Genomic DNA, 70,288 nt, shown 5'->3' with positions numbered 1-70,288 from the left:
AGGCTTGGTAGCACCATTCATATGTTACAAACTTACAACTAACTACCTTCAGAAACGAAAACCCAAAATCATAAACAAAAATTGCAGGTGTGCCAAACCCGTAATTCCAGTCAAGACCCACATGAAACCAAGTTTAATTGATTAAAGTTAAAGAGTGGTTCAAAAAGAGAGCAAAGCTTGAAACCAGTTTCATAGATCAAAGTTAGAAGAGTTGGTAACACAGAGAGAGCAAAACTATTACCTGTGGAAAGACTTCAAATGGGTGCAAATGCTTGTGAATCGTTCCCTTTAAAAACCCAGCATTCAGGAGGCTCTACCTGTTGCTCAACCAAAATTGAAGAAAACCTTGAAAAAAAAAGAAAAAAAAAAAAATCGTTGGCAATGGCAATGGCAAAATGATAAAATCTGCATCGCAGGGCTTCAATAAATAGAAAACAAAATTATAATTTGTCTGAGCCCGGGTTCGAACCGGGGACCTCTAGTGTGTGAGACTAGCGTGATAACCGACTACACCACCCAGACGACTTTGAATAAGCAATCATCATTGTGTAATATGAAGTTCATTTGTTTGCACATACCCACTCAACATTTGAGTCGTTAAAAAGACCAAAAACATTTTGTTGTGAGATGCTCCAAATCCCAAATTCCTAGTTAATCTATATTCTATATGTTTCTAAGGGAATTCTTTTCATACGAACTGGTGAAGATTTCGTAAATAGTCATCTTTAAAAAATTATTATATGTGATCTTCACACTACATAGCACAGTACATACCATGTAGACATAATGTTATAAATCTATTTAAATTGTAATACGTATATAATTATTCATATGCTTAATATAATAACAATTTGCAAATTTTATTCGAGTCTCACTTGAGTCCCCGAACTCTACTTTTAAATTCCATGGTCCACTAATTTTTTTACGTTATTCACTTCAATCCTGTCATCAATTTTATTTGAATTCTCGTACATGACAAGCATGTGACCTGTTTTTTTTTGGGGGCCGGGGGGGGGGGGGCGTGGGGCAAAATCATCACTAATTAGTTAAGCACGTACTTGTCACGTGCATATATTTGACAAAAAATTGTATAAAATTGACTGACATAGTTGAAGTGAGTAATGTCAAAAAGTTGATGGACCATAGAATCTAAAATAGTAAAGTTCTCGGACTCAAGTGAGACTCGAGGTAAAGTTCGCGAATTGTTATTAAATACTAAAGATTGTACATATGCATAAATTATCTCTACAAGACATCCATTCGCATAAATTATCTCTACAAGACATCCATTCTTTTACTAAAGAAACAGACATGGGCTTGTTTATGATATTTTTACATTTTTTAGGTCATTTTTGACAGGGTTCAACATTTTAGGTTATAAGGTTCTATATTTTAGGATATAGAATTAACGTTTGAAGTTATATTTTAGGGTAGATTAAATTATAATTAAAGAATGGGAGCTCATAACCATGAGAGTTAATACCGATGAACATGTCTCGATTGATGATTTATACCCTAAAGTATTAAACTATGCATAGAGAAAGACTGTGTACATATGTTTTAGTTTGAATAATTAAATTCATAACATATCATAGAGATTCTTCAGTAGAGTAGTCATGCAATGTGTAAGGGGCGATCTTTATTGATATATACTGGCATATATCTTTAAAATTTACGGTTTTTTTTAAAGCAAATAAAACACATGGCGTTATAGCATTGAGTAGTGATCGTACCATACCCCATTTTAGACTTTTCCATCATATCAACATGCATGTCATGTAGCATTACAATCACACAACTTTTCTCCCTATATTCATGTCAAATAGACTAGCAATCATGCCAAATGGAAAAATAGCATTTTCCATGTGCAAATTCATTGTGTTCTCATCAACATTCCATGAACTTTTATACACCCCTAGCTTAATTTCATGAGATTTTCTCCCCATTCCTTGACTTTTCCCAAGTTCACTGCCCCAATCAAGTCTCGAAATTTCTTGAATAATTCATAATTTTATGCTAGAATTGGCATATTCGCCTTAAATTAGTTGCATTTCTTCACACATTTAAACAATATCCCATGCATATATATTTCCTTTGCATGGTAATTCCTAATTAGCGCCAAAATTAATCTTCTTAATTTTGCCTTGATATGGTGAACTTTCTTAGTGAAAAAATTATTCGGGACACTTTGTTACAGGATTTATGTACTCTTGCTTGAGCTAATGAGCTCTAATAAAATGTCGTTTCATTTAAAAAAAAAAAAAACCCACAAACTTTGTAAATTAATAAAAAAATCAAATTGACGCCATTATTTAATGTCTGACGACTCTGACCATCCAATTTTTTGTAAGGCTCAAATTGCTTACATAATTCACGACGCCACACTAATTAATTGCACTGAGTTTTATCATATTAGAACACTAATTGATTTTTACTCACACTAATTGAGCCTATTTTTATTCACACAAATTGAGGTGAATAATTTAATAATTAACAAGTTTAGAACAAAACAAAAACAACCCAGTAATTGCATTGAGTAAGTCATAAATTTGAAATATGGTAATGATATTCAACAAGATTCCATATCAAAACCCACATGGAAGGTCCTCAATTTTTTGCTCCAAGTGTAAGATGCATTTCGGAACGCCCAAAAAAAATGTACGTAATTTTGAACCAAGAAATCTGGAATGGATATACTGTAATAATCAATCACTGCTCTATTATAGAAGGTTATTTCAAAAACCAAAATCATAGCCATCCTCATTGGCCTCAAGAACCCAAAATTTCCCTATAAATTTGAGGCATTAAGGCTTTGTTTTACCACAGCCTTGCAATACTGCAATTGCATTAGTCTTAATTTCTTGGTCATACTGAATTTCCAAGAGTCATGTGTTCTGGCAATGTCTTTGGTTTGCTTTGCTTCTCCATCTTTTTGTTGAGTCATGGAGTGCTTGCTTCAATAGATTATGGTGAAGCTCTTACCAAGACTCTATTGTATTATGAGTCTCAGCGATCTGGCACTTTGCCTCCTAACCAAAGAGTGCAATGGCGTGGAGATTCTGGGCTCGAAGATGGAAGTGATGGTCGTGTAAGTTGTAATATATACTATGATTAATTTTACCCTTAAAAGAAAAGTAGTAGTGAACATTTAGTCATCTCATTCGTATTATCGATCATTTTGTACATACTCCTAAAATATATGAATAAGAAAATCCTTTTATAATTGTACCAAATATTTTCATTGGAAAAATTTACATGTCATTAAACCGCAATCAACTGCTTTTATTCATAACTAAGCCTTGTACCAAATATTTTCATTAATTGGTGTGAGACCACATCATTCAAAGGTGACCATCCTATCAAATATTTAGTGATTGTCAGTTATCCATGTGCGTGATCTGTTTGATTATAATTGTTATTCTTTCATAAGTAACTACGTACATAATCTTAATTTGTCCATGATGAATTTACATAATTGCAGGTTGATCTTGTGGGAGGATACCATGATGCTGGGGACAATGTGAAGTTTGGATTCCCCATGGCGTTCACAATAACAATGCTCTCATGGAGCACAATAGAGTTCATGAACAAACTTGAGGCCAAGAATGAGCTCTCAAATGCATTGGATGCCATCAAATGGGGCACAGACTATCTGCTCAAAGCACACCTTCAGCCAAATGTGCTCTATGGCGAAGTTGGTGATGGCGACTCTGATCACGAATGTTGGCAGAGACCGGAAGACATGACCACCCCGCGCACCACCTTCAAGATCGATGAGGAGCATCCGGGGTCTGACCTTGCTGGTGAATCTGCTGCTGCTTTGGCTGCAGCTTCCATTGCTTTCAAGGACAAAAACCCTGAATATGCATCTGAGCTTTTGAAGCACGCAAAAGAGTTGTTTGAGTTTGCTCGTAGTCACTTAGGGGTTTATCAAAACAGCATCAATGTAGCAGGCAAATTCTATTCCAGCAGTGGATATGAGGTAATTATTAATATATAAAACATATATATATATATATACAAAAATTCTTGAATATGCGCGGTTAATCGCATTAAAGAGTTCTATAAATATAAGAAAATCGGGCTTCCATCATGACGCTTATTTTGTATATAAACATTTATTAGAACCCTTTGGTGCAGGACCGGGACGGTCACCCCGGTGCCCTGCATAGGATAAACATTGAAATTTGAAAATTATGATGTATTTTTGTTTGTCAGGATGAATTATTGTGGGCTGCTGCATGGCTTCATCGTGCTACCGATGATGAAACGTACCTTGATTACCTTGATCAAGCAGGCAATACTGGTGGTGCAAGAACAGTGTTCTCTTGGGATGACAAGTTCATTGGGGCACAAGTCCTAGTTGCAAAGGTAATGTGTATAGATAAATATTGAACTATCTTATGTTATTAGATTATGAATTAAATTTGTTAATTAGGTAGAATCATTCTGAATATCAGATTATGAATCAAAATTATTAATTATGTAGAATATTACGTCTGAATATGTGTTGATTTAATTATAGTTAATTTGCAATATAACATCCCGGCCGATATTTGTATGTAATTATGTGACATGTTGTTCTTTGCTTGCAGCTTGTTTTGGAGGGCAAGGTAGATTCTTCAGGGAAATGGAGCCAATACATGAGCCAAGCAGAGCAATTCATTTGCTCTTGCATTCAGAAAGGCAACAGCAATGTGAAGAAGACACCCGGTGGGTTGTTGTGGTTTCTGCCATGGAACAATCTTCAGTACACCTCAACTGCTGTTTTCATTGCTACTGCTTATTCTGATTACTTGGACGCCAAGCATGCCTCCATTCAATGTCCTGCCGGCCTTGTCAAGCCCTCTGATCTTATTTCCTTGGTCCAATCACAGGTATAATATATGTTTTTTTTTTGTTACATTGGAGGGAATCAAACCTTGGACCTAGCTTAATTACTTACTACTTAGACTAACCCTAAGGGCTTAGGTATGATTTATCTTTAACTCATCCTTTCTAGTTAGCAGGTACTATATATATAAATGTATGATCATATATGCTTAACAATCTATAACAAAAAGAAAAAGAAAAGGTTGCTAATTAATAAACTGAATAAGAAAAAAAAATTTATAATTATAAATTTAAATGAGACATTGATTAATTGGTGATTACTTGATGCCTTTGGTGATATAGGTGCTCCTAAAAGGAAGAGGAATATTCTTTTGTTTTTTTCCCTTATTTTCTCTTATTTCCACAAAATTCAAAATTCAGTTTTCCAACTTTATTTAAATAGATTCTAATGATTCATTTTTTTATGGACACTACTTGGGTCACCCCTTGGGGGTACCCCAATGTCACCCCTCCCCCAAAAATAACAATTTCGGTAATGGCGGCGCATGATCGGAACTGTTCACTTTTTAGATCACCTATTATAGATTATCTCTGCAAAAAAATCAACTTAATCGGAAATCGTTTGATTATATAACTGTTGTTGATTAAATAGAAAAAATCACTCTTTAATTTAAAACCATCAATTTTTTCTACTTAATTGATAATAGTTATATAACCAAACGATTTCCGATTGATTTGATTTTTTGCAGAGATGATCTACAATAGGTAATCTAAAAAATGAACGGTTTCGATCATGCGCCGACATTACCGAAATTGTTATTTTGGGGGAATGGATGATCTTGGGGTACCCCCATGGGGTGACCCAAATATTTTCCTTTTTTTATTATGGAACTATCCCTTAAAGGGAGGGTGGGTACGTAGGTAATAAATTAAGGTTACGATAAATCTAAGGTTACATTCCCTCTAATGTATCAAAAAAGAAAATTATTGGGAAGACCTCTTACTTTCTCAACTAATTCTAAATTTAGAAAAAAAAAAAAAGAATTCAATTCACAAAATCTACCAGAACTAACAACTCGTTAAATGAGCTTGAATGAATGAGATTCGAGGAAAATAAAGAGAAAAAAGATAGAGAGTAAAGGGAAGGAATCCCACTCATTCTTAAAGTATATAATTAATTCATTCTTTTTGTTCACCCATGACTGTTTTTTACTCACTTTTATTATTATTTTTAGGGCAAAAAGAGTTCATATATACTTCTTACTAATTAACTCAAATTTATTGTTTCCCATCCACTAGGTGGACTATATCTTGGGTTCAAATCCAAGTGGTATGAGCTTCATGGTCGGATTCGGGTCAAAATATCCAAGTCAAGTTCACCATAGAGCAGCATCCATTATTTCAATCAAGAACGATCCTGCCCCTGTTTCATGCAAAGGTGGCTATGATTTATGGTTCAACAAGAACTCACCCGACCCGAATGTATTGGATGGAGCAGTTGTTGGAGGCCCGGATGAGAATGATGATTATTCGGATTCAAGATCCAACTTCCAAATGGCTGAACCAGCAACTGTTACTCCCGCACCACTAGTGGGTGTTCTGGCTAGGCTTGCCCAGTGATCACTGATCAACCTTAATTTTAGGGTTTAGGGCACTAATTTAATACGTGGAATGTACTTAATTGAGTGCCTATGCCCAAGAAAATAGTGAAACAGAGACATCTACATGCCAAATTCTAGGATAAGAGTTATATAAGGGAGCTCTAACTTAATTAGCTTTTAAAAAAACTAGGCTCTCTGCACGTGATTTTTGTTTGTGTTGATAAATTTAATTTCCTTGTTTAAATAAACGTATGAAGTTTTCACATATCACTTAGTCACTTGTGCTGCATTCAAATGTTGACTAAGTTTACTCCAGAATAACCTACTAATGATGCTATACGTACATTGTTCCAATGTTCCTCACTTATTTCGAACTCAAATCTTGACTAATTTGCTTACTCGAGATTAAACCTACTAATTTATGATGCTAATCTCGCCTTCACTCGAGAGTGGAACATCCCTAGACCCTAGTTCTGGCTCTAGCAATCTGCAATTTGCTTAAGCTTGTTGGTTGTAGTTAGTTTTGCTTGTGACGTCTGTTGTTTTTTAGCTTTTGTTGTTGTTGTTGTCTGATGGTCATTTTTATTTCCTTTGTTTTGGTTTTTGGGCCTTTGCTTGTTACGGTCTTATAGCTTGGTTGCATTTAGCTTTATTGGTTGGCCCGTTCCTGGGCTCTATTTTCGGATTGTGGTGCTTCTTAATTTCTAATTAATTAATAAAGTTTTTGAGTTGCATATAAAAAAGTACCACGTATTGGAGTTCCTATAAATATCATCACTTCCCATCTCTTTTGATAGAATTGCAGTTTAAATGGTAAACAACTTAAGAAGTCATTTTCATCGACCCGAAGGAAACGGGAAAAGCTATAAAAGAGCGAGAATCAAATTTGGATCATCTCCAATTATAAAGAAAAACATAATTTTCCATTTAATATTCTTACTTAGGTCCACTTTGAATTTCATTTTCTTTAACAACAGGATATTTCCATGTCTAGGCTAGAACCACGTAGCAATTAACCTTAGTGCTCTTTCAAACAATCATTTTTAAAGACCATGAGATCACTTATGGATATATTTCAATTTCTTCATCATGAACTTCTGTCGACCCAACAACCATCCTAGCTGTATGAGGTTTTTTTATTTTATTTTCCATGATATATATAATACATATAATATCGCAATGTGGATGCACACGCAATGCCTTCACCAATGTTGGAGTAGATCAAGATTTTGATGGTTCAAGGCAATCCATAAAAGTGAAGCCCTAAATTCGTAACGTGCATTCACTTGATTTATTTTATTTAGTTAAGTTAAATAGATATTTGTGTAGTTGAGTCTTCTTTAATTGGGCTAATCAGACCTAATACAATATATAAAAGGTATATAAATTTTGGGAGTCTTAGACACTTAGGGGCCCGAGGTGGTCACCTCACCTAGTTATTGTCAGTTCTGACTCTGGACTTCACTATGTGGTAAACTTGATCAATGACTATAAGTTTTGAAGTTAACAAGTCAAATTAGATTTATAGTAAAGTGCTTATCTTGTTACCTTCGTAACGAAAATTTTGATTCTTATTCTTCCTCTTCACTGAATAAAAAAGAAAATTAAAAAACTTCAATTTACATGCTATAAGTTGTTAATTAAATGTACGTGTTTGAATTTTAGTTCCATATCACAGATTAATCAATATTTCTTAATTTAAAACCCATCTTTCCCTAGTCCTCTCTTACTCACCAAGCACATCTCAACATCAGACCAAACAAACAAAAACAGCAACACAAAGTGCATGTATCATACGTGGAATGATAATATTCCACAGGCATATATGTTACCATATTTGTCAGTCTGTCAGAGACTTCCAAAGGGCACAAAAAAAAATAAGTTATCAACGAATTAATTATGATCTGCATTATTAATTTATATATCATATCATAGCCACCTTCATGTTTCTATATGTATGCATTGTACCCATCATGAGCGACTCTAGTTTTGTATTTTGGCTCTATTTACATGCTTCAATGGCTGCCCGCAAAAGGCCGAACCCTCGGATCAATAGAGCCCCTCACGCACTTTAATACCAAATTTGTCTGCAGGTTACTGCTTAGGTAATTTATTTTTAGCAAAATATTATTTGGTGGAGAAATTATTTTGTATAACTGTAATATATTACATATATTATGTGTAACTAATGTAATCAAATTATGTGTTTGAATATTTGTTAATATTATTATATTATAATATAATAGTATAAACTCATAATTTACCTAGATTATAATGTGTGTATGTAATACACTCATGATTTCATATAATAATTTTTTTCTATTTATTTGATAAGGAGGTAGGTGTATATGTGTACTTAGTGAAATAATTTAAAGCACTAATTAGCTAAAAATCCAAGCTTTGGCTAGTAGGTATCTTGGCACAAAGTTTTTTTGTTGCTTGTGTAAAAGTTTAAGGCAAATTTGGTCAAAAATATACAATTGACACAAAACTTGCCTGGCATTGCTATATATATAACTATATATGACCCATGAGGCACTTCAAAGGCTGTGTGCGGCGTACCTAGACTAGCTAACTTTATTTCTTATGATTAATAAATTTCAAAAATTAAAACATATATGACCAATGTTCTGTGGATCATTACTCATTAGCACTAGGGAGCTGATAAATGAAGTGTATGTAGTGGTACACATATGTTATGTTCTCGAGCACCGAGCTGCCAACAAATTAAGTACAAATGCGTATCCATGAAATTATAATAAAATTTTTATATAATAGTTGTATGTATTTATCATTTTTATATTTTTCATCAAATGATTTAACACGTATAATCAAATAGATTGACACATAAAATATACATATTTGTGATAAGATAAGTTTTTTTTTTTTCTTAAAAAAGATCTAGCAAATATAAACTAGCTAGCTATAAATTCTAGTGGAGTCGAACTAAAACCTATATACAGATAAGAACTTCCCTGTTATAATAAGAACACAGACGTAGCATCACTAAATAGAGAGATACTAGTTGTCCTCATGAAATGCTAATAGAGAGAAATACTAGCTGTCCTCATGAAATGCTATATACAAAAAAACAAAGATGCTTTTTTTTGTTTTTGTCTTTTCCTTTCTCATGTTGATTTCGCAGTGTAATACATTTTATTATTGAAATTATTCATTTTTTAAATTATCATTTAAAGATTATCTTTAAAAATTAATTAATTAAATTTAAAATTATTTAATGATTTATCTAAATTATCGCACACGTATAACAATAGAGTTGGTACAGCCGTGTGCACGGAACATTGATAAGGAACCTCAAATCAAATTAATCAATTTTTAAAGAGCATGAGATCACTTATGGACAAATTTCAATTTCTTCATCATGAACTTCTGTCCCGACAACCATCCTAGCTATATGAGGTTTTTTTATTTTATTTTCCATGATATATATAATACATATAATATCGCAATGTGGATGCACGCGCAATGCCTTCACCAATGTTGGAGTTGAGATTTTGATGGTTCGAGACAATCCATAAAAGTGAAGCCCTTAATTCTTAACGGGCATTCACTTGATTTATTTTATTTAGTTAAGTTAAATAGATATTTGTATAGATTGGTCTTTTTAAATTGGGCTAATCAAACCTAATAGTCTAATACAATATCTAAAAGGTATATAAATTTTGGGGGTCCTAGACATTTAGGTGCCCGAGGCGGTCACCTCACCCGGCTATCGTCAGCTCTGGCTTTGAATTTCATCATGCGGTGAACTTTTTTTTTTTTTTTTTTTTTTTTTTTTTTTTTTTTTTTTTTTTTTTTTTTGAGAATAAAGCATATCATTGCATTAAAACAATCAAAAAAACAGAGAGAATACAAAATATGAGCCCAAAGACTTACAAGAAAACAAAAATGGAGCAGAAAAGCCCACCGAAATTCCAAGATCTTATAACATCGGCATCGAGCAGATATTATAGCCACCAAACGGAGCCAGAGAGGCACTGTAGGAATTAGCGAACTAGTCGCGTTTGGATTCACGATCTTACCAACATCTCTAAGTTGAGGCTGACAATAGCGCAAAGTGGCGGATCGGGCAGTAGTAACCGGTAAAAACATGACCGGTACTGGCGAAAATAGTGACTTCCTAACACCTTGTGATGAGTGCCAGAGAAAACCTGCAAATATCAAAACACAAAACAAACCAAAACAAATTAAATCGGAAAAACTCTCATTAAGGGAGGTGGAGAAACTCTCACAAGGAGAGATAAAAACTCTCTCACTTATTGGGAGGAGAGTATCCCAAAGGACAAAAATAAAAACACAGAAAAACAAAAACAAAAACAAAGGAAAGAGGGACAAGGGGAGGAGCAGTATGTGAGAACACAAGGGCCTCCCCTCCCCTATGGATAGGTTGAGGAGAAGAAAAAGTTTTTTCTTTTGAGATAGCGGCTAGAGTTTTTTTTTTTTTTTTTTTTTTTTTTTTTTCAAGCACCAGAGATTGATGGGGGAGGGGAGATGGGGGGGTATTTTGTTTTCTTTTTTACCATGCGGTGAACTTGATCAATGAGTATAAGTTTTGAAGTTAATAAGTCAAATTAGATTTAGTAGTAGAGTACTTAATTATTTTGTTACCTTCATAGTGAAAATTTGATTCTTATTCTTCCTCCTCACTGAATAAAAAAAAAATTAAAAACTTCAATTTACATGCTATAAGTTGTTAAAATGTACCTGTTTGAATTTTAATTTCATATCACAGATTAATAAATATTTTTTAATAAAATGTATTTCTTTTAAAACCCATGCTTCCCTATTCCTCTCTTACTCACCAAGCACATCTCAACATCAGACCAAACAAACAAAAACAGCAACACAAAGTGCATGTATCATACGTGGAATGATAATATTTTACATGCATATATGTTACCATATTTGTCAGAGACTTCCAAAAAGGCACAAAAGAAATAAGTTATCAACGAATTAATTAATTATTATCTGCATTATTAATTTATATATCATATCATAGCCACCTTCATGTTTCTATAGGTATGCATTGTAGCCATCATGAGCGACTCTAGTTTGTTTTGTTTTTTCTTTTCTCATGTCCATGCCACACTATAATATATTTTATGATTAAAATTATTTATTTTTTAAATTATGATTTAAAAATCATCTTTACAAATTAATTAATTAAATTTAAAATTATTTAATGATTTATCTAAATTATCGCACACGTATAACTGTATAGGTGGCATAGCCATGTGCACGGAATATTGATAAACAACCTCAAATCAAATTAATCAATTTTTGATAATTATAGTAGTCGGTGGGTAGCTTAGTTAGAAAAACCATAGAGTTTGTCGTACATAAATTCGATTCCCGCTTTCTCTAAATCTCAAACAAACAAAAAAAATCTTTGATAATTATGTCTTATATTAAAGAGTTACTATATGCAGAACGCCAAAAATTGATGTAGGCCTTGGTTCAACAAAATTTACACAGCTAGTGACTAGTGTATGTATGCGTCTTATAATTGGTGCACCCTCACTTGGAACAGTTGAACGGTCCAAATCAGCGATTTTATAGGCCATGATATTATATCTTTGTTTTGTGGCCAGTGAAATGTCCATGTCCACCATGATCGATGACTGATAAAGAAAGGACCCTTTGCTATGTCACATCGATTTTATCACATATGAATCCGACCTAAACCAACCCATCAAATGTAGACCAACCAGTCAATATAAAAACCATCTACGTCGATCAATAATGTATGTAACATGAAACATTTCCTCAATTGATTCAGTCCTCATCAAATATAAAAAGGTTGGAGCATCGGAAAGTGAAGTTTTCAATAATGGCATTATACAAGGTTGATCGATCTACCCAATTACAAGCTAGTAACTAATTGCACTTGGATTTGCTCAACAAAAGGAAGCGGAAAAAGTGAAACTCACTAACACCAATACACCATGAAACCAATTTGTCCCACAAAAGAAAAGGAAAAAGTTAGAAACTCACTGACCCCATGAAAACCAAATTAATCGATTAATATTATTGGCAGGTAAGGTAAAGCCATCACATACTTTTGGCCTCTCAAGGAAAAACAAAACCTTTGGATCCCGAACCCCCTCAAAAATTTGAAAAGACAAAAACCCAAGATTTCCAATGTGTTAAATAGCTAATCTTATACACAAAAATACATATCCAACTTTGCATATAAATCTCAACCACCTATATGAATTATGAAGGGATTTTATTTATATACGTAAATCCCAATATATTCCTGACAATCCCAGGATACTAGGACAGTACTTCAGGATTGTTTTTTTTTTTTTGGCCACTTAGTACTTCAGGATTGTTTGAATGCATAGTAATGCTCGAATCCCAAATCCTCATGAAACTAATAAAAAAGTTCTTGTTGCTCTAAAAGTATAATAAATGAATAAATTGATCAACAAATAAATATATCATCCTTATTGTATATGCTTAATTTTCTCTTACTCAGATCGAGATTGAACTGCCATATATAACAATATGAGCAACTGCGCGCCAGCTCATGCATATGATTGCTTCTTATCAAAACACAATATATGTGACAAAAGAGATCAGAAATGGCATCAAACTCTTTTAGGATATTCCACCATCAAAAAGCTGAGACCACATAAAAATCCCAAACACAACTCCTTTATGCAACATGGCTTTTTTTTTTTTTTCCTGCATCACAAACTAGTGGGGTGATTAGCTTTAGTGTGAAATAATGAGTAATGTTAGAAAAATTATATTCCATTCATTACATGATATGACAATGACTACGTTAATTAGCAATTAATCATAATTATAATCGATATAAGAGTAATATTAGCCAGTGGGACTGACTACCCATGAAGGAGCTAGGAATTTAGTTTAAAGGGGCCGAGTGGGCCAGTGGCCCAGTGTACATGAGATACATGTGCAATCCATTTGTCTTTTATCAGACCTTCCTTATCTCTAAAGTTAATTATTTCAGTTTTGGAGACATTAATTCTCTTATAAGCAAACTGTCAAGAGAGTATTTAATGAAGCATTCTTATTGGGTATTTTCTCATGATGAGGTGTGACTCATAACACATAAGACCCACTTCATTATTAAAAAATGTCATATTAAAGACTTTCTCGTAAATGATCATCTAGCAAAATATAAGAATGGAGGCAAATTAAGGAAAGAGGCACTGAGGCACATGAGGTCCAAGGGCACGTGCCTCTACTCAATTTTTTTGGAAAAAAATTTCAATTAATTAATGCATTTTAGGTATTTTACTTAATATTTTTAAGAAAATCCTTATTTTTCGTATCCTTCCCAAAAATTTTAGTGCCCCATGTTTCATCTCTTAGGGGCTCTTAGTTTTAGAATTCAAACTCACATCTCTCTTATCTCTTGCTCATTCTTACTCTCTCCTAATGCAACACAACCGGCGGCTAGTGGGTAAGTTTCTAGCTCTTCGTCTTCCTCTTCTTCTCTCTATTGTGTGAATCTTTGTCTCCTGGCTTTTCACTTGTTGAGGTACTCCCATGGATATATTTTTCTAGCGATTGAGACAAAGTGCAATATTTTACCATATTGCCCTCACCAAGGACAATGTAGATCTCATATGATGACTACTTTTTTTTTTTTTTTAACCACAAGTTGATATGTTAATTACTTGTAAGCTAAATGTAGTCTAAAATTTTAGTTTCTTTAGCATTTTCCTAAATGTAATGAAATAAGCACTTCAAATGTCACATGGTGTACTTAATATGATTTGAAAATGTGGTATATAGCACAATTCTAAAATAATTGTAAGCCCTTGCTCTCTCTCTCTCTCTCGTTAATTTCTCTCCACTAACTCTAGACACTACATCTTTTGCCTCTCCAAACTTTGTCAGACTGAGTACTATTGGCCATATAATTGGTGTTGTACTTGGTACTTTCTTACACCCATTAGGCCATGACAAAGCTTTGTTTGCTTTTCTCACATGCTTCTTTTATAAGTTGCTATAAAACATCAGCATCGGTTCAGATAACCAGCCAAATGACCGTCCCCATTTGAACCCCCTCACGTGATACGCCCTACCCCCTCCCTATAACACACACACACACACACAATCTTGAGTACCAATATATACATACATCTATACAAACTCCCTACGCATTTATTCTTATGCTCTCTCTCTCTCTCTCTCTCTCTCTCTCTCTCTCTCAAACGTCACTGTATTTTGTGGTCCCTGACAATCCCAAAATTGAAAAGGCCTCTGATACTTGCCATAGCCTTGCTCATGAAACTTTCTTTATAATTAAGGTCCCAGCTGATCAGTACTCATTGTATTATTAGTCTGAGAATCCAAAGGTGGTGAGTCCACAGACAAAACCATCCGTCAGCAAGACTTGAAGCTTTAGCTGGAGAAGAAGCATGGATTGGGAAGCCATGTTTGATTTAGGCAGTGCAATAAGTAAGTTTCCAATACCATTTTCGACTAGTTGCTCATGTACACACACAGATGCATGATGAAAGAGACTGCATTTGCTTTGTATCAGGAACTGAATTTTCATGTTCTCTAGTTGTTGTTTTTCTTGTCTTTTGTGCTGTCTTTCTTGTTACTAAGTTGTTTTGGTGTAATCGTCACCAGCACCAAAAGCAAAGTAGTTCTTAACAAATTGGCTTTTTTCTGTTTGGTCAAGGCTCTTTCATAGCTAGCTAGGCTCCCTACCTATTTTCATAGATTTCATTGTACCTGACCATAATTAGTTAAAGGTATCTTTGCTGGCCAAATAGTATTTATGACAAGCTTTGCATTTGCATTATAGACTTGTCAGAAGACATGTTAAATCAGTACCCTGTTTCATGCTTCTTTAGAACATAAATTTGCATCATCCGTCCCTAAAGTTTCATCAAACCCATCACCCAAACTTAGAACAACTCTTGCTTTCTTCACACTAATAATTATAACAGGGAGTTTTATGATAGATTTCCTTCCATCAGCTCATTTGGTGAAGGCCAATATAGTTCTGTCAATTTGTTCATAAAAAATACTGCATAATACATGGTTTAACTTCAAAACAATTTTTTTTTGTCTTGACTTCAAAACAGTTTCCATGGGGTGGTTGTTCTGATTTCCATTTGAAAAGCAATTTCAGTGGAATGGTTATCTTATAATATGAATTATTCAATGCTTACTCTGCTTTGCCATTTTCCTCTTTGGGTTGGGGCTGGGAATACCTAGTAATAACTAAAAATTAGACAGAAACACAGAGAGTGATTAAAACTGAGGTTCGAATGAATCTTCTCAAATTATTCTCAACAACCCAAAATACAATGTGTATGATTTGGAGGCCATCAATGTCCTGTACTAGTCACTGCAGGATGTGTATGACCCTTAATGGCCCTGTTACCTTTTTTGTATTATGAATAAGAACATTAGCCTAGTTTCAATGTAATAGCTAGAGGTTGTGTTTCCATTGTATAATACAATGAAATTTACTTCATAGTAATCATTGATTTAGCACTCGTACACACACAAACGTTTGAATCAATATTATGTGGGGGTCTAGATATACAGAATATGAGATGAAACTTTTTGAGTGTAAAGAATGATGTCAGAAGGCCATTTTGTCATGCCAAGTTTGAGATGCACTTGCTACAACATATTAGGCTTTTGCAGTCAGCATTCTAATAAAGTTTCTGCATCACACGGTCACACCAGAAAACAAAATTTTTTCTACACGACAGTAAATTGTTCACAAACTTTGCATGGCCTCAATCGAATTTTAGTGTATCATGAAATGAGGAAAATGCTGAAGGAAAATGAGAAAGCTTTCAATTCATCAAACATAGGAAACATATACTGTACAGATTTCAAAACTACTTAATTTTTAAGTTGTAGCAAGAAACAAATTAAGCAAATATTAGTCAAGTGTTGTGTAGCAAATACCAATAAACCAATTTTCTACGTTTATGAGCTTTAGCAGTTACAGTATCTTCATATTATAAAATGATTGCAGATACATTCTGGTTGGTGAAAGTGTACATTACCTTTAGAGTTCATGTCGTTTTCAAAGACTGCTTTAAGAAAACAAAAACTTATCATGATTATTTGCATAACATTGGAAAGAAACATACCTCATCCTGGTTTGTAATGTGTGACAGATATTAGGTTTCTTCAATTTCGGACAGATTGGCTCCAGCAAAACTTGCCCTGCTTGTGTGAGCATATTAGCATAGTTCTGCAACTTAGTTTTCTTGGCATCTTAGTACTATATTTTGTACAAAAATGTATGGGCCTAATCTGCAAACGAAGAACAAAGGTCCCAGACAAAAGCACAGAGAAGTATGGCATTGGCGTACAATTGAGCACCATTTACAAAACCAGCATAGCTTGTTCCCTTTTTCTGATGGGGAGTCATTTCATAGTGCTTCTGTTGCTGCTAAATGGAAGTGGGACTTACTGCAACCTTAAAGTTCATGTTGTTTCATCGGAGAGTATGCAAGTGGTATCATGGACAGTGTCATCCATTGCAGTATACCAGATTGTGAATATTAAGTCCATCAAGTTCCCTTGGTTACTAAGAGCATGGTGGCTATGCAGCTTCTTCTTGTCCATCTTCTCTGTGGCTCTTGATACTCATTTCAGAATCACATACCATGGCCAGCTTAGATTACAAGATTATGCTGCCTTCCTCAGTGTCCTTGCATCCACCTGCCTATTTGGTATTTCAATACAAGGGAAGACGGGGCTAACCTTCATCGTCCCAAATGGCATCACTGAACCACTTCTCAATGGAAAAAGTGATAAACATACAGAAGGAAAAAGAGAATCTCCATATGGAAAAGCTACTCTTCTCCAACTCATTACATTCTCTTGGCTCAACCCCTTGTTTGCCGTTGGAATCAAGAAACCCCTTGAACAGGATGAAATCCCAGATGTTGATATCAAAGACTCTGCTGAATTTCTGTCTCACTCCTTTGATGAGAGACTAAAACATGTTAAGGAGAGAGATGGAACCACAAACCCAACAATCTACAAGACAATCTATTTATTTATCAGGAAGAAAGCAGCAATTAATGCAATGTTTGCTGTAATAAGTGCAGCAGCATCATATGTTGGTCCATATCTTATAAATGACTTCGTAAACTTTCTGAATGAGAAGAATGCTCGGAGCTTAGAGAGTGGTTACATTCTTGCCCTTGCCTTTTTAGGAGCTAAGATGGTTGAGACAATAGCACAGAGACAATGGGTTTTTGGGGCTCGACAACTAGGCCTTCGCCTTAGAGCTGCTCTGATATCTCAAATTTACAAAAAGGGCTTACTTCTGTCAAGCCAATCCCGTCAAAGCCGCACTAGTGGAGAGGTCATCAACTATATGAGTGTAGATATCCAAAGAATCACAGACTTCATCTGGTACTTAAACATAATATGGATGCTGCCTGTTCAAATTTCCTTAGCAATCTACATTCTTCATACAAATTTAGGCATGGGTTCATTGGCAGCATTAGCAGCAACTTTAGCAGTTCTGCTTTGCAACATACCCATGACTAGAATTCAGAAAAGATACCAGTCTAGGATCATGGAAGCCAAGGACAACAGGATGAAAGCCACTTCAGAAGTTCTTCGAAGCATGAAGACAATCAAACTTCAGGCGTGGGACAGTCAGTTCCTTCACAAGTTAGAAAGCTTGAGAAATATAGAGTATGGTTGGTTATGGAAGTCACTAAGACTATCAGCATTTTCAGCTTTCGTCTTCTGGGGATCACCCACATTTATCTCTGTGGTGACTTTCGGGGCATGCATGCTGATGGGGATAGACCTCACAGCAGGGAGAGTTTTATCAGCATTGGCCACCTTCAGAATGTTGCAAGACCCGATATTTAATCTACCTGACTTGCTCTCTGTGATTGCACAGGGAAAAGTTTCTGCAGATAGAGTAGCTTCCTATCTCCAGGAAGATGAAATTCAGAAGGATGCCATTGAGCATGTTCCAAAAGATCAGATGGAGTTTGCAATTGAAATAGAAAATGGAATATTCGGTTGGGGTACTGAGTCAAGCAGCGCAACTCTTGATGGAATACACTTAAAAGTGAAGAGAGGTATGAAAGTGGCGATTTGTGGGACTGTAGGATCGGGGAAATCTAGCCTGCTGTCATGCATTCTTGGAGAAATACAAAAGTTGTCAGGAACCGTGAAGATCAGCGGTACAAAGGCTTATGTTCCTCAATCTCCATGGATACTGACAGGAAATATCAGGGACAACATTCTGTTTGGAAATGCATACAACAGGGCCAAGTATGACAGAACCATCAGAGCTTGTGCTTTGGAAAAGGATTTTGAGCTATTCTCCTGTGGGGATCTAACAGAAATCGGAGAGCGGGGAATAAATATGAGTGGAGGACAGAAGCAAAGGATACAAATTGCTCGTGCAGTTTACCAAGATGCTGATATATATTTACTCGACGACCCTTTTAGTGCTGTTGATGCTCACACAGGCACCCAACTCTTTGAGGTTAGTCTTCCAGGACTTTCTGTGTCAGGAAGAACAATATCAGGATTGTCTTAAAATTGATTATAGTTTCTATACTCTTGCAGGATTGCATGATGGGAATTCTCAGAGAAAAGACTACACTTTATGTCACCCACCAAGTGGAGTTTCTCCCAGCAGCAGACCTCATTCTGGTAAGCAAGTCAAAACATAAATTCTCTGCATTTCAACAGTCCTTTTCCTCTGTTTTTTTTTCCACTTTGGTAGGATATTTATAGTGGATGACTATGGAAAGCATACAAGAACAAATGCCAGTGGCTGGAAACATAGACTTGTTACTGAAAAGAAGTTTATGTTCTGATTCCAAGGATACTTGAAATAATTGGGAAACTCTTCCTACTAGTTAGTCAGGGACCTACTGAATAATCAATTTTATAAGTATTTCAATCATATTCTGTAATATTATGTTATATATGCTTCATGATCAAGTCAACTTACGTTTTCCAAAGAATTTGCCACAATTCTCAGGGTTGTGAGGAACTTCTACCAGACTGAAACTAACATGAGTTCCAACTTCCAACAGGTTATGCAAGATGGAAAAATTTCACAAGCTGGAAGATTTGAAGAGCTTCTAAAACAAAAAATAGGCTTTGAAGTTTTGGTTGGTGCTCATAGTCAAGCTCTAGAGTCAATCCTCACAGTTGAAAATACTTGTAGAACTTCTCAAGATCCAACACCTGACAGTGAATCCAACACAGAGTCCACTTCAAATGCTGAACTTCAACAGACACGGCATGACTCAGAGCATAGTCTCTCCCTAGAGATTACAGAAAAAGGAGGAAAGTTGGTGCAAGATGAAGAAAGAGAGAAAGGAAGCATTGGAAAAGAAGTTTACTGGTCTTATTTGACCACTGTGAAAGGTGGAGTGCTAGTTCCAATCATAATCTTGGCACAGTCATCATTCCAAGTACTACAGGTAGCTAGTAACTATTGGATGGCATGGGCTTCACCTCCTAGTAGTGAGACTGAGGCTAAAGTGGGGATGAATGTCATGTTACTTGTTTATATACTACTTGCCGTTGGAAGTTCACTTTGTGTGCTGTTGCGAGCCTCGCTAGTAGCAGTAGCAGGACTTTCAACAGCACAGAAGCTGTTCACAAATATGCTACATAGCATACTCCGAGCGCCAATGGCATTTTTTGATTCAACCCCAACTGGAAGAATCTTAAACCGAGTAAGTTAAATTTGAAATACATGTATGATTTTCTGTTCACATTACTCTCTGGAGGGACTATTACCACAATGGAACGAAAATTAATTATTCATGGTACAGATACTCTTATAAGTACCTGAAGTTCTGTAATGTGAACAAACTTCTAACAGCAGTTCAATTCATGTCAAAATTCTAACTCATGAAAATCAAATCAGATGTCAGAGAAATAGTAACTAACTAGAGGAAGTTGACTCAAGAAGCGAATAGAAGACTACTAGATTAGTCAACAAATGAAAATATAAAAGTCTGATAGCACCAAAAAAACATATACAAAGGTCTGTTCCTTTGCTTCCAAGATATGTAAGATGAAACACTTAAGTTTTCGTAATGTTGAGTGGAGACAGCTATAAATTGTTTGTGCATGTGTGTCTATGTCCAAAGGTGAAGTTCCGGACTGAAAATCCCTTTATTTATTTTGCAGGCATCTACTGATCAAAGTGTGCTAGATTTGGAAATGGCAAACAAGTTAGGTTGGTGTGCTTTCTCAATAATACAGATCTTAGGGACCATTGCAGTGATGTCACAGGTAGCTTGGGAAGTCTTTGTCATCTTCATTCCAGTAACTGCAGTCTGCATATGGTATCAAGTAAGGACTTCTATCTCATTCCAGCATATAATCAATCTAGAGATGATTAGTTAATTCTGAGCAAAGCAGAAAAAGAAGAAAAAGGGAATGGCAAATTTGGAGTTCTATAGCATCCCAGTGTTCAAGTTCCTCGTGAAAATCAGAACAATGTTAATTATGAAAATATTATATGTAAATAATTACAACAAAATATAAAAATGAAATAATGGAAATTTTCAATTGACATTAATGAGGAACACATAAAACCGCTAAGAAAATGATATGAGAAAACAAACTGGACTTGTTTGAAATGCTACCCAAAAAGAAAATATGATATTTCTATTATGTGGCTTCCAAATTAGTCTTCTCTATCTGCGTGTGTGTGTGTGTGTGTGTGTAAATCCAGATTAATGCTCTCAATTATGGGTATTGACTGAAACATTAATAATGATTACTTCAGCAATATTACGTACCAACAGCAAGAGAACTGGCACGGTTATCGGGCATACAAAGAGCTCCAATCCTTCACCACTTTGCAGAATCACTTGCAGGAGCAGCAACAATCCGTGCATTTGATCAACAAGTTCGCTTCAGTGACACAAATCTCAGTCTTATTGACAACCACTCAAGGCCATGGTTTCATAATGTGTCAGCAATGGAATGGCTTTCTTTCAGACTAAATATACTATCCAACTTTGTTTTTGCCTTCTCATTGGTCTTGTTGGTGACCCTTCCTGAAGGAGTTATCAATCCAAGTGAGTATCATGATCATTCAAACAAACTAAACACCATCAAGACCGTCAAGGTGGAATCTGTATATAATAATTTGTTTAGGAATATGGGAATTAAATAACCTAGGAGGTAAAAATCCTGGAGCAGAAACAATCATACAACTCATTCATGTGCCCGTGCTGCAGGCCAGATGGTTACTTATTTAGTGGCCTCACTTTAATTAGCAAAATTAAGTTTCTTTAAGGAAAAGTAAACTATTTAGTCATAAACAGAGCACTTATGCAGCTTTTTTTTCTTTATTCAAACAGGCATTGCAGGGTTGGCAGTAACATATGGAATAAATTTGAATGTTTTGCAAGCTTCAGTTATATGGAACATATGCAATGCAGAAAATAAGATGATCTCAGTTGAAAGAATTCTACAGTACTCAAACCTGACAAGTGAAGCACCTCATGTAATTGAAGAGTGCAGGCCACCAATCAACTGGCCACAAATTGGAACAATTTGTTTCAGAAATCTGCAGGTAAGACTCTATAGCGAGTTTTAAATCAAGGAGAGGCAAACATTTAAAAACCTTCGCATTCAGTTGAGCACTAAATAATTGCACAGACATGTCAAAGCTTTTCAACTCATACTGCACACTAAAAATAAAGAGCAACACACCTTATGTTGCTTCATTCTTCCCTTCTGTCCTTATAAACAGTGTCTTACACCCATTATACATTCATGTGGCTGCCTTGCAGATTCGTTATGCTGAACATCTCCCATCTGTGCTGAAAAACATTAGCTGTACATTCCCAGGAAAGCACAAAGTTGGTGTTGTAGGAAGGACAGGAAGTGGGAAATCAACCCTCATACAAGCCATTTTCAGGATAGTTGAACCTAGAGAAGGAAGCATTATAATTGACGATGTAGACATCTGCAAAATTGGCCTTCATGATTTAAGATCAAGGCTTAGCATCATTCCACAGGACCCAACAATGTTTGAAGGAACGGTTAGAGGAAACCTTGACCCACTAGAGGAACATTCTGACAGTGATGTTTGGGAGGTAATTATTCTTATCAAATAACCTATACTTGAAGTGACTCAGCAAAAAGACAAAGAAAACACCCTTGAATTGAATCTTTAAGTGGGGACAATACTTTTATATTCTATCCTTGGTTAATCTAGCCTCAATCAAGAGGTAGATTATGTGTGACAAACATGCATATATTCCTTTACAAGCTCCAGATGATGAGTCATAAATTCCAGAAAAGGAAATTACTTAGAATAGAGAGTCACCTTTGTTAATGTTAAATCTGACATCATTTTCTATTGAAATTAAATTCCCAAATTTTCAGGCTCTAGATAAATGTCAGCTAGGTCATCTAGTGCGTGGAAAGGAAGAAAAGTTGGATACCCCAGGTCAGATGAATTAATTTTGGCTGTTAAATTGATCTGGTGGTCTCTGGTAATAACTGCTAATATGCATGACTCTGACAGTGGTCGAAGATGGAGAAAATTGGAGTGCGGGCCAAAGACAATTATTTTGCCTTGGAAGAGCATTGCTAAAGAAAAGCAGAATTCTGGTATTAGATGAAGCAACAGCATCAATTGATTCTGCAACTGATGGGGTGATACAGAAGATCATCAGTCAACAATTCAAAGATCGAACAGTGGTCACCATAGCTCACAGAATCCACACAGTAATAGACAGTGATCTCGTTTTGGTCCTTAGCGATGGTAAGTATAAACATACACACACACACACACACACACAAATGCAGGCGCGCACACACGCACAAATATGCCTGCATGCAGACACAACTTACACACCCATATATTCACAGACATACATTAGATTATTGAAAGAGAGTTTAATCAAGTTCTGTGCAAACAGGAAGGATTTCGGAGTACGACACACCAGCCAAGCTACTAGAGAGAGAAGAATCCTTATTTTCTAAACTCATAAAAGAGTACTCGATGAGATCCCAGAGCTTCAACAACTTAGCAAATCTAAGAATTCTAGATTCCAGTGTTTGATAGATCAATAGAGATCCTGAGCAAAATTCAAAGAACCATGAATTGGGTAAGACCATTTTCACAAATGCTTGAATTTATACATCACCTCCACACAGGTGACACCATTGATTGGACCCAGATGAAGTAGTAGCTCTTATAGTAACTTCTACAGTGAAAACTAGAAGCCCAAAGTCATTTTTCTTCTTATAGATGCAGCATTCATGATATTGTAATTTCTATATTAACATCAAAATAAACAAAGATATTCTGGCCTCTGTACGACCGTCCAACATGTGTGAGTTTGTAAGTAGCAGAATTTATCAATTTAAGTACCATTTTGGGTATAGTAAAAGAATTCCAACAATCTTCTTGCAACTCATATGCATCAAGATGTGTGAAGAATGTGTTTGATTCTAAACTGCAAAAGTAATTCCAATGTAAACCCTCCAAAAAGAAGTTGGGTATTGCAGCTATTACTTATTGGTACATAATTAAACAGTGACGCAGTCCTTACTTACATGGAGTTACTTGATTTCTGGAGAAGGAAAATGTACCCAGTCGAAACCATGAGCCACAGAATTACGTGAGAGTCTGAGAGTCTGGGACAAGTCTTGTACAAACAGAATATCCACATCTTCAAAATTCATAGCTTTGCCTTTGCGAAGTCGACTCTGACGTTTTGGAGAAATAATTTTTGACGTGTTTTGTAGTTAGAAGTTAGAACTTCATCGTCTAAAGTACTGAAGACCAAGTTTTTGCTGTTTACCGAAGTTCTGTTTTGGACTTGACTTTGTGTATAAAATTGGAAGTTATGTTTTCACCAAAAAAAAATAAAATTGGAAGTTATGTTCAATATCCAATGGATTCCAGTCCAAACTAATTCAATTTGATTTATTTCAATGTCTTTAGTAAATTAAATTGGATCGAAATTTTAAATCCTGACATGTAAAATTTACTTTGAAAATTCAATTAAATCCAAATTAATTAGCTTCATACTAATTTTATCTTAAAGTGATTTGAAATTATGGAAATTATAATTTAAAGTTTGAGCAAATTACAACTTACACCCTTGAGGTTTGAGGTGTTTCACAACTTGTATCCTATCGTTTTAATTTTTTAAATTTATTGTCCAATATTTTAATTTACTTACAATTAATTACCGTTATCTATCTGACTATCAGGCCAAACGTTAACTAATGACATGACAGTTAATTTACTTATAATTGACTACCCACGAAACCACCAAGAGTTTCCATAGTACATTTCTCCTTCTTTGTGCCCTTTCTAACATTTTGTACCAGCACACATGAAAGGATCAACCCAAACAAAATACCCATATTTGTGCACCTACACTCATGGTGGCTTTGTGGGTAGTCAATCAATTGTAAGTAAATTTTAACTGTCACTTCATTAATTAACATCTGACATGAAGGTCAGACAAACAACGATAATCTATTGTAAGTACATTAAAAAATTGGGTAAATTGAAAATTTTTAATTGTCACGTCATTAATTAACATCTGACATGAAGGTCCGACAGATAACAGTAGTCTAGTGTAAGTAAATTAAAAAAATTGGGTAAATTGAAAAATTGAAATGATAAAATACAAGTTATGAAACACCCTAAACTTCTGAGGTGTAAGTTGTAACTTTCTCTTAATGTTTTATGTGGAATGTTGTTTGGGACATTACATAACCAAACACTTGGCTAAATTATAATTTTGGCCCAAGTACCAAATTAGCCACCAATTATTGGATGCATTTCAAGTGAGTCTACAAATAACAAAATCTTTCAATGGCATCCATAAACTAATATTTAAATTGAAATATTGACTTATGTAAGATGCAATTATAAGTTTAGGGGTTAAATGCTAACATGGCCAATCATAAAGCAACATGTTTAATGATGTTGCGCCAATTTCACGCCTCGTTCCACCCATTTCCCGACACGTGTTCGCCTACCTCCTTACACGGGCCCACCACTCATTCTAATTTATCATCTAAAATATATTTATCACATAATGATTTAGAAAGATAGTTGAAATTTTGTGAATTTGAACCCTTCCATTAACTATGCGAGAAAGGGGAGCGAGTGGCGGGCTCGTGTTAGGAGGTAGGCAGACATGTGTTGAGGATTGGGCGGGACAAGGTGCAGAACTAATGTCACGTCATTAAACATACCGCATCATGATTGGTCACGCTAGCATTTAACCTCCAACTCTAATGGTGCATATAACATAAGCCAATTTTTCAATTTGGATATTGGTTTATGGATGCACTAGAAAGACTTTATTGTTTGTGGAATCTGTTGAAATATCTCTAATATTTTATGGCTAATTTGGTACTTGAAGTTAATTTGGGATTTGTAAGCTTTCCTTTTGTTTTTTTTCTTTTTTCTTTTTAATTTTAATTTTTTTTTATTTATTTTATTTTTTTTTATTTTTTTTTAAGGCTACTATGCAACTAGAAGACGATCATGCATATCACACACACCAGCGAATAACCCTTTATCATTTGGTACCATTTACGTGCCTACGGATACAAGTTTCCCTTTTGCACTGGGGGCGGTGTCATTTCCCTCATTGACAAAGAGTCGCCGTCATAACCATGATCCATGTCCCTTGAGCCCAAATAGGCAATGATGGGTTGAGTTACGCTCTAATACCATTTTCGATTTATGCATGTCATCCTTGCACAAGGGCGATGCTAATTTTTATATATCCTCATTAAGTCATCGACAAGTTTCTTTAGTTTAAAAAGTTGTACTCACACTCTTATAGTTTGGTTGACATGACATTGGTCCACTTTAAAAAGGAATTCAAGTGAAAACTGAGCCAAACTACAAGAGTCAAATGACCCTTATGCTTGGCCATCACGAATTGTCACATTACCGCTCCATAAAAATTTGATGAAATTATTGCAAAGTAAATAAAATACAGGATACATTACAAATTTTTAAGTAGAAAGAGGGTTGAACTACATGGACGAAAAAAATGTAATATGGCCCAAATACTTATCGGCTTTCCAATTTTCTTGTCATACACAATTCTATCATTCTTTCCTCCCATGAAAATTTGGAATTAAAGTACATGCTATCTACAAAAGATAGAAGATCCCCATGATAAAAAATTGATGTACACTCTTTGTTCTTTTAGGCCTTCATGTTTGTAATTGTTTGGCTTTCTAGGTTTCTTTAATGATCGAAGCTCTATTTCTAACAAAAAAAAAAATGTATTAAGTACTATTCCAAGATGAAGAGACACACCACCAATTAATTAGGGCAAATGTTATTTATAAGGGTATGAGATACACTACGTTTTTTTTTTTAACAACACATATAGACTTGAGATCTCTCCAACATTGTAGTTGGTGTCATTTTGTTCAGTTGGATTCCACATATTTGATATTTGAGATTATATGCAAGCAACATGTGTATATTCCTTCAATTGAACTTCAACGAAAATTCTATTTTAATCTTAATTGCAATTTGTTATATATATATATATATATATATATATATAAACAAGGAGGAGTACTCTAAAACTAATTGGTTAATACGAAGTTAACCATGTTTTAGGAACCATTACATAACTAATCTCATAATCCGAACCGTCAATTATTTAGGTCATACTTCAAAGATCATCATTGCAAAAAATCAACTAAATCAGAAATTATTTAGTCATTTAATTGAGATCAAATAAATAAACGGATCAGTATTTTTGATAAAAGCATATAAATGGTTGTTGTTATAATCAAATGACTAAATAACTTCTGATTTTAAAGTTTTTTACAAGGATGATCTTTGAAGTATGACCTAAAAAATAGACGGTTCGGATTTTGAGATTATATTGTGCGGTGCGAGCATGTTTTTAACATGTTGGTTTCATTAGTTTCATTAGTGATTATGTTGGTTTCATTAGTTTTTAACATGTTTATGTAGGGGTGGGAGCGGTGCGGTTCGGTCCCGTTCTTCCTCGGAACCGGGCGCCGCGCCAGATATTCATACACGGTGCGGTTCGGTGCTTAAAACCGTGAAGGGAGTAAAAAAACCAAACTAAACCAAACCATTTCATGTGCGGTGCGGTGCGGTGCGGTGCGGTTCTCCACTGCGGTTCTTGTCTTTTTATTACATTAACATATGTTTTAATGTTTTATAATTTATACAAAACATATGTTTTGAGGTTTGAGCAATTGGGTTTGGTTGGGCAAACTAGTTTATGTAACTAGACTATATAGAGTATATATAATATATAAAATTTTAAACTTTGGGTTTAGCGTTTAGAGAATGAGAGATGAGTTGCAACCAAATTCTATACCATAAGTTTTAAATCCTTATACCATAAACCCTAATATCCTATAGAACCTATACCATATCCTAAACCTTATACCATAAATTTTAAATCATATACCACCATACACACTTATATGGCATATACCATACACACTTATATAGTATATAACTATATATTATACCCTAGAACTATAAACAATTAAAAAATTTAGTATATAGAGTATAAACTATAAATAATATACTAATTTTTTTTATATAGAATATAAAAAATATACTAATTTTATTATATAGGGTAATGGGTATAACTAAAATTATTAATTTATTATTATATTATATATCTAAAAAATAGGTCGTAGGGTTATATAAAATATATTTTAGGGTCTAAACTCTAAAATATAGCTAGGTTAATGTTAATTTTAATATTTTATTAGGGTTTAGGGTTTAGGGTCTAAAGTGTATAAAAATGTGTACAAAAAGTGTATAAAAAGTATATAAAAATGGTATAAATATGTATAAAAAGTATATAAAATGGTATATATATGTATAAAAATATAAAAATATATATTTTTTGCAATTATGCGGTGTGGTTCGATGCGGTGCGGTTAAATGAGGTGTGGAACCGGAACCGGAACCAGAAAGAAGCGGTGCGGTTCGGTTTTTTTGGCGGTGTTGACTTTTTTTAGTCAATGCGGTTTTTTATGGTTTTTTGGCAGTGTGGTTCGGCCGGTTTTGGCGGTGCACAGTTAAAATGTCCACCCCTATGTTTATGTAATAAAAGACATAAGGTATATCTATAAGTATTATTTTTATGCAATTCAAATAGTTACTGTTGTACAATAGCAATAATTGCCACTATTTGACAGTAGCAATTACCAAGCACTCGGTAAACAGCGTCAAGTGCTCGGTGAGTTCTGTATCGCGCGCATTTCATTAAAGTGGACAAGACTGGGAGTTACGGTAGCGTGTGGACTAGATTATCAGCTTATTTCTTCAACATGACTCTTTTTTAAAGAAAAACCCTATAATATATACAGACCCCTTGCATTAAGAGATTTCTCAAAGAATTTTATATTAAAAAACACCCCATTCTTCCCCACAAACCCAACCAATCATGCCTCTCAAAACCCCAAATCTCCTCCATCCCATCAAAACCAAATATTGCCAAAGACTCGACTCATCGACTGCCCCACAAAGAATCTTCACATACACCATCCACATCCTAAAGTCAATTTATGCATATCAATGTCAATATTTGGACTTGATGTTTATATTTTTTCATTTTGTGGGTGGAGTATAGGATGCAATTTTTGCTTGTGGGGAGTTGAATTGGGAGGACATTTGCTCTGATACATCCAATTGTGAATGGGTGGGTATTTGGGTTGAAAATGGTGTAAGTCAGGACATGAGTGGTGTGAGGGGGAAAAAAATGAAAGAGAAAGAGAAAGGACATGAGTGCTGACCGACCGGAGTTGGAGGGAGGGGCAGCCAGAAAGATGGTCACATGATAAGGAGGGCTACTGTAGATCCGATAGGATTTGGATAGATTTTCTTATTTTTTTAATTTTTTATTCTTTCACATAATAATAATATTTAGTCATAAATTCAATTTAGACATATATGCTATTTGAACGGGGTCCACGAACTTTTAAATATTTCAAATATACACCTGATTTATTATGTAAATTGAAAAATGAAATTTCGTCCATCAATTTATTGAGAAATCAGTTAAATGTCAACTTGGCTTTTTCTAACGGGGGGATTAATTGGCGACATGGCACCAACTCAGCATACATTTCCCGCCAAATGAGCAACACATGTCCACTTGACATGGGCTCACACACTCATCACTTATTTCCCGCTCATCGAACGCTCTCCTGACCATTTAGTCTCCAAAAAACATCATGTTTTCCCCCAAATTCGAATATAAATCTCTCACTTGTGTTCAACGAGCGAGAAAGAGATAACGAGTTTGTGGACCCGTGTCAAGGGTTAGGTGGACCTGTGTCGCTCATTTGGCGGGAAATGAGCGACACGGGTCCACCTAACTCCTGACACGGGCCCACAAACTCTCTCTCTCTATTATTATTAAATTGTGGGCTCGTGTCGCTCATTTGGCGGAAAATATTTGCTGAGATAGCGCCACGTCGCCAAGTAATCCCGGTCAGTAAAAGCCAAGCTGTCATTTAACTGATCTCTCAACGAATCAATGGACAGAAACTCATTTTTCAATTTAGATAATAGATCGGGTGTATATTTGAAATATTTTAAAGTTCATGGACCCCGTTGAAATAGCTTATATAGTTATGTGTCTAAATTGAATTTATACCTAATATTTAATATATTGTTTCTAAAAAGTTAATCACAGACTTCACAGTCAATTATTTTTATATACAATTACAGGTGTCACTCTCGTAATAATAAGGTGGTGATGGTGGTGAGCAAATTTGCCCTCGTCTGCAATTGGTAAATTTTGAAAGTTTAATAGGTCCTTTTTAGTCATTTTATAAAGGGTTATAATTGTCCATTAAAAAATTTGATAGAGGAGTGGAGTGGACGACCCGAATGGCAAAGCCCACCTTCAGTTGGCCGCCGTGGCAGCACTGGACGTTTGGTATTGGTAGATAGATGGCCACACTCAGAATCCTGAGCTCATTAACAGCCGTCCGATTCGAATCCACAAATTCCAACGGTGCTCCTCCTCCTCCTCCACGCAGCCCAGACCTGTTGCCCCGACTCTCCCTCTCCAAGCCCTCATGGGTCGTCCGTACAGAGGCAAGTTAGTTCAAGAGTTTAACACTTCATGCCACTCTTTTATTTGTTCTTGTTTGGTTCCTAAGAAAATGTTTGAAAGTATGAGAAAGCAATTAAAAGAAAAGGAGAAAGAGCTGATATTTAGTTGTTCAGATGGTTTTTCTGTATTGGGTTTGTTCAAATGGAAATTTTGGTTGGGTGAATTACTGAATTATATGTTCTGCTTTCAAAAAATTCCAGTTTTCTACTTCACTTTCATTCATTCTCCCAGCTACCAAACAGGCCATTGCTGCATTCTATGTTTTCAATTTTTGTTGAAAGTTGGTTACTGTGTGGCCAAGCAAAAAAAAAAAAAAAAAAAGAAAAAAAAAAAAGCAAGTTATTTACTGTGTGGGAAAGGCATGAATTAGAAGTTTTGTATTAGAGTGCGTTAGCTTGAGGCTGCATGCTATCCTAGAAAGCTCTAATGCTACTTGGGGTGTCATCATCTCATTAACAATGAGATGCAAGATACATAATTTGGCCTAACTGTAAATTTTTAATGGTTGTTATCTTATTAAATACATCTAAATAACTTTGGTCTAAGTATCACATACCTTGTCAAATAAATGCTGCTGGGCTCTAGAAACCTCAGTCCCCTACTATTTCTATGGCATTACTGTTAGGTTCCATTTGGATATGTGGATTTGAAAAATGAGGGATTTGGATTGGACTACTTTGTTTAAATTGCTGGCATCAAATGTTAAAACAACATAAAAAGAGAGTTTTGATACTTTTGATTATGGATTGAAAAAAAAAAAAAAAAACAGAAACAGAAAATTCCATATTTAAGTGATCTAGGCATGATTTCGAATGAACAGTTTGAGTATTTGAAATCCACCCTTCTCAAATAGCCAAATGTAGATTAAGATTTTATTAACATAAAAAAGTAAAACTTCTAAAGTCTCGTTAACTAAAGGTCTTCGGTTAGCCCAAGTGGTGAGGGAGGGGGTGATAATGGTTAGGACTATGATAGGTGAAACCAAAAAGTCACATTAAGTAATTTACACTAAAATTCAAATGCAAATTCAAATTCCTTATTTTAAAACCACTTATCCAGTACAACCTAAATTCAAGTATTAAGGCATCATAGGAGTCATGATTATCAAAGTTCTGCCAATTCTCAAATGGTAGTTTACCTGGTGGTGGCCCTGCCAATGCCAGGTCCTAGGAGGGAAAGTAGATGAATAATCCTAATCTTCAACCATTTTACAGGATGGGTTACTCCAAAGGATCATGCTTGTATACTGTTGCTTCTGTAAATGACTTGTTCAACATTAGCAAACTTTCCAGAATTTAGAACAATCTGGAAAATAAAATAGATATTACGGATTGAAATAATTGTATTTTGGAAATTTAGCATGTCCAGTGACATTAATACTGAAACAATGTTCGTGAATATTATAGGCTAGTAACTCTAAAAAAAAAACATTTTTCTTTGCCAGGATAGTGATTCAAGTGCCTATATTGTCATTAGTTGGTTTCTAGGTGTTTATCAAAATTATGTCCACCAACCTTGAGTTTAGCACTTAGCCACTCGTTAATATCGGAGGGACTGAAATACTTATAATAATGTAATTCATTAACTTTTGGACCACCTTTGTTTATTGCAGTCAAATGTTCAGAAAGAAGTAATAAGGAAGCTGGATCCACCTTGTGAGGTCTGCACAGGGAGTGGAAGGATCGATTGCCACGATTGTCGTGGAAGCGGTCTCTCTCTTTCTTCTTTCCCTCTTACGTAGACAATGTTTTCTACATTTTTTTCTTTTGCTCATTTTTTTGTGGTTAGATAATTGACTTTAATCCGACATTAGAAAATGTTGAATTGTCTTGTTTAGTGTTTCTTGGATGCTTCTCTAGAATGCCTGTTTAACCTTTTGACATCTCAACTAAAGAGATATTTTAAGATTTTTACCTTTCCCACAGAAGTCTGAAGGTGAGAGAATGGTTGAGATTCAAAAGTTTCACCATCAGTGTATGCAACTTACTATAGAAACTGAAGTCATTGTCAACTGTTCAATACTGAAAATGGAGAAATAGATTATTGTTCGTTTCTATGAATGTTAACTGGCCTTTGTTTCAACCAAAAAAGACTGGCCTTTGTTTAAAGCTTATTCATACAATAGGATTGTTTTAGTTCCATAAAGATTTCAATCATCTATAGTCTATAAAATTTAAACAAATATACTTATCTTGCCTTCACTTATTAGGACCCAATTTATAAGGGGATGACAACCTAACTTCAGGCAAACAAATAAAGGAGCTCCTGCTTCGTCTTGATAGAACTGCTAATTTACAACCAGTATTTTTCTTTTCTTTTCTTTCTTTCTTTCTTTCTTTCTTTCTTCTTTTCTTTTTCTTCTTTTGGTGAAATTTGAACTCCAGCCTTACCCCACTGCAACTCAACCTGTACCCCTTTGAGTTGAGCGCAAGGGTACTTATTACTCAACCCTGGTCCAGTTTCTAGAAAAATGGATGTGTCTAAAATCTTGATGTCTATTGAGTCCAGTCCTTCAGCACCAGTTCTCACACCATTTCGAACTCATGTTTGGATATTTCTTTGGTCTGTTTTGAGTGGTTGGCAAGATGTGTGGATTCTTATGTTTGTTTACAGATATTATCTATTTTATTATTTTTTTCCCTCTCAAATATTTTGACATCTTCTATATAATAGGAAGGACAAACTATGTTGACCTACATATGCTCCCCAAAGGAGAATGGCCAAAATGGTGAGGTATCAATACTTTTCAAACATATTACATATACATGTGCACTGAGAATTCTACCCAGTTATGAATGTGTTTACATCAACTGCCCTTGATCACTCTTTGCAGGTGCAGGACTTGCGGTGGAAGTGGCCTCAGTTATTGCTCTCGCTGCCTTGGGACCGGAGAGTATCGCTATATAATGGGGTTTCATTTCATGAAGATGGATTCGACTCATACCCGAGACAACAAGAATGAGGTTCAAAGTAATCAAGAACGCCGTACTGCTGCAGATTTATATGATGAACAATTGGACTTCAAGCCATAAAATGTGAAAACTCCATGAATGGATACCACAATCTATAATTGGTATTTTGTAAACAGAGTAGCTAGCCTGTGTGTAGCACAAATTTGCTAAGAACGGTAATGAAATGGAAGGGAAAAGCAGAGAGAGGGAGAGATATCAATCCTTGTTGTAGATATGCATTTCAAGGGATTGAGTCAATGTTGTGCCAAATTTCTTTATGCTAAGTAGGAATGCTATTAATTTGTCCAAACATAAAAAGGTGTTTGGAGAACCCCTTTTAGTTTTTTGAGTAGATTTACTCATCATGAGTCAGTTAAATCCTATTCCAACGAATGTGGTTAGAATACCTAGCTAAGTGAAACAAGAGCTGTGATGTCATCATTCTAACGATCTGGATAAACACATGGAAGTAGAAGAGGACTCTAGAGGTTTCAACTAGTATATAATTCGTTATTGTTTTATGATGTCAGACTCAAACAGGTGAAACATTAATCCAAACAGTTATGTTAGTTTTCTCATACTTGCATATATGAAATGAATAAGAGCGCTTTATTAAAACAAATCATAAAATTAAGGAGCAAAGTAGCATAAATCGACAAACAAAACAAGTAAACAACAAAATACAAGTTACAAAAACAAAGTCAATGACTATTTGGTCTAGTAGTGGCCCCAGTCTCCTTTTTGTGGAGGAGTTCCAAAGTTCAAATATCATAGATGCCAGTTATTGATAATAAAAAAAGCAATTAAATCAAATTTAGCATAACAAGGAAATTATTGAAGTCTCTCATTTAGTCATGAGCCAGTGGTGAAGCCAGCCTTGATCTTCTTAATGGTATCAACATCTGTCTTGAATGATTTGGCAAGGATGGCATCATCAATTCCAGTGGCAAAGAGAGAGGGTGGCACAGCAACTGCTCTGGCACTTGCACTTCCAAATGCTGCAATGGCAGTGGCTGGCAATTTAGGATGTGAGTTAGTCTGATAATGCACCAATCCCTTTGGAAACATAAACATGTCTCCAGCTTGAAGCTTTTGAGTATATAGATTGTTTTTGGTGTCTATTAACCCAACTTCCAAGAACCCATCAGCAACAAACATGAGTCCAGTTGAGTCCGGGCGAGTGTGAGGTGGGAGCAGTGAGTTTGGAGGGAATTGAAGCACTGCATATGACACACTCTGACCATTCAGAGCTGGGAACTCACCCACACTTGCTTTTGTTGCCTTGAAGGTTTCAGGAACTTGGTCGAATACACCACGCAATCCAGTGTATGTGAAAAAGTTGGCATCAATATTTGTGGTGTTGTAATTTTGTGGGACTATAAAGTCAGAAATGATATCAGGGTCACTTGCTAGGACCAACTCACTACGCCAAAAACCTTGATAGACATCACTTGTTTAATATCAGTTTTGGTAAAAACTGATATTAAATAATTTTAGATATCAGATGTTTTTTCCGACGATATCGTAATTTATTAAGATATCACCTAATAATTTTAAATAATTTTTGCGATATCTTAATTTTTGCATTTTGATTAAAAACGGATATATAAACCGTTAACTGATAACTTTGTTTTATCTAAAAAAAAGAGGCGCATAATTTTCCCCCCAACTTAAATTTTACCCAAGACTCAGACACACTCCCTCTCACACTTAGACACATTAATTGACTCACAGTACACATTCACTCTCTCGTTCTCATCCTCACTCTCAGTCGACGTTGCCTTGCCGCTGACCTGGCCGGCGTCGCGTGCATCTGTGGTGGTGTGCATTGCATCGGTGGTCGCGTGCGTCTGTGGGGGTGTGCGTCGGTGGTCGAGTGCATCTGTGGGCTCTCTTTCTCGTTCTCATTCTGGGTTCTCCTTCTCGATCTCTCGTCGGTAATTAATTTCTCTTTGTCCTCTTCTCACCACCTCATCCTCATGGGTTCATTAGCTGAAGTTAGGGTTTGATGTTCTTGAGGTTTTTCTTCAAATTAGGGATTTTTTAGGTTCTTTGGTTTCTTGAAATTAGGGGTTTTCTATGAATCTAATGGAAAATCTCTCTTTTGTTGATGGAGAAAACATAGATATTATACACTAATTATGAGATAAATGATGGGAGGGGGATTGGATTGCTCTCAACTATTATAAGATTTATGTAGAAACTGCAGATGACAAATTAAATGGGCTGATACATGGATTCCGAGATAGCAGAGATCAAGACATATATAATACTTTTAATTGAATTTCATTAGTTGTTAAAAGTTTGTTAATGAGTCTACTACTTCTGCAATCACCTTGTGTTTGCCATTAGATTTAATCACTTAGCTTTTAAGAAATTATGCTATTCAAATACTTGGTTCTGAAGAATGGTTGCCTGGGCTTGTTTTTTTGGTCTGGTCTAGTGTTTTCTCGAAATGTCCCTATTTTCATGCTTACATAAACGTGTGGTTCCTAATCCTTAGGCTTTAATGCAGAAATGGTCTTTCATATTTGTAACTATGCCTATGTTAGAGTTTGGACATTTTTGTAATTAACTATGTATCATTTGTTTTCATGGCAGTTTTAGAGAGAATATAATAGAGTACTTACAATCCCTACAGGAGTTGCTAACAAAGGTATTCTTCTCAACTATTTTCTTTGATCACATTCATGATAGGACTAAATTGTCTTTTAGTGCAACCTACTGTGAGTTAATAACATGTTTGACAAATAAATTGTGATATATATAGGTAGGTAGCTTTGAAAAGCTACAAAATTTGCATCTTAATTTACCTAATAGAATATTTAATTGGTTTATCTTTCTATGTGAAGTTGAGATATGAGATATCATGGATAAATCATGGATACATGCTGATAGAAGGTCTATGGAGTATGAGGTGGGAGTTGAGAATTTTTTGAGGTTTGCATTAGGGAATGCTGCCAATTGTGACTACTTGCATTGTCCTTGTGTGAAATGTGGGAACTTGCGTAAATGGTCTGTTAGAGTTGTAAGGGAGCATCTGTACTTTAACGGTATTGATCAATGGTATGAGAAGTGGATATGGCATGGTGAAGAATCTGTTTTTGGAAGAGAGGGATCTGAACATGGTGTCTTCGGGTCTGAAACAGTTGACATGTGTGAAGGTGCCTATGATAATTTCTCCGAGGATCCAGATGAGTTTAGGAAATTTGTTGATGAAGGAGAGAGACCCTTATACGCTGGTTGTGAAACTTATAGCAAGTTATCTGCGTTGGTCAAATTGTTAAACTTGAAGGCAAAGCATGGGGTGACAGACAATTTCTTTTCTGATATGTTGGTTGCTTTTGGAGACATGCTTCCAAAGGGAAATGTTCTACCATTGTCTATGTATGAGGCGAAGAAAACATTGTCTGCTCTAGGAATGGATTACCAAAAGATACATGTTTGCCCGAATGATTGTATCTTATATCGAAATGAGTATGAAGATGCAACAAGGTGCCCCAACTGTGACCTTCCTCGGTGGAAGGTAAATAAGGGATTAATTGAGAAGGAAGGGGTGCCAGCCAAAGTCTTGTGGTACTTTCCACCCATTCCAAGGTTTAAACGAATGTTTAAATCTTGTGAGTCATCAAAGAACTTAACTTGGCATGCCGATAACAGAGCGAGTGATGGAATGATGCGTCATCCAGCTGATTCTCCAGCTTGGAAGTTGGTGGACCATAAGTGGCCTGATTTTTCTTGTGACCCTAGAAATCTAAGGCTCGCCCTTTCGGCTGATGGGATAAATCCACATAGTTCCCTCAGCAGCCGATATAGTTGTTGGCCCGTCATCTTGGTGACTTATAATCTTCCTCCTTGGTTATGCATGAAGAGGAAGTTTATGATATTAACATTGTTGATTTCTGGTCCTAGGCAGCCCGGAAACAATATAGATGTGTATTTACAACCGTTAGTTGAAGATTTGAAAGCACTTTGGAAGGGAATAGACGGAGTTTATGATGGATTCCGAAAGAATACATTTACTTTGAAGGCTGTACTTTTATGGACAATCAATGATTTTCCGGCGTACGGTAACTTGTCTGGTTGCACAGTTAAAGGCTATAAAGCATGTCCCATATGTGGAGAAAACACCGATTCTGATCGGTTGAAACACGGTAAGAAAATCTGTTTCCAAGGACACAGAAAATTCTTACCCCGCCACCACCCATATCGGAAACAAATGGCTGCTTTTAATAACAAGCAGGAATTGGGTGAGGCTCCTACACCTCTAACTGGAGAGGAAGTCTTAGAAAAGGTGTCGGGAATCAATTGTAAGTTTGGCAAGAAACAAGCAAAGAGCAGCGTGTGTGGCGAAACTCATACTCCATGTTGGAAGAAAAGATCTATCTTCTTTGACCTTGAATATTGGAAGTCACTCTATATTCGGCATGCCCTAGATGTAATGCACATTGAAAAGAACGTGTGTGAGAGTATAATTGGAACTTTACTTAACATTCCAGGGAAGACAAAAGATGGGGTGGCTGCCCGTTTAGACCTTATGGAAATGGGGGTTCGACTTGATTTGGCACCAGAAATAGGGAATAAGAGAACGTTTTTACCGGCAGCTCCATATACGCTGACTCGGGATGAAAAAAGAGCTATATGCAAGTGTTTGTTAGGAACAAAGGTCCCACAAGGTTACTCTTCAAATATACAAAACCTAGTGTCCATGGAAGAGCTGAAACTTTTTGGTCTTAAGTCTCACGATTGCCACATTTTGATGCAACAACTGCTACCGGTTGCCATACGTTCAGTGTTACCAAAGCATGTGAGATATGCAATCACTAGGTTTTGTTTCTTCTTCAATTCTCTATGCAATAAAGTGGTCGATGTTTCGAAGTTGGATAAAATCCAAGATGATCTCGTTATCACCTTGTGTTTGCTGGAGAAGGTTTTCCCACCTTCCTTCTTCGATATTATGGTGCATCTAACTGTTCACCTTATTCGAGAGGTGAAATTGTGCGGACCTGTTTATTTTAGATGGATGTATCCATTTGAAAGAGGCATGAAAGTGTTAAAGGGTTATGTACGGAACCGTTTGCGACCAGAGGGCAGCATTGCTGAGGGTTATATTGTTGAGGAAGCTGTGGAATTTTGTTCGGAGTACTTGTCGAATCTGAAACCTATTGGACTTCCATCTTCTTCGCGCATGGGTATCCCAAACATGAGCAGACCGCTGTCCGGTGCTAAGGTATATTCAGTACAGCGTGAAGAATGGGAGCAAGCTCATCGTTTGGTTTTGGAGAATGCCTCAGAAGTGGAACCTTATGCCGAGTATGTCAATTTCTAGACTTAGCTTATTGTAATTTGATTTATTGTAAATTAAGTATCATTTACATAGTTATGAGTTATTGTAATCTATTTGTAGATTACATAAGTCCTACTTGAATGATATTCATTCAAGTAAGAAAAAGAGTGAGAAGTGGCTGCTAGAAGAGCACAACCGGACATTTATCTACTGGTTACGTGCCAAGGTAAATGTGTAACATTTTGAAAGCACAGTAATTCACTAGCTAGTACACTCATTTGGTGCATGTCCAACAATTTTAATAAGTCTTCTTTAAAATTTATTTGATTAGGTGGCATATGATATCAATCATGAAGAAAAGGACATAACAGACTCATTGAGGCGGCTAGTTGAAGGTCCACCTATGAGTGTGCTAAAATATGAGGGTTATGAGATAGGAGGGTGCCATTATCACACCAAGGCACGTGACGATGTTCGTGCTGTTCAAAATAGTGGGGTGAGCTTGACAGCCACGACCATGCAGGTGGCGAGCGCGAAGGATAAAAATCCTGTATACACGAACATGTGTTTCTATGGGGTTATCAAAGAAATCTGGGAGCTTGATTACAATGTATTTCGGGTGCCTTTGTTTAAGTGTGAATGGGTAGAGAATAATAAGGGAATACAAAATGATGAGCTAGGGTTCACTTTGGTTAACCTAAATAGGATAGGTCATAAGAGAGATGTTTTCGCTTTGGCTTCCCAAGTGAAGCAAGTGTTTTATGTAGAAGACCCTCTAAACTCTAATTGGTCAGTGGTTCTTGCAGCCCCTAATCGTGACTTTAATGATAGTGCTTATGAGGCTGAGTTAGAGGACACAGTGTTTGACCACCAATCATTTAGCAATGGACTACCATCTGTTGATGATTTTGATGATCTCTTGGGTGAGGAAGTTGGCACATACAAGAGAGATAATTGTGAGGGTATTTGGATTGATTACTCCAAGAAAGCAAAGGATTAATTCATGTAACTATAAATGTATTTATGTAACTTGTGTTAAGTGTTAATGGTATGATATTCAGACTTTATTGTCCCCAAAATGTTATGTAATTTCATTATGTTAAAAGGTTCTAAATGCCAACAAAATTATCCATATATTTCTTAATCTATCTTTGTATATTTTTTGTCCTAACACTTGTTAGTTTCAACAGTTAGACAGCGAACATGGCTACACCAAGAAGAAAGAAAAGAGCTGCTGTCAAATCCAATGCCAAGTCAACAGCCAAGTCGAAGAAAGCTGCCACACCAAAGAAAGCTGCCACACCAAAGAAAGCTGTCACAGAGAAGAAAGCTGTCAAGTCACAATCCTACAAGGTATCAGCAGGGAAGAGTAATGAAGCAGATACAAGCAAGGATTGCTTGACCTCAGGGGAGACCATTACTGCTGCGGAGGGTAGCATGTCCTCTCGTGGTTCAACAAAGATGCATGACATGCTCGTGAGAAAAGCTTTAGGAAAAAAGCTGAAGGTGGAGTACAGTCCGCATGGGGTTCCAGTAGGAGCAACGCGTCCAGTACTAGCTTCCTACATAGGGGTTGTGACCCGAACCACAGTGCCCATCACTGATGAAATGTGGCCGAAAGTGGATAAAAATCTAAAGCAAAAAATATGGGAAGAGGTGCAGGTAATGTAGATCTTAACCTTACTTAATTATTAAATAGGCTTCAATTCTGTATATTTAACCATATTTATAGATACATATATATGTTTTATGTGACCTTGATGTCTCACCAATGTGGTGTTGGTTGTAGGGTGCATTTGATCTTGACCCTACAAGCAGAAAAATGGTGTTGGCTTCTGCTGGCAGCAAGTGGAGATCGTTCAAGACTGCATTAACAAAAAAATTCATTTTGCCGTACAAGGACGATCCGAAAGCACTAGAAACCCCACCCAAGGTGTATGAGTTCATTCAAAAAGATCAATGGACAACTTTTGTGGCTACCAGGCTTACAGATGACTTTCTGGTATTTATGTTAAACACCTCTGGTGGTTAGATATTGCATTAATGATGGATATGTATAATTGTGTGATTTACCTATGACTTTGTCCTTAAAGGTTTGCCCAACTTCTTGTTCTAACTGCAGGCCAAACATGAAGCTCACAAACAAATAACAGGCAAGCGAAAATATCATCATAAACTATCGCGCAAGGGCTACATTGGGTTGCAGGAAGACTTGGTACAAGCTCCTCCATAAATAAACTGTCTTCTCTTTGCTTTTGATTAATTGCTCACTAATAATTGGTCTAACTTGCTGGTTGTATATATGGATAGAGGAAGCAAAATGTTGAGGAAGATGAGATGGACCGTTCCCTCCTATGGAAGAAAGCTCGTGAAGACAAGAATGGGAAGGTGGATGATGAAGTGGCAGTGGTTGCCAAAGTCATTGTAAGCAGCATATATATGACCAAGTGTAAATTAACATTGCCTAAGTGATTGCTATTATTGTAATTAAACTGATAAATTAATTTTTGCAGGATGAGTTGTTGGAAAAAAAGAATAAAGGGGAGCTGAAGATAGAGGGTTCTAAGGATATTCTAACAATGGCTTTGGAGACTCCCGAGCATTCTGGTCGAGTAAGAGCTGTTGGGGGGAATGTCAACCCTTCAACTTACTTCAACATTCCGAGAAAAGCGAGGGATACAATTTCGAAGAATGAGTTGTTGGCCATTCTGAAAAAAGAAAATCAAGATCTATTGGAGAGGATTCAAAAGTTAGAGGAAAAGGGTGCTAGGAAGGAACCGGTGACACCCAATATTGTTCAAGGTCAAGGTATGGTGTCCGATAAAGCAAGCTGCTTTTATGAGGACAAAGCTAAGTATGTGGATCTGCAACCAGATACTGAGGATAAACAAAATCTGAAAGTGCAAGTGGAAGTGGGGCTGGATATGGAAGATACAAATAATGCAGACACATTGAAGGTAATGAACCAGTAATTGCTAATATTTTCATATGACATACATCTATCTAGCAGACTTCAATTTCATGGTTATGCGACATTTAGCTCACAGTATTGGACTTTTATGGTTATGAGACATTTGTCATCTATTTTTAGGGGAAATCATGCATGCTGGCAGTGGGATCCATCAACAACATTGTCGCATATGGTACTGTCGTTGAGATGAAATCTGAGACCATACATGGTGTTCCTTTGGCAAAGGACTGCTTGCGGGTTTCAATTGACATGGCCACTAATGTGGCTGCTTTGCTTCCAATTCCTGTGGGTGACGAGTTGGTAAATGTTGGTCAAGCAGTTGGAAGCCATGTGGCTTGGCCGAGGGAACTTATTATCGTTCAGCAGGTGAAGGTAATTAAACTCTCCCTACTGTAATTTTTTTAAGTGCCAAGTATACACTTCATGAATATTGATCTAAAGACTCAAAACTGAGTGTTTGTATTTGACACCATAGAAACAAACAAGGCAGGTTCCTATGATGGTGAAGGAGTTATTCAAGAAAGATGACCTTGGGAAGAAAGTTCCTAGCGAATGCAAGCTGCTGTATCGTTTCGCGAGGGAGGCGATGGCTACATCTGGAAAGGCTCTCACAACTGACATAGATGAACAAGTGTTTGGAGCTGTCCGACGACTTTATATCCTGAAAGAGGATATTACTTCCGTTATGGAGATGTCAGAATTATCAGCCTCGTGCATAGTTGTGTACATGAGGTAATTTAGGGAATCGTTCAAAATGTTTAAATATTTTGTTGCCCTTTTAAAACACTGTGATTTAAAATAATTCACTTATATGAATAGGCACCTATTTGATAAGCTTGTGGATACAAACATGGTTGAAATGGTTGCTTTTGTGGATCCGGCACGCATATCTAAAGGAATAGGAAATGCAGAGCGTAGATCAACCTACTTAGCAGAACGCTTTCAGCAAGGAAAATGTGATCGTGTCTTCTTAGTGCCGTACAATGCTGGGTAAGGGTTTTAATTTGGTTAAACTGACTTTGAGTCTATGTTCTGCTGCCTTAATCTATGCATGCTTATTATCATTTTTTCTCTTAGCTCGCACTGGATTTTGACAATTATCAATGAAGACAAAGACACGATATTTGTGTTGGACCCTCTTCCAAAACTGAACCAGGACGCAGACTGGAAGGAAGTTGTCAACACGTGAGTTGCTTTTTTGCCATTTTAAATCATTAAAATGCATTGCAAATTTGGTTACATATATTGTAATTTAAACATACTGATATTTTGTTGATACATTAGTGCCATTCGATAATTTAATGTACTTACGGGTAGGAACAGTCGGAAAACAATACAGTGGAAGCATCTTTATGTAAGTATATATTATTTAATCTAGTGGTTTGTTTTTACAAATATTTCTATCATTGGAAGCATCATGCATAATAACCATCTGCATGTCATTAATTGGATTCTGATTTTGTGTAGTGTCCTAAACAACCTGGTGGAGTTGAATGTGGTTACTATGTGATGATGTATATGAAGGAGATCATCGAGGACACAAACCTGGGATTTGAGACCAAGGTAGGAATCCAATTGACTCTTTGTTTATTGGATCACTTGTAAGTTTTTGTGTGTAGTGCTTTGTCAATCTTTCATTTTGCATAAAAAATGCAAGCTAATGATTGGTACCTAGCTAGGACTGGTCAATGTATATAGTTAATGGATTGTTGGCTTTTGGATGTTTGATTGGCTAAACCCTTTATTTGATATTATTGGATATGTTTGGAAGTCTGCCTTCATCATTATTTAATTTATGCAAAATGCAGGATAAATGATTGCTGGTCCATTGAATGGAAGATGTATATACATATATAATAGATTGCACAGATAGGAACTATGGTATTTATGGATTTGGGACTACTACTTTGCATTTTTCATTTGAAGTTCAATTGGATCTACATACCTATTGGATGTCTGATAGTCTTGCCAGCTTTATTTCAAATATTGCATGTCTAGGTGACTTTGATAGCATGTAGGCTTATAACTTTATGCGCCTCTGCCTTCACTATTTTAATAGCTATATTGCATATATGTCTTGGTGATACTGTATGCAGCCTTATAACATGGCCAAGCTTAGTTTGAACACTTTAATTACTAGTTGTCTTTCAACTTGATTGGGCTTAATTATAGCATGGCCCAGCCTTATGCCTCATATTTATATATGTTAGGTTTATTTACTGTTTGTAATTGACTTGGTGCCTTCTGCATGTTTTTAAATGTTTGCAGTGGACTAATCCGACTAAAAAGCGAACCAGTTACACACAGGAGCAACTTGATCAGATCCGGATTGAATGGGGCAACTTTGTTTCTGCCAATTATATTCAGTAGATGACAGATGGAGTTGGTATGTGGGGTTTGGACATTTTGTGGATAAGTTTTTGAAGCTAGCTAGTAGTGCTGCCATATTTGCCAATTTTTTGTCAAGGAAGCTTAGAACATGTGTTAGACATTGGCATTTTTGTGTGAATATTGAAGCTGAATTATATATAACCAGGTGTTGGCATTTTTTGTGTGAAGAAAGGTAACAAGTGCTGCCAATTAATATTTTGTAAATGAAGGCAGCCTTTAGAAGTGGTGAATCATGCACCTATTTTTGTGCAAGTGCATGGGCTGATTATTGGTTTTTGTAAAGGGATGCTATGCATGGGCTGATTATTGGTTTTTGTAAAGGGATGCTAGCTTAATTTAGATACTAGCTAGGATGGGATGCTGTAATTCATTATGGATATATGCTCCATATTTTGGTGCAATGTGTAATCCTTTTTCGGAAAGTCTTGGAATACTTGTATTGGATATATGTTGGAATTAATGCTAATGGAATGGATTGAGATTGCACCAATTTCAGCTTATATATATATGTAAATTTATATCTTTTATATCAGGATTGTAGTACAAATTCGATAATAACAGTGACATTATAGCACAAATTTCATATCAGTTTATGTTAAAAAAAACCAATATCTAAGTAACATTACCATAACAGTAAATATAAAAAACCTGATGTCCAAAATGGTCTTTTATATCAGTTATATATCAAATACAGATGTTTTCGATACATTCAAAAATCTATGTACATCAGTTATAGGAGTATAAAACGACATCTAAGGTAACATTTCATATCAGTTTATGTTAAAACACAGAAATATAAAATAGCATAAATATCAGTTTACCAAAAACAACCAATATCTAAGTAACATTACAATATCAATAATTATTAACAAACCCGATGTCCAACATAGTATTTTATATCAGTTACATATAAAATACAGATCTTTTAGGTACTTTCAAACAACCATTTACATCACAAAAACCGATATATAAAATAATATAGAGATCTGTTCTTGTAGACTTAAACGATATCTAAACTAGTTAACAATATCAAAAATCACATAAAATATGATATGGAAATCATAAAAAAATACATTTAATGGGTTTTTCATATCGATAAATATATGAGAACGGATGTCTAAATCAGATTTTAGATCATTTACATAGTAATTAACGATGTCTTTTGTGTCTTTAATATCAGTTTCAGAATCTTAACGCTCCAGAAAATTGGAAAACGGATATCTAAAGGGACCATTGGACATCAGAATTTAAACAAAACAGATGTCTAAACTCATTTTAGATATCAGTGTAATACCGATATCTTAAGTACGTACATTAGACATCGCCTGCCTAGACATCGCCCGAAAACATGAAAAGACATCAGTTATTCACTGATATATAAGGGGGGTATTTGGCGTAGTGACTTGGAGGTGGCTAGGACAAGTACTAATATCATCATCATCGGCAGTTGGAGCAATCTCATAGCCATTGTAGATAACTAGTAGTTGCTGCTCAGCTTCTGGTGTTTGTATAAATGGTTTTGTTTGTGGTTAATGATGACTAACTTGCTAGGTAGTATGGTATTTATATGGTTTTGTAGGAGTTAATCAGTTTGGTGTTGTTGGTGATGACATTTGCTATGTTATTTCTCTGTTTCCTTCTTCTTTGGCCACATTAAAATGGCACATGCTGGGATGGCTTAGGAGCTGTATACAGCTAACTAACTAGAACATCGATCAACTTGAAATTGACTGGAACTTCTGAGGATTTATGGATTGAAAGGCATAGTTTCTGACATGGCATTGGCTCAATCGGCATGCTCCATTGGTCGAAAATGAGAGTAGATCGAGTAGAAGATGCTGCAATCGGCATGCTCCATTGGTCAATATGTTCCTTTCCTTTGATTTAGCAGCAACAATATTATAGGGTATATTCGAGTATATGCAGCCCTTCATTAATTCATCCCTTGAATGCCATAATCAAAGATGAATTAAGGTGGAATTTCATTTCAAATTTGTGAAAAGTAAATTTTACTGCTGTACAAGGAGAGATGGAAGCAGCTCTAAAGTGGGCTTCTGCATCATGTGTTGATATTGATAATAATATGGAACTTGGAAGCAATAAGTTATAACTTATTTACACATCTTGTGAAACTGAGCCACTCACTTTTTTTTTTTTTTTAGAACTAAAGATAAATAAATTTAAGACTCTTTTAACTTTCAGGTCAAAATTACTAATTTATTGACTTAGCAGGACAATCGGTTGCATTATTAATTAAGTTTCAAGATAAAATTATAGTCGAGCGCTCAACAGATACCTACATTTGCAATTACAATATTGTAGCTATATTATAACTTCTCAATATAAAACACTAATTTAAACCGGCCTTCAACAAATCCTCGAAAACATAGTTAAACACACTATAAAAAAAAAAAAAAACATAATTAACTCCACAAATATTAAGATTCAAATAGAAAATTAAAAATAATTGAGTGGTAACTGTAGATGCAATGCAGTTGCCAAATACTCGGCAGTCTAAGTTACGTTGACAGACACACTTAACGTGCACGAATTGTCCTTTAGCTTAATTATATTATTGACCGTATCTATAATTAAAATTTTGTTAAAAGTATGTGGAAATAAGGTTTAAGGCAAAGAGAAATATGATATGTCTATTTCATTCATTTTATAAATATCCTTATATAGAGGTAGAGTTTACTAGGACTTTGTACAATTACTCGTATGCCCTTACAACTAATTACAAGAATAGCCACACTTAATAAAGTATTTACAACACTCCCCCTTGGATATTCCATATCATTAGTATTGTCTCTGCTATGCGCTTTTAAGTTGCCTCGTCAAAACCTTGCCAAGTAATAAAAATTCTATGAGAACAAAAACAACCATGGTTGAAGGAGAAAAGAGTACAACCCTGGTCTAGTAGTGGCCCCAGTCTCCCTTTTGTGGGAGGAGTTCCAGAGTTCAAATGTCATGGATGCCAATTATTGATAATAAAAAAAGCAATCAAATCAAATTTAGCATAACAAGGAAATTATTGGGGTCTCTCATTTAATCATGAGCCAGTGGTGAAGCCAGCCTTGATCTTCTTAATGGTATAAACATCTGTCTTGAATGATTTGGCAAGGATGGCATCAGCAATTCCAGTGGCAAAGAGAGAGGGTGGCACAGCAACTGCTCTGGCACTTGCACTTCCAAATGCTGCAATGGCAGTGGCTGGCAATTTAGGATGTGAGTTATTCTGATAATGCACCAATCCCTTTGGAAACATAAACATGTCTCCAGCTTGAAGCTTTTGAGTGTATAGAATGTTTTTGGTGTCTATTAACCCAACTTCCAAGAACCCATCAACAACAAACATGAGTCCAGTTGAGTCAGGGCGAGTGTGAGGTGGGAGCAGTGAGTTTGGAGGAAATTGAAGCACTGCATATGACACACTCTGGCCATTGAAGCACTTGCTTTTGTTGCCGTGACGGTTTCAAGAACTTGGTCGAATACACCACGCAATCCAGTGTATGTGAAAAAGTTGGCATCAATATTTGTGGTGTAGTAATTTTGTGGGACTATAAAGTCAGAAATGATATCAGGGTCACTTGCTAGGACCAAGTTGGAGGTGGCCAGGCCAAGTACTAATATCATCATCAAAGCCATGGTAGGTAGACAAATAGCAGTTGCTGCTCAGCTACTGGTGTTGTATATATGGTTTTGTTTGTGGTTAATGATGACTAAGTTGCTAAGTAGCATTGGTATTTATATGGGTTTGTAGGAGCTGATCAGTTTGGTGGTGTTGTTGGTGTTGAAATTTGCCATGTTATTTCTATGTTTTCTTCTTCTTTGGCCACATTGAAATGGCACATGCTGGGATGGCTTAGGAGCTGTATACAGCTACCTAACTAGAAGATCAACTAATTGAAATTGACTGAACTTCTGAGGAAGATCGAATGGATCAAAAGGCATAGTGGCCTTGGCGGCTTTATACAGATCATAGCCACTTTTGGACCTATGAAAATGAGAGGAGTAGACTAGAAAATATGCCACAATCGGCAAGCTCGGTCGAATTGATTAATTAAGATCATTAAAGGCTTAGGATATGGATAGTTTACTTACAATGGATAAATGTTGTTTTCCTTTGATTTAACAACATCAACAATATTAGGGTATATTCGAGTATATGTGGTCTTTCATTAATTCATGATATATTCATCCCTTAAACACCATAATGATAAGAGATGAATTAATGTGGAAAACTCACTTCAAATTTGCGAAAAGACTTTTTTATTCTTAGGAAATTTTAAAAAGTAAGTTTTAATGTGTGGAAAGTTGGAAACCTGAAAGCACAAAATTAATCATGGATGTATTAGAGCATCCACATAGATATGGCTAAAGTTATAGCTATTTTTTATTCTTAATAAATACTGCTATAGTAGGGGAAGAAACCAAGACACAATTGAGGGTCCAATCGAAAGAAAGTGAGGAATTTATTTAGACATCATTCCTAAAATCAATTGGCAATAAGAAGAATAATCAATGACCTTTATAAATTAGGCTTATTCACACCATTACCCCATATAAGATACACTTTTTTTTTTTTTTTTGCTCCCTGAAACTTAAATCTTCTCAGTTTGCCACCTGAACTTCACACAGTTATTGCAAAAGACCCTATGCCGTCAACTTTGTCAATTTTTTTGTTAAAAAAACTAACGTGACACCTATTGAGTGATACATTTTTCTAGTTATGTAAGATTCATGTGACAAAAAAAAATATAAAAAATTGACATGGATCTTATTATTTTTTAGTTTAAAAATTATTTTTTATTATTTTTTTGTCCACATGGATCTTACATAACTAAAAATGGGTCTCATTCATGCCAAATAGGTGTCACGTTAGTTAATTTAACGGAAAAATTGACAGAGTTGACGGCATAGGGTCTTTTGCAATAACTGTGTGAAGTTCAAGTGGCAAACTGAGAAGATTTAAGTTTCAAGGAGCAAAGTGAAAAAAAGTGTATCTTATAGGGAGTAACGGTGTGAATAAGCCTATAAATTATTATGCAAAATCTCACATTTTTAATGTAATCTTTCTCTTAACGTAAAATTGATGAAGTTAGAAAGAGAAAAACGTCCACACAGCCCACATGCAATACGACAATCCCAACATTACTAGCTCAAGTAGCTAGAAGTGTCACCTTATATTTGGAAAAAAAAAAAAAAAAAAAAAACATATTACAATGAACATTCCAAATAGCATAATGTAAAGGCAGTGTTGTTCTAAAATTTCAAAGGTGTTAAGATCTGTAATTAGCCAAGTCTTTAATAAATAGTTGGTTAGTCTTTAATTAGTAGTTTTGTTAGTAAAATGACAGCTGGCAGTCCATTGCTGTGAGTCTTGACCGGATCAAGTTGTTATGTCCGGTTCAATTGCTGATATAAGAGCAGTAGCTCTCATTTTGTAAGGGGTGATTTTGATGATTGGTTTATATTGAATATACACAGAAAAATTGGGGCTCTGCTCCTTCCAAATCTCTTTTGTATCAGGTTAAGGTAGAAAGGGTTGTATCATTTGGTATCAGAGCCATCTCGATCCCACTGTTCCCTTCCTGTGCATGCCCCGGCGTTTCACTCGCGCTGCTACCATGGACGCTCGTGTGACGTCTCTCGAAGCTTCTGTCGAGAAGCTCACTACCTCCTTCGACAAACTTCAGACCCTGGTTAACACGGAGTTCTCGACCTTTGCCGGGAGCCTCGATTCCCAGCTTGATACCATGTTGGTCGCTGGTTTCGAGCGGCTCCGCCAAGAACTTTCTCGCGGTGCCGGGGGTGGCATTGACCAGATCCCACTCGATGATGAAGATCGTCCTGACTTTGGCTTCAACCGTCCCCACCGACGACCTGATGGGGGTGGGGGTGGACTGATGCGTCACCCATGGCCGAGGATCGAGTTCCCACGATTCACCAACGGCGATGATCCACTAGCTTGGATCTATCGAGCCGAACAATATTTCTCCCTCTACAACACACCAGATCATCAGAAGGTTGTCACAGTGTCATTCAATTTTGAGCAGGAGGCTCTGCAATGGTTTAGATGGATGGATTGCTTGCGGACGACACCTCGCTGGGAAGATTTCACTCGCGCCTTTTGCCGCGAGTTCGGCCCATCAGAATTTGAAGATTGTGCAGATGAGCTATTCAAATTACGACAAACAGGTACACTCAAGGACTATATCACTGAATTTCGTCGATTAGCTACTCGTACGAATGATGTTGGTCCTGTTCTGTTGAAGAGTTGTTTCTTGGGTGGTTTAAAACGTGAATTGAAGTATGATGTGAAGTTGTTGCGTCCCAATACTGTCCATGATGCCATTGCAATTGCTGTACAAGTAGATATTAAGCTCAATGAGCTAAAAGTGGGTGCTCCTAAGCAATTCCCTCATCGCACTCAACCTTTAGCTTTATTGCCAGCCCCGATTGCTAAGGTGAAAAATGAAGATTTACCTGTCAAAAAGTTGACACCAGAAGAGGTTCAACAAAAGAGATTAAAGGGGCTGTGTTTTTATTGTGATGAGAAATATGTGAGGGGCCATAAATGCACCAAGAAGCAGCTGTTACTACTTGATGTGAATTTTGAGGATGTGAATTCTGTGGGTACTGATGATGAATCTACAGTTGACTTACAACAAATGGAGCTGAGTGAATGTGCTTTCTATGGTACAGCTGCTAAGAAATCAATCAGAACAATGAAGGTGGAAGGTTTGGTCCGAAATTGTCCTGTACTTGTTCTTTTGGATTCGGGTAGTACACATAACTTTGTCGATTCCAGGTTAGTCAAACAGTTGGGCTGGCAGGTTCACCATACTGATGAATTTGAGGTGATGATTGCTGATGGGGGTAAGGTGAAGAGCAAAGGTTGCTGTAAGAAAATTCCACTTACCATGGGAGAGTATGGTTGTGAGGTGGATCTATTTGCTTTACCACTTGGGGGTTGTGATGTGGTTTTGGGGGTTCAATGGCTTTTAATGGTTAGTCCAGTGTTGTGGGATTTTCAATTCCTCACTATGGAATTCACTGCTGGTGCTAGAAAGTTTAAGTTGGCAAGTACCACTCCTCAAAACACTTTGGTACAAGTGGCATCACTTCAACAGATAGAGAAGATATTGCATACAACCAGTTTCGGCCTTCTTTTGTATTCAATTGAATCTGAGAAACTGGAAGCTTGTACTTTGACTCCACAGCAACTTCGTGACTTGCAGAGCTTACTCATTGCCTTTGATGCCATTTTCCAAACACCAACAACCCTCCCTCCTCATAGAGCTCAAGACCACAAAATACCATTGGTTGAGGGTGCCAAACCCCCTAGTATCAGGCCTTACCATTATGGTCCCCTTCAAAAAACAGAAATTGAGAAGGCAGTCCAAGACTTATTGCATTCTGGGTTTATAAGGCCAAGCCATAGTCCTTTCTCTTCCCCAGTTCTGTTGGTTAGGAAGAAGGAGGGAACATGGAGAATGTGCATGGATTATAGAGAGCTGAATCAGTTGACAATCAAAGATAAATATCCAATTCCTCTCATAGATGATCTGTTAGATGAATTACATGGTGCACAATATTTTTCTAAGTTAGATCTCAGATCGGGCTATCACCAAATTAGAATGGAAACTGCTGATATTGAGAAGACAGCTTTCCGAACTCATGAGGGCCATTATGAGTTTTTAGTTATGCCATTTGGCCTAACAAACGCACCTGCCTCTTTCCAAAACCTGATGAATGACATTTTCAGACCATTTCTCAGAAGGTTTATATTGGTTTTCTTTGATGACATACTAGTTTACAGTACTAGTTGGGAAATGCATTTAAGCCACCTACAACAAACCTTTGCAATTCTCCAGCATAACCAACTGTTTGTGAAGAAACAAAAGTGTGCTTTTGGTCAAAGTAGTGTAGAGTATTTGGGACATATTGTTTCCAGGGATGGGGTGGCAGCTGATCCGTCTAAATTGCGAGCTATCATGGATTGGCCTGTTCCGACTAATGTCAAAGAGCTAAGAGGATTTCTCGGTCTGACAGGTTATTATAGGAAGTTTGTTCCTGGGTATGGCAAGATTTGTCAACCTTTATATCAGTTAACTAAAAGAGATGGGTTTGTTTGGTCTCATGCTGCTACAGATGCTTTCCAACAACTCAAAGTTATCATGACTTCTCCACAGGTGTTAGCCCTGCCAGATTTCTCTTCGCCATTCGAATTGGAGTGTGATGCTTCCGGAAATGGTATTGGTGCGGTGTTGCAACAGAAGGGAAGACCAATAGCCTTTACTAGTCAAGCTCTTGGTCCACGGAACCAAGCTTTATCAACTTATGAAAGAGAATTGATTGCCATAGTGCATGCAGTAAAAAAATGGCAGAATTACCTACAGGGGCGCCATTTGTGATAAAAACTGATCATAACAGTCTAAAATACTTCTTGAATCAGAGAGCTAACACCCCATTCCAACAAAAATGGGTGGCTAAGCTATTGGGATTTGATTATGAGATTCAATATAAACATGGAACAGATAATGTTGTGGCAGATGCTTTATCTCGGGTACATGGTTCAGAACTACTACCAGAGGCTCCTATTGATTCTTCTTGTTCCTTATTGGAGTGTGTTGCTATTACTTACCCTTATTTTGGTTGGTTGGATGATTTAAGAAGACATATAGAGCAAGATGATTGGATTATTCATAAAACTCGGGAAGTTGCTGCTTTGGATTCGACTACTGCTCATTCTAAACTAATGAAGTATCATATTGACAATGGGTTCTTGAAGTACAATTCTCGCATTGTGTTGAGTCCAACATCACCTTGGAGGATGAAGTTATTTGAAGAACATCACTCAACACCTACTGCTGGTCATCCAGGTGTCCTAAAAACTTATCAAAGAATTAAGAGAGGGTTTTATTGGCAGGGGATGAAACACGACATCAAGTCCATGGTTGCTGAGTGTTCTACCTGTCAACAGAACAAGTATGAAACTATTTCTCCACCTGGGTTACTTCAGCCACTACCTATTCCTCAACAAGTATGGACAGATATTAGCATGGATTTTATTGTTGGATTGCCGGGATGCAAGGGTAAGACAGTGATCATGGTGGTTGTAGATCGTTTGTCCAAATATGCTCATTTTGTTGCTCTCGCCCACCCATATACTGCTACTGGAGTTGCTCAGATATTTGTAGACAACATTTTCAAACTACATGGAATGCCATCTACCATTGTGAGTGACAGAGATCCTGTGTTTATCAGCGCATTTTGGAAGGAGTTCTTTAAGCTACAAGGTTCCAAGTTGTGCATGAGCTCTGGGTATCATCCACAAAGTGATGGTCAAACAGAAGTGGTGAATCGATGCTTGGAAACTTATTTGAGGTGTTTTGCTGGTATGCAACCCAAGAAATGGGTGCAATGGCTTGCTTGGGCTGAGTGGAGCTATAACACTGCCTATCATACTTCTGCTAGGGCGACACCATTTGAATTGGTTTATGGCTACCCCCCACCTCATATCATCACTTATGAATTAGGAACTGCCAAATTGGATGTGGTGGAGCGCAGTCTACTCGAGAGGGATAAGCTTCTGTCTATGTTAAAGCATAACTTGGAAGTGGCTCAGAATAGGATGCAAACTTAAGCTAACAAGCACAGATCAGAGAGGGAATTTGCGGTTGGTGACTATGTTTATCTCAAGCTAATTCCATATCAGTTGCAAGCATTGGCTTCACATTCATTTACTAAACTACATCCTCGATTTTATGGACCCTATGAAGTGCTGGAAAGGATAGGGAAGGTGGCCTACAGATTGAAGCTACCAGCAGGAACCAAAATACACCCAGTTTTTCATGTCAGCTGTTTAAAGAAACACTTGGGCTCTACTGTTGTTCCATCTACAATTTTACCACTGGTCACGGATGATGGGTTAATCCAAGAAGCTCCTCTGGCTGTGTTGCAAAGAAGAATTTATAAGAAAGGGAATGTAGCAGGAACACAACTTCTGGTTCAGTGGATTGGTCATAAGGCTGAAGAGGCTACATGGGAGGATTATGATGAGTTCGTCACCAAATTTCCAGATTTTCAATTTTAAAACCTTGAGGACAAGGTTTGTCTGCAAGGGAGGAGTAGTTGTTAAGATCTGTAATTAGCCAAGTCTTTAATAAATAGTTGGTTAGTCTTTAATTAGTAGTTTTGTTAGTAAAATGACAGCTGGCAGTCCATTGCTGTGAGTCTTGACCGGATCAAGTTGTTATGTCCGGTTCAATTGCTGATATAAGAGCAGTAGCTCTCATTTTGTAAGGGGTGATTTTGATGATTGGTTTATATTGAATATACACAGAAAAATTGGGGCTCTGCTCCTTCCAAATCTCTTTTGTATCATGTTAAGGTAGAAAGGGTTGTATCAAAAGGCCTTGTGCGAAGTTTTAACAATGGGCCCCCTTTAACTGTCTCACATAAAAAATAACAAAAAAAACCATAATTGCACAACACCCAAAAGCCCTAATTAAAAAAAAAAAATCCCTAAATAGTAAATGGGGAAATAATAAATATACATACCTCAATCTTGGTTAGCCTCCCCATCCAACTATTTGAGATTACTTCTAAATTATTGATGAAGATTGAGAGGCTGAATCCGCTGAACAAGAAGAGTTGGAGAGAGAGAGAGAGAGAGTATGAGACATGGGTTTTAGTTTTTTCCTTTTGATTAAGCGACAACCAACAAGGGTTTAGACTTTCAGCAATTTTGTTTTTGGTTTTTTGCTTTGTTTAATAAGCTTATATTTTATTTTAGGGTGCTTTAATTAAAAATCCAAAATGGGAAAGAAATTTAACGTACTCAAACTTCAGTCGACCCAAAAATTAAGTTGCAGCAAAAATTATCCACCGAGCGCTCGGTGGCCATTGTCGAGCACTTGGCGACTTGCAAATGCGGGTGCATCTGCAATCAAACCTCTGTATCTGCAAGCAAAACTTTGCATCTGCAAGCAAAAAAAGATGCATCTATAGGCCAAAAGATGCAACTGCAAGCAACTGGATCTACATGCACCGAGCACTCGGTAGGTTACTTTTTCTACTCCGTGTTTGCATACACAAACATATTGGGCTGAAACTTAATTTTTTATTTGGATGAGTTTTTAGTAAAAAATTTTTTAAAAACTACATTTATGAGTAATTTATTATTTATTTTTCTAATTTGTTATTCAAAATTATATATACATATATATATATATATATACACAGTTGGGTTACTAGGTCTTTATAAGGCTAATATATTTATTGTCTATGAGTGGACTTGATGTAATTTTGGGACAAATTTATCTCCATATATCTTTGCAGACTTGATGTGCTAAGTGTTAATAGGTGTGATGCTTATATATATACAGTTTTGGGCTTGAAATTTGGGACCCTTAAGAGCGGGGGCCTGTGCGGTCACACCACTTGCACCGCATCAGGTCCTACCCCTGTGTGAAGGGTGTCCAAATACATATAAGTTATGACTTATAACTAGCCAAAGTACATTTTTTGTCTATGTACTTTAACAAAGTTTCTACTTTGGTTTTCGTTCTTTCAATTTTGACAATTTTAATCCCATATTTTTATTATATTTACAATTAAGTTCATACTATTAACTCAATTTATTTTTTAAACGGAAATATAACATGACAATAAATATAAATGAATATTTTAGACATTTTATAATTAATACGGTCTAAATAAACAATTTAAAAGGTTAAATAAAATATAATTAAGAAAAAAAAAAAAAGACATGTGTTCAAATGTAATTGCCTAATTGAGCAACGTCACTCAGTTAAATGAGTTTCACTTATAGGTTATTTAAAATGTCCAAAATATTCCTGCTACATCATATTTTTACCAACAATTAATTAATGATTTGATCTAATTGCAAACGTAATGAAAGTATGAGACTTAAATTTCCAAAGTAGAAACTTCGTTAAAGTACATATACCAAAAATACACCTAAAGAGTTGTGCTGTTTTGTCATGTTACACGTTACAAAAAGTGTGAGATTGTTTGAAAACCCCTTTTAGTTTTGTGAGTAGATTTACTCATCGTGAGAAAGTTAAATCCTATTCCAAGGATTGTGTTTAGAATACCTAACTAAAAGTGAGCCTAGCTAGAGGTTCAATTATTGTACAATTCAGGTTTTTGTACAATTATTGTACTAACAGTTATTATGCTAGTTTTCTAATGATACTTGGAATTTTTTAATTGAATAAATGAATGATGAAGTTCGAGTGCAAAGTTGCACAAATCAACAAACAAAAGAAGTAAACAACAAAATACCCAAAAAAAAACAAAAGAAAAAGTAATCAAATCAAATTTAGCAAAACAAGGAAACTATTGAAGCCTCTCATTTAATTATGAGCCAGTGGTGAAGCCATCCTCAACATCTGTTGGAATAATAACTCATATTAATATGAGAGGCTGTTCCTATTCTTTCCTCGAGTAGCCAGAAAGGCCTGTTTACTGTTATTAGGCTCTTGTAGCCCTTTGAGGCATTTAATATTGGTTCGTTGGGTGCTGTTCCTAGCCCCTTATTTGTACCAAGATAGCAGGTTGCTTAATGAGATTAAGTGTCTCTATGTGGATGTAGGCTTGGGTTTCTTCCAGCTGAACCACCAAATCCTTTTGTCTTCCTGTTAAGCTTAACAGCTTAATCTTTTCTATATGGTATCAGAGCACTAAGCTCCTTAACCGTTCCGCATTTTTTCTTACTCTCCTTACATGGGGGAAGAACAAAAGAAACACGTACTCCCCCTTGGGTTTAAACGTATATGTACCCTCTCCTTCATCACCATTTACTTTGGGTTTGTCTGAACCAGAGTCCAACCCAAGTCTCAGACTTTGCTCTGTTTTACTGAATGGGCTGAACTACATTCCTTGGTCTAGAGCTATTACTTTGGCTTTAGGAGGAAGATCAAAACTTGGCTATATCAATGGAAAAATCACTGCTCCAGAAGCTGAAGATCCAAGATTTGAAGAGTGGCTTTGTAAAGACCAACTGGTCATGTCATGGTTGCTTAATTCCATGGAATCACAGATTGCCGAAATATTCAGCTACTCTGAATCTGCTCAACTTCTCTGGGAATCTGTCAAAGAAATGTATGGCCATCAAAACAACGCAACTCGCATCTCCCAACTTCAGAAAGAAATTGCAAGCCTTACTCAAGATGGGAAAACCTTCGTTGAACATCTGGGAAAGCTAAAAGGCATGTGGAACGAGCTAGCACTATACCGACCTCACACCACAGATAACACAACCCTTCTAAAACGTGCAGAAGAAGATAAGATCTTTCAAGTTTTGGCCAGCCTGGATTCCGAGTATGAAGATCTACGTAAGCATATTCTCATGAGTATTGAACTTCCCACTTTCTCCAATATTTGTACTACTATTCAACGAGAAGAAGTGAGGAAAAAGACCATGAATCCCCTAGTAAAAACTATGTCTGAGTTATCAGAATCAAAAGCCTTCGTGACTGAGAAGCAACGATCAAAAAATAAGAATTTCAAGGACTTCAAGGGAAAACGAAGTCCTGTCTCGTGTGAACATTGTGGACAAGCACGACACACTAAGGACAGATGCTGGATTCTTTATCCACACTTGAAACGCCAATTCAACAAGGACAATAGAAATTTTTTAAAGTCTACTACAGATAGCAAAGGTCCACCAAAGTTTACAGCTAATCTTGCTTCAGATGAGACTACCACCCGAAATTCCTCATCTTCTGCTTTAATCAATCAACTCACTCAACTGCTCCAACAGATGGGTAGAAATGAGAAATCCAACTCTGATTGTCCCTCGACTTCTCTTGCTCCAGGTACTTTTCATGCTTTTTCGTCTTTGTCCCATAATGTTCTTTCTGATATCTGGATTGTAGACTCGGGAGCAACAGACCACATGACTAACAACAAGCAGGGTCTCCAAAATCTTCAAAATGCTGATAAGAATCAGTCTGTATCTGTTGCCAATGGTTGTTCTGTACCTGTTCTTGGCTATGGAAAATTTAATCCACTTGGTTTAAACGTTTTATCTGATGCACTCTACGTACCTTCATTCCCTTTTCAGTTGTTATCAGTGGGCAAACTAACCAATGCTTTAAACTGTGATGCTATCTTTTCTTCACATTCTGTGGTTTTTCAGGATCGAATGACCAAGAAGAAGATTGGTGAGGGCGTTTATTCCAATGGGCTGTACTTGGTAAGACAACCAATCAATCAGTCCAGGGTACTTCAAGCTTCTGCCTCATCAACTGATAACTTGTGGCATCAACGTTTGGGCCATCCATCTACCCGTGTGCTCAAATCTTTGTTTCCTTCTTTTAATTCTAGCTTTTTTAAGTGTGACATTTGTCATTATTCTAAACAAACTAGATTACCGTTTGTGTCATCTGTTTCTAGAGCTAAGAAACCATTTGATTTAATACATTCTGATTTATGGGGACCAGCCCCTATTGATTCTCATGATGGTTTCAAATATTTTGTTATATTTGTGGATGATTTTTCTCGTACTACCTGGCTTTACCTCTTAAAATCAAAAAATGAAACTTTGTCTTGTTTCAAAGATTTTTGTAGCATGGTTGTCACCCAATTCAATTCCCATGTCAAAGTTCTAAGGTCAGATAATGGCACCGAATTTTTGTCCAACAATTTCATTGAGTATTTATCTGAACATGGCATTTTACATGAAACAAGTTGTGTAGGCACCCCTCAGCAGAATGGAGTGGCAAAGAGAAAAAACCGTGATCTACTTGAAAAAACAAGGTCTCTCTTGTTCCAAATGCACGTTCCCAAGAAGTTTTGGTCACAAGGTGTCCTTGCTGCCACCTACTTAATCAACAGATTACCTAGTCGTGTCCTCAACTTCAGATCTCCACTTGAAGTTATTAAAAGCAGACGATTGAACTTGTCTCATTTACGAGTGTTTGGCTGCCAATGCTTTGTGCATATTCAAGCTGTTCACAGAGACAAGTTGGAACCTCGAGCTACCTCATGTGCGTTCCTTGGGTACTCTTCCACAAAAAATGGGTATAAGTGCTATGATCCCTTAACTCAGAAGATCCTTATCTCTCGGGATGTCTCTTTCGACGAAACCAAACCTTTCTTTGGAACTCAACAAGAGACACATCTTCAGGGGGAGAATTTATTCTTTGATCAAATTCCACTACCCATTGTGGATGAATGCTCTCTGCCTACACAACCCGCTACTAGTGAATTGGAAGCCATAGACAACAATTCAATTGCTTCCCATCATCAACCTGTACCTACACCTCCCTCTGCAGCTCCTAGAAGGTCCAATAGAACTCGTCAAGAGTCAACAAGGCTCAAAGACTTTGTCACCTATCAAGTCTCCAGGTATCCTATTGACAATTATCTCTCTTATAATAATTTCTCACCCTCACATGTCGCATTTGTTAGTTGTATCTCAAAGATCACAGAGCCAACCAGTTTCCATGAAGCTAATAAATAACCCATTTGGCGTAAAGCAATGCAAGAAGAGCTCCAAGCACTTGATGACAATAAAACTTGGACCATTGTCCCACTTCCAAAGGATAAGAGACCAGTTGGATGTCGTTGGGTCTACAAAACAAAGTTCAATTGTGATGGAACCATAGAGCGACATAAGGCACAGCTGGTAGCTAAAGGTTTTACCCAAACCTATGGGGTGGATTATAAGGAAACCTTCGCCCCTGTTGCCAAAATGAACTCTGTTCGTGTGCTCTTATTTGTGGCTGTCAATCACAATTGGCCTCTACATCAAATGGACGTAAAAAACGCGTTCTTACATGGTGAACTAGAGGAAGAAGTTTTTATGACCATTCCCCCTGGGTACATCCACACAGCTCCGACTGGTATGGTGTGCAAGCTCCACAAAGCTCTATATGGTCTGAAGCAGTCCCCCCGCGCTTGGTATGCTAAGCTAAGTTCTGTTCTCGAAGGCACAGGATTCAAACGCAGTTGTGCTGATTCGTCCCTGTTCATTAAGCAAAGCTCTTCAGGAATTGTTGTTATTCTCATTTATGTTGACGATCTCATCATCACTGGAAGCAGTGGAACTGCTATTGCCCAAATAAAGTCATCTCTCTCTCAACAATTTTCCATCAAAGACTTGGGTACTCTCAAGTACTTTCTCGGCATTGAAGTTGTTTCCTCCAACAAAGGCTTGTTTTTAAACCAAAGAAAATATGTCTTGGATCTTCTCAAAGAAATTGAAATGCTTGATGTCAAACCCATGCCAAATCCTGTTACAAGTAAAGGTAAACTCGACTTGGATGGAGAACCTCTAACCGATATCAGCAAATATCAAAGAATAGTGGGTAGGTTGATTTATCTCACTATCACTCGTCCTGACATCACGTTTGCTGTGAGTCAGGTCAGTCAATTCATGCACTCACCCAAGTCACACCACTGGACAGCAGTTAAAAGGATCCTTCGCTATTTGAAAGGTTCTCCTGGTCAAGGCATTGTAATGGCACCTCATGGACATTCTCAGATCATGGGATACTGTGATGCAGATTGGGCAGGGGATCCCATTGATCGAAAGTCCACCTCTGGGTTCTGTACTTTTGTTGGAGGAAATCTCGTTACTTGGAAAAGCAAAAAACAAACTGTGGTTGCTCGCTCCAGCGCTGAAGCCGAATATAGAGCCATGGCATCTGTTACAAGTGAGTTAGTCTGGCTTCAGTATCTCCTCAAAGATTTGGGAGTCAGTTTCTCTCTTCCTATGAAACTTCTGTGTGATAATCAAGCCGCCATTCACATCGCATCCAATCCTGTTTTTCACGAACGGACTAAGCATATTGAGGTTGATTGCCATTTTATCCGAGAAAAAGTTCAAGCAAACATTATCAAGCCTCTGTTTGTGAAAAGTGGCGACCAACTTGCTGATATCCTCACCAAAGGCGTTCCAACCAATCAGTTCCATCATATCTTGTCCAAGCTTGGATCTGCAAATGTTCTCGCCCAAGCTTGAGGGGGAGTGTTGGAATAATAACTCATATTAATATGAGAGGCTGTTCCTATTCTTTCCTCGAGTAGCCAGAAAGGCCTGTTTACTGTTATTAGGCTCTTGTAGCCCTTTGAGGCATTTAATATTGGTTCGTTGGGTGCTGTTCCTAGCCCCTTATTTGTACCAAGATAGCAGGTTGCTTTCTTTATTATGTTAATGAGATTAAGTGTCTCTATGTGGATGTAGGCTTGGGTTTCTTCCAGCGGAACCACCAAATCCTTTTGTCTTCCTGTTAAGCTTAACAGCTTAATCTTTTCTATTACATCTGTCTGGAAAGCGTTGGCAAGGATGGCAAGGATTGCATCCTTGATACCATTAAGGAAAGCCATCCTTAATGGTATCAACATCTGTCTGGAAAGCGTTGGCAAGGATGGCACCATCAATTCCAGTGGAAAAGATGAAGGGCAGCACAGCAACTGCTCTGGCACTTGCACTTCCAAATGCTGCAATGGCAGTGGCTGGCAACTCAGGATGTGAGTTATACTGATAATGCACCAACCCTTTTGGAAACACAAACATATCTCCAGCTTGAAGCTTTTGGGTATACAAAACGTTTTTGGTGTCTATTAACCCAACTTCCAAGAACCCATCAACAACAAACATGAGTCCAGTTGAATCAGGGCGAGTGTGAGGTGGGAACAGTGAGTTTGGAGGAATTTGAAGCACTGCATATGACACACTCTGGCCATTCAGAGCAGGGAACTCACCCACACTTGCTTTTGTTGCCTTGAAGGTTTCGGGAACTTGGTCGAATATGCCACGCAATCCAGTGTACGTGAAAAAGTTTGCATCAATATTTGTTGTGGTGTTGTAATTTTGTGGGACTATAAAGTCAGAAATGATATCAGGGTCACTTGCTAGGGCCTAGGGCCAACTTGGAGGTGGCCAGGACAAGTACTGATGTCATCAACACCAGCAATTCAACCAATCTCATTGCTATTGTAGCTAGATAAATAGTAGTTGCTACTCTGCTGCTGTTTTCTATATGGTTTTGTACTTTTGTTTGTGGTTAATGATGACTAAGTCGCTAGGTAGCATTGCTATTTATAGGGGTGGGTTCGGTACGGTTACCGAACCGAGAACCCCAAACCGTGTACCGACCGGACCCCCATCGGTTGGCCACTTTGGTTACCGAGACCGGTACCGAAATGCCGGTAAACCGGCACTCGGTTGGACCGGCATTCTCGGTCGGCTCGGCTCGGTATGGGTCTTAACCGGCATGGTGCGGCGAGTGGGTGGCGAGAAGGCAGCGAGATAGAGGGTTTCAGTTTTAAGCAACAATAACCCAATCCATTTATATAATCAGATAGAGAATGAAGAGAGGATAAACTTTGATACTTGGGTCGACGGAAAATACTGCCGGAATTTGAAGAAATCCGGCGAGGAAGGCGCGGCTTGGAGCTGTCATTCCGTCGCGTGGGGAGGCCGGCCGAGCTGGGTGGCGGTTGGGTTGTGTTCGCGCCGGCTTGGGGAGTCGACCAGTAGCCTTGGATTGCTGGGAGGTGGCCGGCGACAGTGAATCCTGGCCGGGCAGGTCGCACGCAGAGAGAGAGAGTGAGAGGAAAGTTGTTTCAGAGAATGAAAAAGATGAAGAAAAGAAAAGGGAGGCACTGGGCACTAGGCAGTACGCACGCGCAGAGAAAAGGTGGGGGGGGTGGAGGACAAACCTTTTTGGTTTTAGTCTTTTAGACAAGAATAAAAAATAATGGGGGGGAACAAAGCTTTTTGTTTCAGCTCTATGCTTAGAGCTGATCAGGCTGGTTGGCTAGGCCTATATTAGTGATTGCTTAGGTAGCTTTTCTTTTTTTTGGGCTTTGCCCCCATTGTACCGAAAAAAATAATAATAATAAGGGAAGAAAGACAAAAGAAAAAAATTAGTATTTTAGTAATTTAGACATTAGGGTATTTTGGGATTTGAACTTTTTATTTTTTATTATATATGTTTTATAATTTATATACAACATATTTTATATAATATATTTCTATACTTTAAAATATATTTTTATACATTTTTATACCTAAAATACCCTAAATTCATTAAAAATTTAGACATTAGGGTATTTTGAGGTTTGGTTTGAGGTTTGGACTTTGGGGTTTAGGGTTTGGATGTTGGGGTTTGGAGTTTTTACTTTGTATTACATATGTTTTATAATTTATATAAAACATATTTCATATAATACATTTCTATACCCTAAACATTTATATAGACGTACTATAGTTATTAGTTATAGCCTATTATCATATTATACTATACTAAACATTTATATAGACTATAGTCTATAGTTATTAGTTATATACCAACTATAAATTATTAAATTATTATCAATTATAGTACTATAGGGTATATGGTATATTGGTATAGGATATAATAAGCTTATAAGGTATAAGATTTAAAATTTTTAAAATACACAATAGAGTTTAGGGTATGAGATATAGGAATAGAAAATATAGGATATAGGGTTTAGTATTTAGTTTATAGTTATATGGGATAAATTGTTTAGAATATGGTATAATATTAGTTTAGGGTATTTTTAATTAGTTTTTATATAGAAATATATTATAAAAATTAAAAAACATATAAATTATTAATTATAGGGTTTAGGATATATAAAGGGTTTAGGGTTTAGGGTTTATAAATTTATATATTTTTTATATAAATTATAGAAATGTATATAAATGTATTATAGAAATGTATTTTAGGGTATAGAAATGTATAAAAATGTCATATTGAAATTAAATATTATATATACTCGGTCGGTTCGGTAAACCGACGGTTCTAGGATTTGAGAACCGGAACCGGAACCGAACATACCGGTTCGGTTGGCAAACCGATATCTCGGTACGGTTCCTCTTCGGTACGGTTATTCTCGGTATCGGTTGGACCGGTTTCGGGTACGGTCTCGGTTTTTCGGTCAAACCTACCCAGCCCTAGCTATTTATATGGTTTTGAAGGAGTTGATCAGTTTGGTGGTGGTGTTTGGTGTTGAAATTTGCTATGTTATTTTTATGTTTTCTTCTTCTTTGGCTACATTGAAATGGTACATGCTGCAGTCTCTGACATGTCTTAAGTTTTTGGACGTATGAAAATGAGATGAGTTCTTGTAAATCTCCTCTCTCTCTCTCTCTCTTGCACACAAAGATTTTATGTGTATATAATATAGAGAGAGAGAGAGAGAGAGATTTGATGTGTATATAATATGTATATATACGGGGAGAGAGAGAGAGAGAGAGAGAGAGAGAGAGAACCGGCATGCTCGCTCGAATTAAGATCATTGCAGGCTTAGTGTCACGGTCCGCACTTAGAGTTGTGCTTCCGTGACATTAATATAAAGTATGGAGGGTCAAATGGCAAGAGAATGGCATTCGTTTGGCGAAGAGTGGCCGGGTTGCGCGTGTAGAAGGGTAATTTGGTAATTTGGCTGTTTTACGGTCTTCTAGTTGGAATTTGGGAAATCTAAAAATACCGGTAAATTCAGGAGGTCGAAACGAGTCCAACGCAACTGACGGTTCGTCATTCGGAGTTCGGATGAATTAATTATGGCCAATTATGACTTCTCGCGCAAGTTGATGTTTCCTTCTGCTTTGTGAAGAAAGTCATAAAATGCTTTTTAGGGGGAGACATGGTGTCAAGCTCTCCACCACCCCCGACGCCCACACCAAAGAGCGTTAAGTGAGCTACTCTAGGAACCTTTGGGGACCTAGAGGGCGGGCACATGACTTCCAGAGGGCGGTCATGTGTCTCCGTGGGACAGGAGGTCCCACGGACAGTACAAGCGAGCGGGAGTGCTTGTATTGCGCTGGGCGCGCGCACACGAGGCTACAAGGAGAATTCCTTTATGCCGCGCCATATATACATTACACCAACTACATGTGAACTCCCGGAGACTTCATGGTGCACATTGGCCATGTAGTACTCTACGAGGGCATCGGCTTGGGTTCGACCATGCACAAAACATGATGCTAGCAGGCACGGGAGGGGTGACCCCGTGCCAACGAGAGAAAGCTAACGTGGGGCATCGGAGAAGAGTTGCTCACTCGGGTGGCATGCATGCAAGTTGGCTTGCATGGTCAACTCGAGAAAAGGACTATGGGCGCGAGCTAGCCCTTAGTGCCATGACGGTTGAGATGTGGAAACAAAGTAAGACCCGACAGGTGAGAATGGAATGCCGGCGTCATAAGAACCTATCAATCGGGCGAGTATCCTGGCTGAGAACCTTGGCACAAGGAAGCAATCGTATAGTCGCTACGAGCGAGACTCGAGATGAGTAGTTCTTGTTGGCAAAGCTCAAGAAGGTAACGAGTGGGTCTAAATCTATAAAAGAGCAAAGAGAAAGGATGGCTGGCCTTGATTCAGAGGAATCTTGGCGCCGCACGGGCAAATTCCGTTGCAAAAAAAGTGAGCCCGTGACACTTAGGATGGATAGTTACTTACAATGATAAGTATTATTTTCACTTGATTTAACAGCAACAATATTAGGGTATATGTTCGAGTATATGTGGCCTTTCATTCATGAATTCATAATAAATCCCATAATGATCAGAGATGAATTAAGGTAGAATACAGTAATTCATATCAATTTTGTGAAAAGAGCAATTTAATGTGAGCAAATCTGAAAGCACAAAAATTAATAACGGATGTTTAAGGAGAGATGGAGCAGAGTATGCATGAAGGTTCTACTTCATGTGCTGATAATAACATGGAATCAATAAATTAATGATGGTAGAAATTAAATGCATTGTGAGGGTAGCAAATACAGACAGTTTTGTAAATCATGATTGAAGTAAACAAAAGGGCTTTTTCTTACCCCAAAAAGAAAAAACAAGAATGCTATTGGGAAATAAAGCACGTCTAGTGCTTACTGGAAATACACCTATCAATATGCACACTTTGGGTTTGAGTTATTTATGAGCTTTAAACTTCTGATAAAATAATATAATTACGAAGCATGGGTCAATACATCACTGATCTAACTCATTAAAATAAAACACAAATTCTCACATGCAATTGTGAAGGGGGGGGAAGAACAGAAGAAAATAAAAGAAAAACATAAACAAACAAAGCGCTACATGCCCCCTTCTCCAATTAGCTGTTTCTGACTACATTTGGCTATCTTAAGTATTGAGAAAATTACACTAAGGCTTTGTTGTAGGTTCTTCAGGTAAATCATCTTCATCATGGTAAATGTTCTCTGCCATCTGCCAGATTTGAAGTATATTATCTTCAGCAACACTAGCAATAACCCAATCTTCACATGGGTTCCAAGAAAAATCAGATATTTTACTGGTGTGACCACCATGAATAAAAAGCAACTCCGGTGGGCCATCTTCAGCATCCTCTGGTGTCTGTTCTTCATCGATTCTATATACGAACAAAAGTTACAACATTTAGGTTAATATTTGTCCCCATGCAAGTATAATACATAGAACTGAAGGATGAAAATGAAATTGAAGTACACATAAATGATACAACCCATGTTTGCATGCACAAGTCAAAAAATTAGTAGAGATGCATAGCAAAGACACGAGTAAGCTAGTATTGCAACTAAAGTTTTGTAGCATGGTGAAACAGGCAGGACAGATGAGAGAGAAGTTCATTACTGTGTGGCCAAGGATATGTCAGTCTTCTAATGTGAGGCTTGGTAGCTTGTTAGCTTTAGGCATTTGTTTTGTGGGCATTAATACTTTCGTTTGACTACTTTCTTCTGTTCATTCTTAGGCCCAAGACTAACCAACGAACTTGGACATGTGCGCCTGCTCAACAAGAACATGAAGGCTTGCACTTCACATGTTAAGAGGATGATGCCTAAGTCCCCTAGTTTCCCCTTTTTCTTTTTATCGCTATTTTTCCTTTTATCTTTTTGCCATCCATTTCCTGTGCCTTGCTGTTTTACTAGCCCAGCATTCTCACCCCCAAAAGGAACCAAAAGCATAGCTTCTTCTCTACATATCAATGACTCAAACCCTGTTCCATAATCAACCCCAATGATTCTTATTTTCCTTATAGTTCTTACTGACTGGCCCTCCCAACTAAACCACTAAATGATAGACCCATAACCTAAATGCTTGCATTAAAACAGGCACATGGTTTCTGTTAGAATAGCACAAGTTAGAGTGAAGATTGCTCCTCCCCATTAAATAAAATAAAGGGTGAAAATCGGTTGTTTAGAGAATACCTGCTAAGATCCCACACCATGAGTCTCCTACCAAGACAACAAGAAGCTAAGATAGTCTCATTTTTCGGATTCCAACCGACTTGGAAAACCTCCTCCCTGATATACACCACCAAAAAAAATTTGAGATCAAGATGTATAAATGCATTATATCAAAGATAATTTTAGACATTCAAATTTATAAGGTCCAAGGGAAGATTCTTACTTATGGCAATCAAAGGTATGGAGTGCAGTATTGATTTTGCGTAGATCAAACAGCTTCACGGTTTTGTCAGTGGATCCAGTTGCAACAACCCATTCATTAAAGGGATTGAAAGCCAAACAGTTAACCTAACATAATATCACATAAAGATACTACTTCATCAGCTGATAAAGAAAACCACAAACCTTGTAAATCCACAACAATTGAGAAGGATATATTATTTTACACATACTTTGTCAGCTCTAGACACAACAAAACCAAAAGAAGCATTTTCCCACAAAAAAAAAAAAAAAAAATCACATTTAGTACAGCATAAAAGAACCATCCATTGCATGCTCTTATTTCTATTATGTATCCACAATCATGCAACAAAGTAATAAACTCATTGCAACAAATTGACCAAGCCATCTAGTGGTACAAAATGCCACTAATACTTACATTTTCCTTTCAGTTTCTCAATTAAAAGATATAAGCTCACATTATATCCTAGCTCATGAATAAATATTCATCAACAGACCTGAATGTACCAAGACATTTAAAACTCAATATAGCAATGTTGCCGTATGTGCATACACCCACCCGGGGGGGGGGGGGGTTGTGTTTAATTACTCACCTCACTTTGATGAGCAATTACAGACTGGACAGGCTTGGTAACTGATGGAGTCCGGAGATCCCATATAAGAAGGTATTGATCATCACCAACAGAACCAAATAAGTATTCATGCCTCAGATGCCATGCCACATCTTCTACTACACCTTCATGAACCTAATTCAGAAACCATTTCAAACAACAGTAAACACCTACATGTAAGATCCATAAAGGCTGAAATTGTAAATAATTATTTTTCTACAAAGAGCCATCTTATTGCATCCAAAATCAGAACATTGCAAGCATCCATGTTTAATGATAGCCTTGCTCTGGTTCATGTGAAATATTAGCCTTTTCTTTATCTAAAACTGATAGCAAAAGTCATTCATATTAAACTACAGACTTTGTCAACACGATTCAGAGCAATACGTCCAACATAGACATAAAGGCATACCTTAAATATCTGCATAGCCTCGAGTGTTTTATTCTTAGGAGTTGCATTAATATCCCAAAGACATATTTGAGCATCATCAGAACCACTGAGCAAATGACCCTGCTTGAACTTGCTCCATGATAAACCATACCCTTCAGTGCTGTGACCCCTCAGCCTCAAATCGGGACTGCACGCACCATCTAAAGGAGGCTTAGATGGGTGTTTGCTATAATCAAACACAAAAACTTCAGCATTAACGGTCTTTGTGGCAATAATAAATGGATTCTGAGGCATATAACGAGCCCGATTAACCTCTCCATCATGATTTATTTGCTGGATTATTTGCACCTGCAATAAATTCAAAAAACAAAAATAAGACTTTAACACAAAAGTCCAAGAACTCAAAAGATAAATTCAATATCATATATGCTTGAGTCTGTTTGGATGGAGAATGACAGAAACAACTGCCAATCATAGTGTTTCACTTCAGTTGTTAGAGTGACAGGCAGCTCATGCTAGCTGTTAGTATTTTTCTACCTTAAACCCTAGAATACAATTTTAAAAAAATCGGGTGTTTTCCCCATATCAGAGACACTCAATTTCCTTTATGTTTCATTGTTTAAGCAGTTGTCAGTAAAAATCAAATCTTTACATTGAACAAAAACAAATTAAATTTTCTATTTTCTTCCCAATTTTACAATTTGATTGACATGCCAGTGCTCCCTTCTTATTTCCCACAAACTGTTAAAAATGTCAAAATTCAAACTTTATTTCCATTTCCAGCACTTCCTTAAATACCCAAATTCGAAATCTTCAGCATAAAAAAATAAAAATCCAGAGCGCGCAAAAAGAAAAAGGTACCTTGCCATTAGCGCAGCCGAAACCGCCAACATCGGCCCGGTCATCGTCGTAATGGCGAGCGTCGTTCTCGGCGTCCTCGAGGGGCAGCTGGACCTGAGCGAGCATGAGGTAATTGGGCTCATTCTCGGAGGTGTGGGTCCCCAAAATCATCTTCTGAACCGAGTAGTCCTTCCCGGGCGGCTCTTCGCGGTCTGGGAGCCACTCGACGGTGAGCGAGGGCCACTCGAGGGCGTGCGTAATTACCAGATCGTAGAGGAAAGGCGTGTTCTTCTTCCATATCTTGTACTCTTCGTTTATCAGCCTCTCCTCTATCTCTCCCCTCATCTCCTCCTCGTCTTTTCCCATGCTGCTGCTCTCAGTTCCACCACTTTCTCGGAAACTCTCGGATTTTCTCGAGAAAATCTGAGACTCTGAGGTTTGGGGGGAGTTCTTGGCGGGAATTTGGGTGTGACAAACCCTAAGGCCCGAATTGGAGTGTCTGAGGAGTGACTGAAAGAGTGTGTATGTGTGTGTGTGAATTGCTGGCGGTAATTCGGTGTGGGAAGGACTAGAATAAAATGACGACCCGTGATCTGAATTGGACCCGTGACCCGGACCCATGGTCCATTGGGCTTAAATCGACCCGCCTTCTTATTATTAAGATTAATTAATAGAAATTTTTTTTACATTTTACTCCCTTAAACTTTAACATATTTTTCATTTCATCACCTAAAAAAAAAATTGAGTCAATATAGTACCTTAATGTAAAAAATTTTACCATATCAAACCTCAATTACATTCCATCAATATTTCAATCTAGTATATTTTGGTTTTTTCATTTT

At 36.9% G+C, this 70,288-nt stretch overlaps 9 protein-coding genes, 1 long non-coding RNA gene, 1 other non-coding gene and 1 pseudogene across 11 annotated transcripts in view; 5 read left to right on the top strand and 7 right to left on the bottom strand.

The window, feature by feature from the left end:
- Positions 1–394, bottom strand: part of LOC147291098 (Cytidine/deoxycytidylate deaminase family protein) — a 3,706-nt gene extending 3,312 nt beyond the window's left edge. The window contains exon 1 of the mRNA XM_086237689.1: positions 242–394. The gene's annotated coding sequence lies outside the window, so the exon portion shown is untranslated. The remainder of the gene's footprint in view (positions 1–241) is intronic.
- Positions 395–448: 54 nt separating this feature from the next.
- On the bottom strand, positions 449–522 carry TRNAV-CAC (transfer RNA valine (anticodon CAC)). Its single transcript has one exon. It is a non-coding gene; the product is annotated as a tRNA-Val (tRNA).
- Positions 523–2,953: 2,431 nt separating this feature from the next.
- Positions 2,954–6,453, top strand: LOC147291096 (endoglucanase 13-like). The gene is made up of 5 exons (XM_086235875.1): positions 2,954–3,088; positions 3,482–3,982; positions 4,219–4,371; positions 4,596–4,877; positions 6,133–6,453. The coding sequence occupies exons 2-5, from the start codon at positions 3,539–3,541 to the stop codon at positions 6,451–6,453; spliced, it is 1,200 nt and encodes a 399-aa protein (XP_086092001.1). The 5' UTR covers positions 2,954–3,088; positions 3,482–3,538.
- Positions 6,454–14,763: 8,310 nt separating this feature from the next.
- Positions 14,764–23,963, top strand: LOC147291095 (putative ABC transporter C family member 15). The gene is made up of 11 exons (XM_086236279.1): positions 14,764–14,897; positions 16,592–18,942; positions 19,026–19,112; positions 19,502–20,152; positions 20,613–20,777; positions 21,217–21,511; positions 21,797–22,011; positions 22,232–22,537; positions 22,830–22,893; positions 22,972–23,211; positions 23,369–23,963. Exons 1-11 carry the CDS (start codon positions 14,858–14,860, stop codon positions 23,509–23,511), a joined length of 4,557 nt encoding a protein of 1,518 aa, XP_086092405.1. The 5' UTR covers positions 14,764–14,857; the 3' UTR covers positions 23,512–23,963.
- On the bottom strand, positions 21,915–24,229 carry LOC147291094 (uncharacterized). The gene is made up of 3 exons (XR_015121129.1): positions 24,009–24,229; positions 22,152–22,275; positions 21,915–22,019 (listed from the first exon to the last, which is right to left on the bottom strand). It is a non-coding gene; the product is annotated as an uncharacterized LOC147291094 (long non-coding RNA).
- Positions 24,230–30,340: 6,111 nt separating this feature from the next.
- On the top strand, positions 30,341–34,095 carry ENA (DnaJ/Hsp40 cysteine-rich domain superfamily protein). Its single transcript, XM_086237782.1, has 4 exons — positions 30,341–30,552; positions 32,184–32,280; positions 33,245–33,299; positions 33,405–34,095. The coding sequence occupies exons 1-4, from the start codon at positions 30,406–30,408 to the stop codon at positions 33,601–33,603; spliced, it is 498 nt and encodes a 165-aa protein (XP_086093908.1). The 5' UTR covers positions 30,341–30,405; the 3' UTR covers positions 33,604–34,095.
- A 279-nt stretch (positions 34,096–34,374) lies between these two features.
- LOC147291092 (putative germin-like protein 9-2) lies at positions 34,375–35,351 on the bottom strand. The gene is made up of 2 exons (XM_086235874.1): positions 35,255–35,351; positions 34,375–34,958 (listed from the first exon to the last, which is right to left on the bottom strand). The coding sequence occupies exons 1-2, from the start codon at positions 35,349–35,351 to the stop codon at positions 34,375–34,377; spliced, it is 681 nt and encodes a 226-aa protein (XP_086092000.1).
- Positions 35,352–36,391: 1,040 nt separating this feature from the next.
- On the top strand, positions 36,392–39,809 carry LOC147291091 (uncharacterized). Its single transcript, XM_086235873.1, has 3 exons — positions 36,392–38,835; positions 38,930–39,035; positions 39,141–39,809. Exons 1-3 carry the CDS (start codon positions 36,392–36,394, stop codon positions 39,807–39,809), a joined length of 3,219 nt encoding a protein of 1,072 aa, XP_086091999.1.
- Positions 39,810–40,012: 203 nt separating this feature from the next.
- On the top strand, positions 40,013–44,150 carry LOC147291090 (uncharacterized). Its single transcript, XM_086235872.1, has 12 exons — positions 40,013–40,471; positions 40,599–40,811; positions 40,932–41,024; positions 41,120–41,233; positions 41,323–41,766; positions 41,901–42,152; positions 42,256–42,512; positions 42,600–42,770; positions 42,858–42,965; positions 43,098–43,134; positions 43,248–43,343; positions 44,049–44,150. The coding sequence occupies exons 1-12, from the start codon at positions 40,013–40,015 to the stop codon at positions 44,148–44,150; spliced, it is 2,346 nt and encodes a 781-aa protein (XP_086091998.1).
- A 3,073-nt stretch (positions 44,151–47,223) lies between these two features.
- Positions 47,224–47,822, bottom strand: LOC147291089 (putative germin-like protein 9-2; annotated as a pseudogene).
- A 13,705-nt stretch (positions 47,823–61,527) lies between these two features.
- LOC147291088 (putative germin-like protein 9-2) lies at positions 61,528–62,146 on the bottom strand. The gene is given in 2 exon segments (XM_086235871.1): positions 61,528–62,082; positions 62,084–62,146. Coding segments are annotated over 2 exon segments (618 nt in total).
- A 3,965-nt stretch (positions 62,147–66,111) lies between these two features.
- On the bottom strand, positions 66,112–69,973 carry MSI1 (Transducin/WD40 repeat-like superfamily protein). Its single transcript, XM_086235092.1, has 6 exons — positions 69,468–69,973; positions 68,628–68,954; positions 68,198–68,350; positions 67,588–67,712; positions 67,386–67,481; positions 66,112–66,571 (listed from the first exon to the last, which is right to left on the bottom strand). The coding sequence occupies exons 1-6, from the start codon at positions 69,810–69,812 to the stop codon at positions 66,346–66,348; spliced, it is 1,272 nt and encodes a 423-aa protein (XP_086091218.1). The 5' UTR covers positions 69,813–69,973; the 3' UTR covers positions 66,112–66,345.
- Positions 69,974–70,288: the final 315 nt, after the last annotated feature.

This window comes from Dryas octopetala, chromosome 3 (genome assembly GCF_963921425.1).
Source record: "Dryas octopetala chromosome 3, drDryOcto1.1, whole genome shotgun sequence".
In the NCBI taxonomy this organism is placed as follows: Eukaryota; Viridiplantae; Streptophyta; class Magnoliopsida; order Rosales; family Rosaceae; genus Dryas; species Dryas octopetala.
Note: the sequence above shows the minus strand (reverse complement) of the source record. Positions and strands in the feature narration are given on the sequence as shown.

Bases quoted from the DNA above. Each gene is read 5' to 3' on its own strand.
- LOC147291096 (XM_086235875.1), top strand. From the start codon at position 3,539: ATGGCGTTCACAATAACAATGCTCTCATGGAGCACAATAGAGTTCATG. The intron at 4,372-4,595 runs GTAATGTGTATA...CTTTGCTTGCAG, and splicing joins CACAAGTCCTAGTTGCAAAG to CTTGTTTTGGAGGGCAAGGT. The intron at 4,878-6,132 runs GTATAATATATG...CCCATCCACTAG, and splicing joins TTTCCTTGGTCCAATCACAG to GTGGACTATATCTTGGGTTC.
- LOC147291095 (XM_086236279.1), top strand. From the start codon at position 14,858: ATGGATTGGGAAGCCATGTTTGATTTAGGCAGTGCAATAA. The intron at 18,943-19,025 runs GTTAGTCTTCCA...ATACTCTTGCAG, and splicing joins CAGGCACCCAACTCTTTGAG to GATTGCATGATGGGAATTCT. The intron at 22,538-22,829 runs GTAATTATTCTT...CCAAATTTTCAG, and splicing joins CTGACAGTGATGTTTGGGAG to GCTCTAGATAAATGTCAGCT.
- ENA (XM_086237782.1), top strand. From the start codon at position 30,406: ATGGCCACACTCAGAATCCTGAGCTCATTAACAGCCGTCCGATTCGAA. The intron at 30,553-32,183 runs GCAAGTTAGTTC...TGTTTATTGCAG, and splicing joins CATGGGTCGTCCGTACAGAG to TCAAATGTTCAGAAAGAAGT. The intron at 32,281-33,244 runs GTCTCTCTCTTT...TCTATATAATAG, and splicing joins CCACGATTGTCGTGGAAGCG to GAAGGACAAACTATGTTGAC.
- LOC147291092 (XM_086235874.1), bottom strand. From the start codon at position 35,351: ATGCACACCACCACAGATGCACGCGACGCCGGCCAGGTCAGCGGCAAG. The intron at 34,959-35,254 runs GTGAGTCAATTA...ATGTCTATCAAG, and splicing joins CGAGAGAGTGAATGTGTACT to GTTTTTGGCGTAGTGAGTTG.
- LOC147291091 (XM_086235873.1), top strand. From the start codon at position 36,392: ATGGATAAATCATGGATACATGCTGATAGAAGGTCTATGGAGTATGAG. The intron at 38,836-38,929 runs GTATGTCAATTT...ATCTATTTGTAG, and splicing joins GAAGTGGAACCTTATGCCGA to ATTACATAAGTCCTACTTGA. The intron at 39,036-39,140 runs GTAAATGTGTAA...TTATTTGATTAG, and splicing joins TCTACTGGTTACGTGCCAAG to GTGGCATATGATATCAATCA.
- LOC147291090 (XM_086235872.1), top strand. From the start codon at position 40,013: ATGGCTACACCAAGAAGAAAGAAAAGAGCTGCTGTCAAATCCAATGCC. The intron at 41,767-41,900 runs GTAATGAACCAG...ATCTATTTTTAG, and splicing joins ATAATGCAGACACATTGAAG to GGGAAATCATGCATGCTGGC. The intron at 42,966-43,097 runs GTGAGTTGCTTT...ACTTACGGGTAG, and splicing joins TGGAAGGAAGTTGTCAACAC to GAACAGTCGGAAAACAATAC.
- MSI1 (XM_086235092.1), bottom strand. From the start codon at position 69,812: ATGGGAAAAGACGAGGAGGAGATGAGGGGAGAGATAGAGGAGAGGCTG. The intron at 67,482-67,587 runs GTAAGAATCTTC...GGTGTATATCAG, and splicing joins CATACCTTTGATTGCCATAA to GGAGGAGGTTTTCCAAGTCG. The intron at 66,572-67,385 runs GTATTCTCTAAA...GTTCGTATATAG, and splicing joins ATGGTGTGGGATCTTAGCAG to AATCGATGAAGAACAGACAC.